This window comes from Caretta caretta, chromosome 1, assembly GCF_965140235.1.
Source record: "Caretta caretta isolate rCarCar2 chromosome 1, rCarCar1.hap1, whole genome shotgun sequence".
In the NCBI taxonomy this organism is placed as follows: domain Eukaryota; kingdom Metazoa; phylum Chordata; order Testudines; family Cheloniidae; genus Caretta; species Caretta caretta.
In genome coordinates this window covers 254650312-254722400 of record NC_134206.1, presented here as the reverse complement: position 1 = coordinate 254722400, position 72089 = coordinate 254650312, and positions in this window count along the sequence as shown.

Genomic DNA, 72089 nt, shown 5'->3' with positions numbered 1-72089 from the left:
GTTTTTGATAACTCTTCTTGGATGAGGGAAGACAAACGAAGCCCACAAGGTTTGGGGGGTTGGGCATTTTCTGTGATTGCGCTAATAGACCACTAAATTAACTCCGAGTTTAGAAAACAAGGTCAGGCCCTCAAATGGTGGTGTCACTGGCAAGATAGAAGGAGAGCAACTGGCCCCTTCTATCACATAAACACAATGCACAATTCTGGCATACACACAAGCGTGAAAATAAAGCCTCCCATTATATAAATAGGAGAATACAGGTCCACACTGAAAAAACCTCTGTACACATTAATCATGGTAACTGTGATATACTTAACCAAAACCCCAGAGGATACCACAGTGGATAAATTGACAGTTTCTATCTTGCAGAGAGTCTGTGTTGATTGGATTTGGAAGTGGGAGGTTCTGTAACTTTCTGTTTAGAGGTTAAATCTCAAATTTACCAGGATGCAGTGTTGTAGATATTTGCTATAGTACCGCTACTGACTCTGTGCAGAGTAAAGCCAGTCAGTACAGTATGTTCTACATCTATTATGCATGATTTGATATTTGTGAGGGATTAAACAAAGAACATCTCCCTTCCCTCCCCAGGCCTTTTGTGAATCCTTCCATTATTGAAATGGGCAATTACATTACAAAGAAAAATGCCAGTACCACAAGGAAAGGATGGAAACAGCATGTGTACCCCCAGAATCTTCCTACTCTAAAGTGAAAACCTGCAGGTGATGCGAAGGAAAGAAGCCAAAGAGAACTGGAAACTGGGGCCTGATTCCATACTCAGTTACATCAGTTTTAAGCGAGTAGATGAAGTTGCACCAGCATCAGACTGATGTAAGAGTGGAGAATCAAGCCTTGTACTTTTAAAATAAAAGTTGGGTTGACTTATTGATGCTTGGCTATAATACGAACAATGTGTCACTGAGGTTTCAGTAAGAGAGAAGAGGCATTTAGGCAGGAAGAGAATGTACTGGAAGAGAAACACATTGACTACATTGACAACACACTTCAATATCCTTAGAGAGGGAGCATTATCTGGGGACTGGAAGTGAGCTAAGCTGGGTTCAATTCCAGCTCCGTCATTGACCTGCCATGGGATTTGGGCAGTTCAATTATTCCAACATTTTAAATAGTTGTCCTCTGTAGTTGGGTTACCTCAGTTTTTGGCCTTAGCTTGAAACACCCCGGGCATGATTTTCACAAGTGCTGGGGACCTTGAACTCCAGAGGAAGTCAATGAAATCAGTAGGTGATCAGCATCTCTGAAAATCAAGTCCAAAGTGTCTTACTTTGGTTACCCAAAATGAGAGGACACTGAATACTCCACTATTGCACATCACAGAGATGTTGCAGGGCTTAATCAATTAATCTCTCGCCATCTTTGGATGTAAAGTATATTATATACTAAATTCCAGTCTTCTCATCCCACTGGTGACTGTGCGCTTCTTTCTCCCCTATACAAAGAAGTTACGCTAAACTGTAGAGCACTATTGCTGACAGTTTTGATACATTCAAGAATAAACCAAAGAATTATCAGCATATAGCAAAGTGTGACTTCCTCAGATTGTTTTAAGAGGGGCTATGAACAAACTGTGAGACTTGAAGAAACACTTGGCATTGAAGCAAAACAGCACTTACTAGCGGGATACATTGGCCCCAGAAATACCAGAAAACTGTTTGGCTAGAGTTGCTGATCATGATTTTTTAGTAACTAGTGTAAACACAAATAAATCTAAGAAAGAAATTCATGGACTAATCTTTTAGGTGAAATGGAGCTGTTTGATGGGATTATGGAAAGGGTGCTGTCTTGGACTCTCTACATAGCTGATTTCCATGTACTACAGATAAGATATGCAGCAACATGACTCCCCTGTGTAATATATGCACAACTGGTATCCTTAGCTACCTGGAATTTAGGACTTACATCTAGCTACAGAACTGCTGTGGAGGAATATACAAGTACAAAATGGGGCAGAGAGAAACATGAAAAAAAGGTTAAAAGTGCTAATGGCTATTACTGGATGGGTGTGTCAATCACTATCAGGCCCCTTCATGTAGTAAAAACAACTGTAGACAATGAGGGAGACTAACCAAAGCCATAGGCCATGTGGTAGGACAAGTAGATTAATAGGAGTTTCCTGGTTGTCCATGCAGGGGATAGGGTATCAATAGCAGGCAGTATATTGGAGAGAGACAGGAGGAGGAATTGTGAGTCTGATTCTGAGAGGAAGCAGAGGACAGGGCTTCTTGGGCACAGAGCCCACTGGAGTGGCAGACTTGAGGATTTCTGAGCAAGAAAACTGCCTGCTGCTGTTTGTTTCGACTGCGATCAGAGATACAGGACTTCGTGTACAGTGCTTGTAAATCAACAAATTACCCCAATATACATTACTGGTGTCATGATGTCTCTTCCCATCAAAAACAACCCCACCAGGCCAAAGGGACAATGTTATTACAATCTTGAAAGGGTGTTATTCACTCCTCCTCCCCTCCACGACCAGTTACTCTGGTCAATGAGTGAAGAGAAGGAGCCAAAACTCCTCCCACCTCCGCTTTTTTCCACCTCCCTCCCTGCTCCCTTGCTCACTGTTGAAGGAGTATTCGGAGCATGGGGCAGTGCTCTACACCAGGTGCCGTCCCAAGATACAGGTGGTGTGAACAAAGGGTTGGGGGATGGGGCCTTACGTCCCTGCTCAGCTGAGTAGAACATGGACTCAATCCAGTCATAACAGTGCCCTTGGTTCCGCACAGTCCCTGGTGTTTTGTTGGATCAATAAAGCATGTTGTTGTCGTGCCATGCAAACGGCTTCTTGAGTGTAGATCTGGGACATGGAGCTCCTAACAAGGTGTCAGATATGAAAGAGGTTCTACTGCTTTAGTTCTTTGTTGGGGCTCATAAGAGGGACTGAGTCACTTTTGCAATGGTTTGGAGCAACCTTCTACTCCCTGCTACAATGTCAACACCTGGCAATGTCTGTGAGAACTACTGTTTCTCCAGGATCTCATGGACAAACTATGAAGTGGGAATTCTTAATGCCCACCCCAAAGAATATATCATCTAAATGGTCCCTTGCCTAGCGTTTCATGCAATTCACTCTCATTCACACCTACACACTGTTTTGCCCAGGTTCTGGGAATTATCCCTGTTTTCCCTGTCCCACTGACTGCTTAAGCGGAAGACTGGGTAAGCCATAGTCTTACTCTTGATGGCAATGTTACAAGACATAAGAGTATATTGCTCTTGAGCAATATCTTCCTGATACACTAGGTCCCAAAACATTTTTCTTTAACAGCAAACATGCATTTTCTTGTTCCACCTCTTGTTTTTTTATACTTTGATTAAAATAACTGGACAATCAAACCGCTGTGTAATGTTTGGAGTTCTTTTATGTACTTGACACGGTATCTCAGGGCAGGACTTACTTCCAAGCCATATCTGTTTTTAAAATAATACTTTCAAAAGCTCTGTTGCCAAACAGGGATCAGCTCCACCTCCAAATAGCTCCAATATGATATAATACTTTTTTAGTATTTGCAGGTCTATTTTGGAGCCTTTATGTCAGGTTCTAAAACATTTTTTGTCTCAGCAGTCCCTCTTTCTCCTACAAACTTCTCTTGTGTTTCCAGTTCCCTTCTCCTCCTCATACTTTCCGCAAGCTTTACAGTCAAAGGTCTAGTTATCCTAAGACAATTGGCTGTCTCTCAGAGACCCCCTCAGAACTGAGGATCTCAGTGGGGAATTCATCTCTGGCATTGTGTGTGGCTCTGTTCTTTTAAAAATATTTATATATGTAAGAACTATGATCACATGTCATGAGACTACAGCCCAGAACCTTCATCTTCTGAAGCACAGACCTCATGAGCTTAAGGAGTAACTCCATCAGCTGGAAGCAGTAGTAGACTCATATCCTCTACATAAACCAGCCCCTAGAAGAGCACGACTCACTTAGTCAATGTATTACACATACCTTTGTATATGAGCGATAAAGATTGTTATCCCGAACATGAGAAATATACAGAGACATGACACACTTGCACTCTTATCCAAGACACACATCTGACCACTGTATATTTTTAAAAAGACTTTAATAATATACTCTCTAAGATTATTTAAATATCTCATACCTCAAACCTGGAGAAAGATTTTCAGTCATGTTTTGGCTCTTAAACCTCACAGTGTTGACAATGGCAAATAAGTAGAATATTCCTAGCTCGAATGCTGACTGATTTCTATTATCCAGTTCATTGGAAAGATTCTTCTCGCAATTACACAGGAAAAAATATGGAATTACTCCACCGATGTCAATGGATTTACTTTGGATATATCCCAAATGAAAGTGAGAGCAGAATCTGGCCCCTGAATGCAGTTGTCAAAGGACCAGTTGTATTATGCAGTGATTCTATAGTCCTGTTAAATAGAGATCTGATCCAATGAAGCCAGTGTGAGGCTTTCCATAATTTCTATGGCAGCTGGATCAGGCCCTAGAGCAAGAGTTCTCAATCTTTTTTTTTCTGAGGCCCCGCAACATGCTATAAAAACTCCACAGCCCAGCTCAGTTCCTCAGCCTTCAGCTTCAGCCCTGGGCGGGGGGACTCAGGGCTCCACGCTTCAGCCCTCAGTGGGGCGGTGGGGCTTCTGCTCAAAGGGGCAGTGGGGCCTCAGCCAGTCTAATCTGGCCCTGCTTGATGGACCCCCTGAAAACAGCTTGCGGCCCTCCAGTGAGCCATGGACCCCCGGTTGAGAACTACTGCCCTAGATCACATAGGCCCAAGTTCAGGGAAGCATCCCTACTCAGGAGGGCACTTAAGCACTTTCCGGGATCAAGACCATAATCACCTACCCATGTTGATTGAAATTCACAGACTTAACAACAACATTAACCTGGTAACAAAGGGGACTGGGGCAGGTATGGAGATTGCTTTATCTGTCATCCCCACAGTATATTTTCTCTGCATCAAGTACTTCCATATTGCTAGGTCAAGAAACTCTAAAAGATTATTTAACCAGGAAGTTGACATACCTGTTCTCACTATCTTACAATGCTCTCATCAACTCACAATTTAGATCAGGACAAGCCCAAATAAAAACAGAGATTTATCCTCTGTAAAGGAAAGTTTCGAAGGCTTCAGCACAGTAAACACTAAAGATTACTTAAGGATTTAAGAGAAATTACTCTCCCTATGTGATTTGCAAGGCCTGTGTTTTCTTCCCTCAGGTAGTACAAATATCCAGATTTTGGATGGGAAGATTTCATTTTAAATGGTTTAAACAACCTAGAATAAATGGAACAAGTTTAACTTTCACCTAGAAAAATATCCAACTGAAACAAATCAGGAGCTGTGCACAGGTGAACTCTATAAGAGTAGAAAAGTATAGCGATTCCTGCAGAGGCTACTTTATCAGCTATATAGCTATAGAAAGGAAAGTTTGGGTTAAGTGTTCTCTGTGGGCACCGCCTTTGATCTGTAATACCTCAAATATGGGGAACTACAGAGCATGCTGCAAAGCTCAGTCTTTTCCCCCAGGCATTTGAAACAGAGGGGGTGTGAAACATGGACCTTTTGCCATGGACACATTAAGCAACTTGAAAAAATCCACATGCGCGGTCTCTGCTCTATTCTGAATGCCCACTGGAGAGACAAATTCTCAAACATTAACATCCTTGAAAGAGCAAAACCAAACAGCATCAAGGCAATTATCCTCAAAGCTCCAGTTAGATGGACAGGTCACATTATCAGATGATAGACTCCCGAAAAATAGTTTTCTGTGGTGAACTGAAACTGGGAACGTGTAGGAGGGATGGTCAAAGAAAATGTTTCAAAGACACCCTTAAGAAGAATCTCACCTCATGCAGCATAAATGTTGATCACCTTGAAGACCTAGCCAAGGGCAGATTTTAACCGAGAGCAATTATCAATAAAGGTTATAAGACAAAAAAACACTGATCAAAAAAGGGCCAAGCATCATGCCAAGTCTTCAGTGGCAACCTGCACATCCCTTTGTCATATCTGTTGGCAATCTTGCTCTGCGTGCATTGAACTACACAGCCCCAGGAGAACACACTTGATGCCATGACATCATTGTCAGATATGATGGACAGTCATTGGAGGGGAGGGATTTAAGCTGTTAAGTTGCCTGGTTTGCTGGCGGTGTTTGGGTTATATTGTGTCGTGTTGCTGTACTTTCGTTATGTTTGGGTATCCGTGCTGTTGTATTTTTAAGATATGTCAAGGGGCCTTAGAGCACATGTTATTTGAGTAGTTTGTATAAATCCAAAGAAAACAATTAAAGAAAAATATCTAGTTTGGAAATGAATCTAAAATGGAGATGATTCATACTAGCCATCATACACATACTTCAGACAAGAATGGCCATTACAACTTACTAACGAGAGGTGACGAGTCTGTTTGCTCAGGGATAGTAAAAGCATTTGTTCCTAAAATATGTAAACAATAGCACAGAGAAGGGTTGGCACATGCAATCTGATGTGAAACAAGCGGAAAACACTTAGCTTGAACATACACAGTACTTGGAAGTGTACACCTACGGCTTGAACAGGTTTATGTTTAAGTTTAATTACATAGCTAAATACAATTTATTAGTTATTCAGCTATTACTTACAGTATATAGTTGATGGTGACTTTATAGAAAAATGTAAGCTGTTCAAGATAGAGGCAGAAAGCAACCCATTTATTATATAGCCCCCATCGCATTAGCAGTTCACTGGATGAAAAGACTCTGATGATGTTCATGTAGTGATCTGGTCAATGTTTATATACTTAATTGGGGTGACTGAATTTCCTTTACTGAGCAGTAAAAAGTGATGCATAACCCATGTTTTGTGGTAAAATATTAACAATGGTTTAAAGGGGTTTTAGGTGGCTTGGACCTTCAACCAGGTCTTCCTTCTGGACATAGTCTTCAAATGTTATAAATTAAAAGAAATTATCAAACAAGATGTATATAATAAGCACATATCTTTGTCGTAGGCACTTATATGGCCCTCATTACCATAACAGCTGAACACCTCACAATCTTTTAGTGTATTTATCATCACAACACCCCTGGGCAGACGTGCAAATATCCCCACTTTCAGAAGGGAAACTGAGGCACGGGAGGCTAATTGACTTGTCCACGGTCACACAGGAAGCCTGTGTGCAGAGCAGGGACTTGATCCCAAGTCTCCCTAGACCTAGGCTAGTGCCTTAACCACTTCCTCTTCCACCCTGGTGATCCGCAGATGCCAGAACTACTGCCCTTGGAAAGTAATCTGCAATTGCTTGTTAGGGAGGTATGTACTGTAGATACAGCATTCAAAATAGCATTTGAAAACCTTTATAATTTTAATCATCTAACTGGAGACAGGACTAAATGAAAGAATACTTAGATGCCAGCCCTGTCTGCCAGATCTCTCTGTGCAACTTGGATGTATGAAAAGATTGATGGGCTACATGACTATGATCACTGGAGCTCGTTACTCTTCATTGTTGTTGGCTATTGATCTGAAGAATGGCTTAGGAATTGCTGGATATGTTCACCTTGATAAACAACAGTATAACTCTCTAAAGGCAGGCTTCTCTTTATCCAGCCCTTTGGTGTTCAGACTGCAGATAAGAGGTTTTTCTGTTTTGGTTAGGTTTTTTTTACAAAACTCTTGATATTTGAAGTGTATAAACTGTCTGATATCAGTGACGGTATATTAGGGTAATTAGTCTATTTCTCCCTTTCCTCTCAAAAATCCAAGGTAATACTCTGTACATTTGTGAAAGAAAACAAGCATTGAACCCTTCAGATTACCTTTCAGAGCTAAGAAATTACTAGACTAGCGACGTAGGGACAAACAAGAGACCCTTAACATTTGTTGTATAAGTGGAGCGTGTATTATACATAATTAATGCAAAACTAGTCCAAAATCTACCATAATTGCAGTACCATAAGTGCTATTACTAAACAGGACATGTGGTTAAAAACTCAAAACATTTTGGCAGCTAGTTTGGTACCACAATAAAATGAGCAGATAGCCTGCAGATCCTACTGCTTTCACTATTATTATGCTATTTAGCTGGCACAACTCTGCACTCTAGTTCTAACCAACAAAGCCAGGTCCAAGATTACTATAATTTTACATAGAGTAAAACCTTGAGCAAAACAGTATTTAATATTACAGGGCTCACTACTGAAATCCTTACATGGTCAAAACACGCATTGACATCAACGGGAATTTTGCCTGAATAAGAACTTCAGAATTGGGCCCAGAGGGATTAGCTGTGCTCTTACGAAAGGGTAATCATTAAGAGAACCCTATACTTCTTGATGTATGTAAAACTGTATAGATGGAAGATGGGGGGCTTGTTCTTATAAGGCATGGAAAGAGATTTGAATGGGATTCTTACAGGATTTATGTAGATTTACTGCACATGCTGTCATTTAGGATCAATTTACAGCTTTATATAAGATTATTCTTTCTAAGAAGTGTAAGAACAAGAACCGCATCTGTGATACGGTTATGATGACTAGTATCAGAACAGATATCTCTAGGAGGCTGATTTTTCACCTGTTTGGTTTTTTTTAGAAAGAGTCAGCCACCACTACCACTTATGCTGGTACCATGACATAGCAGAAATAAGTATTTTGGGTGGGAAGGGGATAGACCCAGTTTAATCAACTTAACTCAAAGGCTAACGAGAATCTTTCTGTTCCTTCAGTCTTACACAGTGTTCACAGGAACACAGGAATTGTCCTACTGGATCAGACACATGGTCCATCTACTCCTAAATCCTAAATATGCCCTGATACCTGCTGGCTTCCAAATTAACTAACTTCATGGAGGGATACTGTGAAAACTTACTGCTTCTAGGAGAGATTTGTCCTGCCTTCCTAGTCAGCAGTATATATGATCACTAGGTTTGTCAACAGCCAAACAGGGGCCGTGTTGGGGTTTCAAATCTCCCCAATCTCTGGCTGGTCCCACCAGATGCTCAGTCTCCAGCCATTCTGGAAGAAGTGGTGGAGGAGTAAGTCCAACATAACACCCTTTTCTCTGGTCCACAGCACGTGCTTAAATGTTTTGTTGGACCATGGCCACAGGGCTCAGCACCTTGCAGGACTGAGCGCCAAGAGCATGTCTAGAAAACTATAACTGAATTCCTTAAGCTGGTTGACCTCCTTAATTCCTCAACCCTGATTGGTGGGATTGCCAGCTTGCTTCATCATCAGTTCCAACAAGAACACATACAACTGACCCCTCTATCTCCTGCCAGCAACTTCTTGTCCTATCCTGGTAACTTCTACTTTGGCATCTTGATGAAAACCACATGAGAGAATCTAGATAAAAGAATGTGTTTAATATCAGCTGCACTGCTAAGTACAGTAATAAGCGTCCTGCTGCCATTACTGGCCTTGTTCTGTATCACTGACACCCTTTCTTCTACAATAATTCGGTTCGCATATGCTGCAGTATAGTCTACTGGATCCATTCAAGCTCTAGCATGCACCCCAGACCCATTTTCAAGCACAAAGGGGTGTGGTCCTGTGATATGCCAAGTGTCTTCCTGTCACACCAAAGACCATTGGAGTGGAGAGGGCACAGAACCTAGCAGCTCATACCTTGATGAAGTGGTGAGGTCACATATGGCCCAATCCCACTTTAATGGGAGTTAGACTGGGCCCATAAAGAGCACATTGCTATTTAAAGGCTATTATTGGCAAATAGCATTTCCTTCATTTCTTGTCTTACCAGCTTTTTAAAATCCATTTTTTCTCATCCAGATAATTATTGATTGAAATTTGTGGCCCAGTGGGCTGAGAACTGGACTGGGACTCAAGAAACTTGGGTTCTATTCCTGGCTTGGTTGGTGACCTGGGTAAGCTTCTTCACCACTCTATGCCTCAGTTTACTCATCTGTAAAATGGGGATAATGATACGTCTCTGCTTTGTAAAGCACTTTGATTAAAAGTCCCACTTAATAGCACTCTAAAGTTTTGTATTAAAACAAAACTACAAGTAAGAATATAGTATGAGTGTTATTCTGTTCGCTGGCAAAACATTTGTTCATATTACGCTGTTTTATAACGAGGCATTTCATTTTAAAAGGCAGAAAGTAAGCCTGACCTTGCTTATGTCTCAGCCAGTCAACATGTGAATTTCATTTGTTGTGTCATGAAAAAAAACCAAAACATTTTCAATGTTAAACAAACATTTATTCAAAGGATTGGCTTGATTGTTTAAAACTACAGTAAATCAATCACTGTCAGTTAACCTTTACCCATGACACCTCCCCTCCCCCTTTATGAAAGCACTGTGTAGCTAACAGTGCTCACAGTAACATGGTTTTTCAACATGCCACTGTCAGGAGAAATACTTAGCACAGATCTGGCAAAGCAAATACTTTTCCACTCAATGCTCTGTGGAGCTCAAGGAGCTTGTGTGTTGCTGCGTTGCATCTTAAGGACATAAAAGATATGGTTTCAGCTATAATCCATCTGGAAAAATACTGGGAATGTGAGACTATGGCTAGTTTAGAAGAAGTTAGTGGTTCCCTGGCACATGGATATCAGCATATAGTTCAATTACACAGTTACAAGCATGCTTTCCTTCTCAATGGCTCAGCGGAACACCAAGGTGTTTATGTTACAAAAGGGGGATTGTGAAGTGGTTCAGCTAAAGGAGATGAGAATCAAGTAGACATAAGAAAACATTTGCTAGGAATTCAAGCCCTGGCAAACAATGGCTGCTCTCTGCCCTGAGAGCAAATATTTTCATACCTGCAAAGCTCCAATTAACTTGGGTAAGCAGAAATGTTACCCAGCTTAACTGCATATGAAAAGGGAAACACGAGAAGAGCAAGGAGCCTTGCCCACTGTAAGGGAGTGTTCTTTGTCTAACTTATTTTGTGTACCAGGGGATCTGGATGGCCATTTCACTTCATTTGCACATCCAAGCAAAAGCACGTCACAGAGTGAGGAAAGGAAAAACACATGGACAAAAGCACAATGGAAAACACTTTAAAATGTAAAAATATTTCAAGGCTATTTTTGGCATGTGGGTAGATGACACTGTTGAGAGAAGCAAGCGAGGCTCCCCCTAATTGTGTGTAGCCTAGCTAGCTCAAGCTTATTCCAGAAGGATTCCTAATGATCCCTCACCTCTTTAGGAACCACTGCTTCTCCCTCTGTAAAATCCTAACACTCTTCTTGTCTAAAGGCCAGACAGCTAGTGATTCCAGAGCCTGGACAGTAGTAGGAATTGTGCAGAATATGTCTATATCCTTTTCACCATTGGGAGTTCTTCTAGGCTGCCCCTTTCCATTGGGATTGTCTCTCACTGCTCATGGGTCAAACATCCTACTGTCCTTCCTCCTGTGAAGCCTTTCAACAATCCGATGAAGTGAGCTGTAGCTCACGAAAGCTTATGCTCAAATAAATTGGTTAGTCTCTAAGGTGCCACTAGTCCTCCTTTTCTTTTTGCGAATACAGACTAACACGGCTGTTACTCTGAAACCTTTCAACAATGAGGATGTAAAAAATGTCAGCAACATTTAAGGCATGTACCATCAGAGGATGTGCTGTCTGTATCTCAAGTGAATATGTCTGTGTGGCAGAGATACACTGACAAAGCCTAGGAGCTCAGGCACATACTGTATAGGGATTTTGGTCCTGATTCTCCCTGGCACTGTTGGAATTCCAGTGGTTTCAGAGGTGCTACTCCTGATAGGCACTGGTGTGCATGAGAGCAGAATCAAGCCTATGGTCTATGTAGTGTCATATGGATGTGGTTTGCCAAGGAAAATACGCCATCTCTTGAAGACTTCAAATCAAGGCTGGATGCCTTTCTGAAAGATAGGCTTTAGTCAGACACAGGTTACTGGGTTCAGTATAGGGGTAACTGGGTGACTTTCTATAGCTTGTGTCATACAGGAAATCAGACTAGAGGATCTGATGGTCCCTTCTGGCCTTAACACCTATGAATGCCCCTTTGAAGCACTGATCAGACACAAAAAGATGAGCCCACATTTACCTGTGTTATTTACAACCTTTACAAAGGATGACCTGCAGTATTTCTGTGTACCTGTCTCTCTTTTCCACCTTTGCTCACAACGCTTCATGTCAGGTTGATTCATATGAGAACAATTTCAGAAATATTTCTTTCATTTAAGTAGACCCATTGAACTATAAGAGGTACAGTTAGAACATAAAACCGGCCATACTGGGTCAGACCAATGGTCCAGCTAGCCCACTATCCTGTCTTCCAACAGTGGTCAATGCCAGGTGCTTCAGAGGGAATTAACAGAACAGGTAATCACTGAATGATCCATCCCCTGTCACCCACTCCCAGCTTCTGGCAAACATTGACTAGGGACACTTCAGAGCATGGGGTTGAATTCCTGCCCATCCTGGCTAATAGCCACTTGTGGACCTACCCACCATGAATTTATCTAGTTCTTTTTTGAATCCTGCTATAGTTTTATAGTTAATTATGATTAAGTCTAAACATGGCAGGTAGTTTAGACCCCTGGGACATTTCCTTCCTGATCTAGAAGAACATGCAGAATTGCTGTGTAATTTGTGATGCGCATAGAACACATGACTCAGATTATATCAGGTTCTATCATTTTGTTGGGAGCGTTAGACATGTTTGTAGATTACCTTACAGTCCCTGTAACTCTAAAACTCCACAATGTTTGGATTGCTCATTTACTGGCCTCAGTGTATCCCAGGGTCAGCTCCACCATCCGTTGTAGTGAGCCTTCCTCAGATCCATACCTACAAACTATTGTAGGTGACTACTAGTAGCTGCCTCTAAACCAGTCAGAAGGATGTGGTTTCAAGTCCAAATGTCAGATTGTTTCAGGCTGTGTATAGGTCTGGAAAAAGAAAAATATCTATAAAAGTGTGAGGAACCCTCTGTGTTAGAAAATTGCAAAACAGATCCACGAAGAATGCTCACTTGTGGAATTACTGGTGGGCAGCATTAGGGGAGGCAGGCCTGATGGAAACATGAATTGGAAATAAGGATATTACTCTCCACAGCAGCACTATTGTAGCAATCAGTGATTAATCCAAAAAAATTGGCAGATGTACCGTGCAGTGGTGCTGTGCTGCAAAACTACTGCCTTGCAGTAACAACAACAATAATGATTTGCATTTATTATCTGAAGGTACTAAATTGCTTTACAAAAGTACTTCTCCATTTTTTAGATGAGGAAAAGAAGCACAGGAAAGTTAAGTCAAGGCCACACAGCTAGATTCTGGCAGAGCTACACCTAGAACCCAGGTCATTGGACTTCCAGCTATATGTATAAAAATGGGAAGACTCTCAGTAGGCAGGCATCAGAGGTCAGTGAAATTAGGACTGGAGCTATTCGAATAGCTTCATTTGAGGGATTTCTTTTCCACTAATCCCTCTCCCTTTTCTCCGCAGAGGGAAATTTTTTTGTTTAGTTCAAAATTTTTCACTGAAATTTTGCACTATCATTTTTTTCCTGGAAAATTTTTGACCAGCCCTAACCAGGATGCTTTGTAGACATGGACTGCAGTTTCTGTCTTGAGTTTTCTCCCTGTGTTGGTCCAGGGCTAATGTCTATAACTCTCTGGTAATCTGCTCTAAAATTATCAATACTCTCAGCCATTTCCAACCATCCCAGAAATCCTCTCATGCCACCTCCCTCCCACAGAACCTCTTTCTTCCCTGCCAGTCATTCTAGAACAGACACCTCACCCAGAGCTGGTGCAACAAGAGATGAGTGAGCGCCGACTCTCACATCAGCTCCCACTGCCATCCGTGCCTACTCATCCAAGATTGTGCTGGAAGGGATGCCTTGCTCTGCCCCAGTCATTTACCTTACTTTCTAGTCCTAAATATCTATCAATCCAGAACGCCATGCTAATGTTTAAAAATCACTATGGTTGTGGTACTCTACTTAACTAAGGAGCTAGCATTCCCTGAGGTAAACCACTAACTGAAATAGATCATATTCAAGAGTACTGGTCTGGGCTCCACCCTACAAGCTTCGTTCAGCCTCTGGAAAGGCACTGGCCAAGTTATACAAGCTTACACACCCTATCCGTTTTACCTGTGACCAAAGAAGCAGGATTTTGCTGTGTCAATGGCTAGTGATTGAAGCCCCTAGCTAAGGGTTCCCCAGTTGCACTGTGCTGTGGTAGGCCTTGTTTCCTGGCAATAGCAGAGACCTAACACGCTCTGTGAGCCTTCAGTCAGGAGAAATGTGCTATCTGACTAGCTCTCTCTTTGGCAACAGATATTGCAAGAAAGGGTTCGACCTTGAAGACATGGTTTCATTTTGATCAGTGAACATAATGTAGATTAGTGCATTTGAAACTCTGTAAAGGACACTGCATATGAATGTTTCTTTTCTTCACAGCTTCCCATTGACACTCAGCACACCAGACAGCGTCCTCCACCTTCTTCCCAGCTCACCCTCCCACTTGCAAGCTGCTAACCAGAATCTGAAGAAAAGGAGACAGTTCAGCATGAAAATACATCTGTTTGAAAGGAGGGACTAAGGAAACTGAAAGAACAGTAACCAAAATGTCAGTGCTTCATGTTTGCAATTAGCAATAGAACACATGGGGAGTAGGAGGCTCTCACTGCCTGCTCTGAGCGAAGCATCAATTATAGAAGAGAAATTACCGAGCTTTCAAAACTTTAGGCACACAAAACTGCACTCACAATTGTGCAGCTCATTTCCATGCACAATTTCTGCAGATGCACAGAACTGTTGCATGCGCAAATGGCTATTGAAGTGCAATCTTTGTTAAGAGTCATTTTCATCACTTGCTCTTGGCAAGAAGGTTCTTTAAGATGCAAACTTGTGTGCAATTTGTCTGCGGTCTTTCTCTAGGGATTTAATGCAACTGCCCATCGCCCTGGTATCAGAGCATCTGTAGAGGTGAAAAGCTTATTATCTCCAGAAATTTATTGTCATTTAACCTCCGCTATTGCTTTTTCAGCCCCTCAGCTTTCATATGCTCTGAGCCAATGTTGCAGTGGGGCTGTCTGTGCCATCTTCTTACTGAGTCATTGACTCCGGCAGTTCATTTAAAACATTTTCCACCTGTGAAATGAAAAGTAAGAGATTTTAAATTACAGAGTGGAGAGTAGACTTCTGAAACACTTTAGTCATGGAGAATCTGACCTGCTGTGTACCAAATACCATAATCTGTCAGAGTACTTTAAAGCATGGCAAACAGGCAACCTTTTCAGATTATGTAGAAACCAGTAGTTAGAAACCAAATAATGTATCCTGCTGTCTGTAGTAACGAGTGATGGGTGAAGCCTAAAATGTTTCAGGAGTTAAGAGCCCACCATATGTTACTCTGTCACAGAAGAGAAGGAGCAGCCAGTGTCCACTGCCCCTTGTATCTTTCGTGACAGTTAGCAGTTTGGCATGGTTGCTCTTACAAAGATCCCACTTCTTCCACTAAGCTTGGCTTCCCAGAGCTTGGAGCAGTTGGATAGAGTGTACTAATAGAGAGCCAAGCTCCTGGACTTAGGTGTATTGTCTTGTCACAAAAAGAGACAAAAGAGATGTCAGCATCTTGAACCCGGTATGCTTGTAACCAGCCCATGATGGGCTGATGGCCTTGCTGCTCTTCTGGGGGCTTTCTGTTGCTGCAGCCGCTCATATCTGGGGCCTGTATACTAAATAAACAAACACAGAGAGAGACACACACTCCTACAACTTGCCATTACACTAGTTGGAGCAAAAGATTCTAAATGGTAAATATTAATTTACTGTGGGCTCAAATGATCCTTGGAGTAGCAAGAAGTGCCACGAAATAGCAAAGTGTAGAGTAGAAGCTGTCTGGATCTGAAATTATTAGACTTTAATATTAAAGGTTGGAGATGGGCCCAAACTGAAACCTCAGATCCAGTTTCTACATCCTGATCTATCTGCACATTTCTACAGTGATCAGCCCCAAAACACTGCTTCCAAACTCTGAGATTTGGACAGAGGAAATCCAAACGCAAGCTTTCCCACAGTTCATGGTGGTCAGATTCAATGTCCAAATTTGGGCCCTTAGAGAGAGAGGTTTGAGCTGCAACTCAGATCCCGAATCCAAATTCAGGGCTTTGGTTCAGAAACAACCCTAAATAAGTCTGATTCTTCCCTAAGTCCCCTCTCCCAATTTGGTTCTGTAACTATCAGTCACTCTAGAAGTCACTGCTAATGGCTCACCCATCAGGTTGAAAGTGGGGGTGGGGCCTCTTGAAAATTTAAAAAACATCAGTATGTCAGCTGTCAATGCTTGCAAGTAACAGAGCATATGGAGAGTAGGAAGCTCTGATATGCACAGAGTAAAATGAATGAGTATCTTGACAGGGTATCCAATTACTGGGCCAGATTTTTTTTAAGTTAGGTACACATGTCTATGTGCAAAATGTGTGGGCAAAAGCATAGAATCTGCTTCCATAATTTAACTAAACAATGGCATATAAAATATTGGATTATTGCATGCACAAATGTCTAACTGGGTGACTCTGTGCGTGCAGTTACTTGATTTGCACATGCAAGTGGTTCTTCTCTGAGAAGTAGCTGCCATGGCAGGTAGAGAAGGATGGCTTCCAAGAACCTTTATGGTAGCATCCACCCTCTGGCTCAGTGTTGCACTGAGGTCAGAGGGAGTGGAAGGAACTCAGCACCCCACAGAATTGGGCCCAAGCAGTTAATTATGCTGAGGGGAAAATCTCCTTTTTAATTCAAGGTAATACACTCAGCCATAGAACTGAACAAATAAGTGACCCTGGAGTGACTTAGAAGTGGACCTGAGACAAAAAATTCAGGCATGCTGAGACCAGCAGTGAATGGGAATAAATATCCCCACTCTGTTCTCCCCACAGAGCCAATGTTAAGGAACAGCATTAACTGGAACTTGGTCAGAAGCAGTGGTGTAGTCCTGAATGGGCATCTACCAGAATGCCCCCGCCAGTGTGACCTCACATGCACCGTCGCTATGTGGAGGACACCATTTTGAGAACAAAATGGCATCCCCCCTGAAGCAAAAGTGCCTTTCCACCATGAACTGGCCCCATTACAACACAGGTCAGAGAAGCCAGGACTATTAGAAATTTCAAAATATTACCATTGGTTTCCAATTCCCAAATGCTTTGCTACATCCAGTTATGAGTAATAAACCATTACTTTTGTTTCTCAGACCCTTTGCACATTTTAGTGTGTCCTGATTTAGCAAATGAGACTCAGGCCAGGCCAGGTCCAAATTTTAATGAAGAGTTTACAAAAATTTACAATTTAACAAGGCTTTACAAACATTTAAGCTACGATTTTATTTAGAATTTTGGAAACCTGTAAACTATTGATGCAAAGATGTATTTTCTCGTAATGCTTGAAGCAGCCTCACTAACCGAGTTCTTAAAGTATATACTGTATTATAAACACATATCTGTTATTTTTCCTCAATATAGAGAGCTTTTTGTAAAATTACTATTCTGCCATTAGAACGTTATGTATTGTTTGTTCATCATTGTATTTTAGAGGCACTTAGAAGCTGCAGGGAAGATTGAAGCCCCGCTGTGGCAGGCACAGTACAAACACATATTGAGAGATGCAGCAGGCAGTAGGTTGATAGCCTGCAGAACTATGAAGCTACATCCTTTCCATGTACAGCGCTGTACAATTGGCTATATTCACCATTATTATCATTTCTATGTGGTAACGCCTGGAGGCCTCAGCCAGGTTTGGGCCCCATTGTGCTAGGCACTGTAAAAATAAAATTATAGGGGACTCTCTCTTTCCCTCGAAACATCAGATATGGGCAAGAGGCAGCATACCAGAGTATCTGGAACACGTCTGACCTTCTATAGTGATGCCTATGGTCATGTACTAAAATTTAGTTCAGAAAATATTTTTTTTCCTGCTTGAAGAATCTTATAAACAGGTTTGCATTGTGCTTAATGCACAGCAAATCCCATACAGAAATCGCTTGTCGTTTTTTGGTGTAAAATCCATTCCTTCGGCAATGAGAACTAAATCCATGTACAAATGAGAGGCAGCCTGAAACCTAGACTCCTGGTTGCAGATGTCAGCACAACAGATGCCTTTTACTTATGAAATTCCCACACATGTGAGATGCTTGAGTTCACGTACGCTTCACTACCCTGTCCTTCAGCACTCCATTTCCCCAGAATGAGTGAAAGTTTAAATAGGGCTCTGCTTCCAATAGCGATGGCAAATGCCATTTTGAATTACAAAGAGCTGAATAAAGGACTCTCTCTGGGTAACTTGACACATTACAAACTCTTTTCTTTTCGGCATTGTCTCAGGTCTTCCTCTAGGGACCAGGAAACTGAAAGGTTGAAAATGCTTGAGCAACACAAAGAGCCCAGCTTAGAAAAAACCCAAGCAGGAGTCTGTTGAATCCTTTTAGTGCTGCAGCACCTGTCACGTCAGCAGAGCACTGGTAAGATTACTGACTATAGACTGATCTGCTCTTTAGACAGGCAGCAAGAAGAAAGATGAGAAGAAACTCAGGCTAACCATACAGTTTACAAACTCCAAGCTGCCAGGGAAAGCAGGGAGAACTAGGCCAGGAACTATCCCTTTCTCTGATGCCCTGAACAGAAGGGGAGATTGTGCTAGCCTGTGAGTTGTTTCTACCCAGTTTGGTCTGACTGCTGGAAGTGGAGACAGGACTGCCTGATGGCTTGCAGAGCTTGCCTGGGAATGCCTGGTCCCAGGCAGCTGCTTATTGTGCTTGTATTCCAAGCCAGCCCTGGAAAGATTAGAGAAACACCTGGGTATTAGCATCATTTACCCACAGGAATGAAAATGTTATCATCAGCATAATCCTTGCATTGTTGCAGTGCGTGGGCATATGTAGGAGGGAGGAGGATTCGTATTCTAATATAAATTCTTTTAGAAATAAAAGCCAACCGAACAAAAAAAAAAGAGAAAGAAAATTCTGAGATCCAATAATCTGTTAAAGATGATCATTATAGGGCAAGTAATACAGAATTAAAAGGAAATTTTCTGCCCAACAACCAGGAATATAAATCCTGATGGTAGTACAAAAATAGCATCTTTTTATAAAATGAAAAATCTGTGCTAAGCCACAAAGCTCCAAAGTAGCATCTGGTTCTTCTGCTAAAGTATCATCCTTCCCTGCCAGATATAACCTCCTTCATTCTTGCTACTGTCCTTTCAAATGGAAAAAGAAGGTGAGCAGCTTTTTCCTCCCATGACCAAACATGATCAAAATAAACTCATTATAAGCATCTATAGTAATTACTGATCAGGATTTGGAGAGGAATTCTCAGAAAGCACTTTCACGATGTTTGTGCCAAAATAATGACCTTGACATTTATCACCCCTGGAATGGGTTATCTTCTGTGGTTCAGAAGAGATTCATTTTTCTAGTTCTAACCAAAGAGGAAAAGGAACCATGTGGCTGTATCATAGAGATGGGCTGAATCGCTGAAGCTTTGGTGTTTCAGGTTAGTTTGGATAAGCAAACTGAAGTTCAGATTTTTATCTGACCCTTTTGGGTTTGCAAAACTGGACCAGAAATACCATGGAAAAATAATCCTTCTGAATCCTCATAAACCCATATGCAATGGAGCTCAGTGTTATACTTTCACCATACTGGGTTGGAACAAATCTGTAACTTAAACCAACATTCAATAGGTGAGAATTTTCACAAACCAAACCCTATGGAAAAGATAGCTGAAACCCACATGAACCAAAACCAGGCAGGAGGCTTGCACTGAGCTACCTGGAAATCCTTTAAACAGTCACAAAAGCATTCTTATTGATAGGTCCTCATTATTTCTGACACAATGATGCTGCAGCATTCATTTTTCTTATCCAAAACAAGACATTATCTATGAGACCATGTCTTCTAAAAGAAGGAAAGATGCAGGTTTGGCTATGCACAGAAGCTAAAATTTGTGTTAAGATTTATGATTCAAAATACAAAGAAAATATTTCAGTTCATTTCTCTTTTCAACACCTGTAATTTTTCTGTCAAAGGTTATTTATTAAAACAGACTTTAAAGTATAAAGAAATAGACAAGCACTTGAAGTCATTGTTTCCTCTTATCTAGCTCATTATTTGGACAGCCAGTAAATGAAACTGGGTCCAGCTCTGATCCTCAGTCTTATCGATTCAGTGACTGCTTCCTTCTTAACTGTTCTTATTCTCCTGCACTCTCTCCCTTCACACACTATTATGGCATCAATTGTAAGTCCATTGAAACTGGACAACTGGTGCTATGTTTGCTTATAGATCTTGTGCTGTACCTGATAAGCTTCCCCAGAGCATCTGTGCAGGGTTGTTTTAAAAGCTTTTAAAAGCATTACCACTTTATTCCTGTTGGCTCTCTGGTTGTGCAATATAAGCACCCAACCCCTTAGCTATCTGGAGTTATGGCATATGAAAACCCAAGAAAAATTTATGATTGGACAGTGGTTTACCTAAGAGAATATATTTATTCCTTGTGACCTTTGTGTTAGAGTGTAATATAAGCATTTATTTTTTGTGGTAAGATCAGCCAATAATCCAAACATACCAAAATTAGACACTGCCTCCTGGAGAGGGGCGTTCAGGCTGATTAGTTGGTATAAGATGGAAGCACATTCTTTTCACAATCCTAAAGTTACTGTAATCTTTTAACACACTTTTCTTTCATTTCAGCTCTGGTTCTCTCTCTCTCTCTCTCTCTCTCTCTCTCTCTCTCTCTCTGTGTGTGAGAGAGATCCATATTAATATAGCTTATGAGATTTCCAGATGTTTACTAATGAAAAAAACATAAAGGATGAAATTAAGAAGAGAACTTACATAAAAATAATCTGAAACTAAGTCTACATTCACCTAAAGGTTTGCTGCAGTTTGGAAACCCTTTGCATGAACCTGGACTGATTTATGATTTTGCACCAAAACCACACAAGCTTGGGGATTTTGCATGGTTAGGATGTGAGACCAGATGAACCTCTGTGCTTTTGAATTGGTTTCACATGGAGTTTTGGGGTTTACTCAAATCCCAGAACACAAACAGAAAAAAGTCAGGGGTGTGAAACTCCTTGAATTGATATCAAAAGGAAGACCTGCAACCAGTCAGTTATGATATCAATAGATTACTACTTCTCCAAATGTTGCTTCAATGTGCTGTTCAGCTCATTATTTACTACTGGGGTAGTTAAAGTCAACCAATAGTATTCTGCTAGCAGATTTTGCAATTTTCTTGATCATTTTTCTCATACTAAGGCCCCCTACCTCTGTTCTGAGCTGGACAGCTGTAGTATCTAGGGCCAAATTTTCAAATGTATTTAGGCACCTGAAGATGCAGATATACAGCATGCCTATCGGGATTTTCAAATATGCCTAAGCAGGTTAGATGCCTAACTCCCGCTGATTTCAAAGTTAAGCTTATGCTTACTTGCAATGGGAGAGAAACACCGAAACTGCTTAGATGATTTTGAAAATCCCTCTGGGAGCCTAAATACCTTTGAAAATCTGGTCTCCAGTCTGCAGCCACATTAATATTTCTGTTACCTCGGATTTTCAACCAAATATATCTTCTTCATCCTGGAGTGACCTCCAGTATGTATAATGCAATGGCACTATCTAACCTATTTTTCCCGCATAGCTCAAAAAGACAGATCACTAACATGTAGAGATTATCTCCAGTAAAATGAAATGATCCATTACCTGAACTAGATTGCATGGGCATTATGTTTTAATGCATGAGCGTGCTCAGAAGTAAAATGCAAGGCATTCTATTAACCCACAAAACAAAGATCTAGCATAAGCCACTAGGATACTTCTCAAACCAGCTTCAGAAAATCTACTATAGATCCGCATCACCACCAAGTTCTCCAATTGTAGTTTCTTCTTCTTCTTCTTCAACACTTAGCCAAATGGTCATTGTAGTGATCATTCACCATTTGGTCCATTCCTGTGCAGCTGCAAGGGCTTGATGGGCCAAAAGTCCAACGTCGGGACAGACTTGATGCGCCCATGTAATAGGAGGTCTGCCTCTGGGCCACCCCCACCCTGGGTTGGTGGAATTTTATCCCAGATATTATGAGCCACCCAGAGAATGGCATTCGCCGGACATCTTGCGGCATTCTGGTGGCATGTCCGAAAAGCATGAGACGCCGACAGAGGACAATGGCCCCAGTAGCCTGCAGACCAGAGCGACTGTAAACATCTGCATTACTAATGAAGACATTCCACTTTATGCCCAGTATACGACGTTGGCATTTTGTGTGGAAAGCCTCCAGCTTTGCCCAGTCTGAGCGGCATCGCATCCATGTTTCGCAACCATACAGCAGTATGGAGAGGACACAGCTCGAATAGATCCTGAGCGTGGTTGTCATGCTGAGATGATGTTGATTCCAGAGTTGTCATAAATGACCCATGGCAGACGTTGCAATGCCAATCTGGTGAAGAAGCTGTGTATGAGAATTTGGAGGAACTGGTGAGCATAGAGCCCAAATTGTTTATCCTTCTATATTACATTGAGGGTCAGATCCTCAGCTGCTGTAAATCAACTTAGCTCCACTGAAGTAAATGGAGCTGTGCTGATTTTCTCCAGCCAAGGATCTGGCCCTTAGGGACTCCATTTGCACTGTAAAGTATCTTAAACAGCATAGCCTCACAGCAACTCTATTTTTAACTTCTCTGCAAGTGGTATTAGTTTATGTAAGTCTTGTTTACATGTCATGTATTTATTTACTGGCTGGGATATAAAGAAGGCGTACATACCGCGCTATAGTTATTCTAGTGCAGCTGCCCAGCAAAAATGTGTGTCACTGTGATTCAGATTTATTTTTGTCCCATGCTAGTGTTTTGAATGAACAAATGAAGCGTCCTGGATGATGTTGCCTCGTGCAATCAAAGATCAGTATGACCACAGCCGTTCTAAACACGGGCAAGAGTTCTTGTGCCAAGTTGGAGGCCAGGGTTTTTTCTAGGAAAATAATTGAAAAAACAATTACAGAGACCAGTTTTGGGTTGATCAGTTCAGTTCACTCTGACTGGTTGGAAGACTTTCATGTTACATTAGGCCTCTGCAATCCCAGCAGTTCGTGCTGTAGGGATTCCTCAGACAATATCAATAAATCACTCTTCATTGATGTAGGGTTGTGTTAAATGGTTCAGATTAAGTTGGACTCCAAAGTGCAAAAGTCTGAAGAGATTTTAGCAAACTAGAGAGCTATTGAAAAGGTTGGAGAAAGGAAGGACATCCTTACCTTACTCTTTGAACCAGTTTCTCTAATCACAAACTGTTAAGCAATTGCTGGGTTTGAGTCCATTAACAAAGTTCTTCCCCCTTGGGCAATTGGGTATACGTTGTCTTCAGAAGCATGAATCCTTGGTAGGGGGTTCTCCTCAACTGCCACGGGAGGCAAAAAAGTAGCATACGATGGGACAAAACTGCAGAAAGGTAGTTGAATTGTCACCTCCCTGATAATGACCATATAGTAGGTAAACTGGCACACTCCTGATTTGATACAGCCTACAGGATTGTTGGGGAAACAAGCAACAGTTTTACTACTTCAAACTACTTTGCTGACATAATCCACTCCCTTCTCTTCCCTTCTCTTCCAAGCCTTCAGAGTTCCCTTCTTGGATCTGAAAAGGGACATTTTCCCCAAAAGGGAACTCTAATTTCTTTGATTGTAAAATTTGGCAGGTGTGATTGGATTTTAAGGTTGAAACTGAAATAAAAACCACCCAACCTTACTGTGTTCTTATCCAGCTTTTATGTTTGCACAAAGTCTGTCTAATTTAGGATCATTTTATCTATTTGGGGGTGGGGGGGTGGAGGCGGAAGGGAGACAAGATAATTTATGGACTGACGCAAGATTACAAATTAAAACAATTGTCCAGCATTTTTTTTAATTTTGGGGGGGTGGAATTTAAGTGATTTCCGAGCAAGTTCAGCAAGCCCGGAGTTACTTTTTGAGAGAGTCGAAGGAAATGACTTAGTCAGTGCAATAGCTAAGTCACTCAACCAGATCTACCGCTTGGAAAGTTTTTTGTCTCTTCATTGGCAGCACTTCAAAAGGAGAAGGATTTGGAGACTTAAGGGCTTGGTCAGAGCATTTGTACTTATGCACCTGCTGTATCCAAGAGTTTTCTGTAGTTCTATGAGAACTGTCCGAATAGACCTCCACTTGTGAGATTGTTCATGTGCCCTTAGTGTTGGGCTGAAACCCTGTAGGACGTGTTGACCATTGAGGCCAAAAACATGGTCCTTTGTGGAGCCAAATTTTTAGATCTATAGGTACATAAGGAATCACAGCCCCCATCTTCACCCCAGACCCTTTTTGATGACCAAAGCAGCAAACATCCCCTCTTCCTTTCAATCCCTTTGCATTCGCTATAGGGCAATTAGGGTTTGCTTGTTATTTGTAGTTGTACATTTTAAAAGTTATTTTGGGAAGTCTTGGTTTCTAGGGTTGGGATCTGTACTGCTGGGTGGCACTGTATGGTTCCATTTGTTTTCTAATTCCAGTCAGTAGCTTGGATCTGGCCCACACTGGTGTCCTCTAAGCAGCCCTGATTCAAGAGATGTAGGAATGGAGGAATTGCCTGACTGGATCAGACCTGAGGCTAATGTAGTCTCTGACAATGGCTGTACCATATGCTTCAGAGGAAGGTGAAAGGATTTCATAGTAGGCAGATGTGGATAATCTAAGAACATAAGAATGGCCATATCAGGATAGACCCAATGGTCCATCTAGTCCAGTATCCTATCTTCTGACAGTGGCTGGTACCACATGCTTCAGACAGAGTAAACAGAACAGGGCAATTATTGAGTGATATGTCCCTTATTGTCCAGTCCCAGCTTTTGGCAATCAGAGGCTTAGGGACACTCAGACCATGGGGTTGCATCCCTGACCATCTTGGCTAATAGCCATTGGTGGACCTACCCTCCATTAACTTCTTAGTATTTTTTTTAACACAGTTATACTTTTGGTCTTCACAACATCCCCTGGCAATGAGTTCCACCGGTTGGCTGGACATTGTATGTAGAAGTACTTCCTTTTGTTTGTTTTAAACCTGCTGCCCATTAATTTCATCGGGTGACCCTGGTTCCTGTGTTCTGTGAAGGTGTAAATAACACTTTCCTATTCACTTTCTCCACACCATTCATGATTTTATAGACCTCTATCACATCCCCCCTTTGTCATCTCTTTTCTAAACTGAACAATCCCAGTCTTTTTAATTGCTCCTCATATAGAAGCTGTTCCATGCCCCTAATAATTTTTGTTGCCATTCTCTGTCCTTTTTCCAATTCTAATATGTTTTTTGCGATGGGGTGACCAGAACTGCATGGAGTATTCAAGGTGTGAGCAAACCATGGATTTATAGAGTGGCATTATATTTTCTTTCTTATCTGTTTCCTAATGGTTCCACATATTTCGTTTGCTTTTTTGACTGCCACTGCACATTGAGCAGATATTTTCAGAGAACTATCCACAATGACTCCGAGATCTCTTGAGTTGTAACAGCTAATATAGATCCCATCATTTTGCATGCATAGTTGGGACTATGTTTTCCAATGTATATTACTTGAAAGTTATCAGCATTGAATTTCATCTGCCATTTTGTTGCCCAGTCATCCAATTTTGTGAGATCCCTTTGTAACTCTTTGCAGTCTGCTTTGGACTTAACTATCCTGAGTAATTTTGTATCATTTGCAAATTTTGCCACATCACTGTTTACCCCCTTTTCCAGATAATTTATGAACAAGTTGAACAGCACAGGTCCCAGAATAGATTCTTAGGAGACTCCAATATTTACCTGTCTCCAGTGTAAAATTTGACCATTTATTCCTGTCCTTTGTTTCCTGTCTTTTAACCAGTTACTGATCCATGAGAGGACCTTCCCTCTTGTCCCATGACTGCTTACTCTGTTTAAGAACCTTTGGTGAGAGACCTCTGAAAGATCTGTCTCATTTAGATCTCTAATATTTAGAGACTGGCTTAAGCCCAAATGTATGAGGTTTACGATCCTTTCCAAAATGTTTGTTATTATGACAACTCTGGATATTCTTGTTATCTATCTAAATGATCAATCCCTTTATGAATCTTTGCTATGTTCTTGGTGTCAATGACTTCCTGTGGTAATGAGTTATTCAATCTAACTGTGAGTTGTGTGAAAAAGTTTTTACTTGTATCGGTTTTGAATTTCCCACTCTTTAATTTCATTGAATAACACTCTGTTCTTGTATTCTGAGACAGGGAGAACAGAAGCTCCCAATATGCCTTCTCTACCATTTGTTATTTTATAGATTGTTCACCTTAGAAAGGAGACAAAGAAATGGGCAGATGATCATCTCAGTCTTTTTAGTATCTCTTCAAATGAGAGTATTTCCAGGCCCTTAATCATTTTAGTTGCCCTTCTCTGAATCCCTTCCAATTCTGCAATATCCTTTTCCAGATGGGGTTACTAATACTGCACACAGTATTCCAGGTGAGGCTGCACTGATGATTTATATAATGACATTATAATAGTCCCATTACTATTGTCCAGCCTATTTCTTATGCATCCAAACATCATCTTTGCTTTTTGGACTGCAACTGAACATTGAACAGAGGCCTTCCTGAAGTTGTCTACAATGATGCTCAGATCCTTTTCCTGAGAGGATACAATTAATTTAAACCTTTGTAAGATGTAAGAGTAATTTATTTTGTTCCCTCCAATGTGCATTCATTGACATTGAAGTTCATTTGCCATCATGTTACCCATTTACCTGCCTTGTGTAGGCCTCTCTCAAGTTTCTCACTGTAGTTTATTGAGGAACTGTACTGGAACTGCAAGCTATTATTTTAATGAGGGTGTGGTGTTCCTGGTCCTGCTTGCAGGCTAGGGGACTGTATAGGAAAGCATGCAATCAGAGTCAGTCTACCAAGAGCCAGTGAAGAATAAGATGGTATGAGTTGTGCCTCTCTGCCTCAGGGAGCAGCCTGCTGTCTATCTCTCTGTTTTCGTTTTATCGTTCTGGATTCTAAGGATAAAAGTTGTGTTATGGTGCAAACTTCCAGCAAGAGTATTTGATGTTTTATCTAACTTCTCTGTGTATCCTATGAACATAACACTCATAGTCCTCTCTGGTCCTATCTAATATATATAACTTTATTCTGAAGACCAGCATGTCCCATTGCCTTAAATGCCATGATGGGAAACACTTCCTCACAGCATTCTCTTTCTAAATAGGATTCACACCAAGGGCCTGTAAAGAGTAAGAAAGTAATTTAAAAGTTTTAATCTTTGAGGTAGCTTTGCAGCAAGAATGGCCGGATTTGTCCCTGAGTTCGACAGCCTGGATGGTGGCACTACTGATTATGGAGCTCTGATTTGGAGTGTTTTCAATGTGCTCAGCAGATCTTGCTGGAAAGTTATAAATTAGGCTGACCTATGCCTTCAAACAGAAAAGCGGTTTCATCATAACTTTTCAATAAGGCTAGTGTTCTGTTGAGATTTCCATTGATCATAGACTGTTCATTATTTCTTTAAAAATGTCTGGACTGTCTAGAGTTCAGCTTGCAGCCATATCCTCATATCACCCTCCAGTGTGAGGACCTTCCTTATTTGCACACACTAATGTATAGAGAGTTTTGAAGGGTTGGCTGCATGCATTCCCACCATGTAAGAGTCAGCACCTTTGCAGGGATTTAAATTTGGTGCTTCCATTATGCGGTCCCCATTTGAATCTTTAGGAGGACAGCTATTGTGTTACCTGTTTTGTTTTGTTGGCTGGAATAAAAAATAATATAGGACTGGAAGGGCCCTCCTGGGTCATTGGTTCCAGTCCCCTACTATCACAAACAACCACATCATATAATTCAATTCATAAACATAGCAAGCTCCATCTTAATTAGGTAGATCATTTGCTCCCACTACTCCTATTAGAAAGCTTTTGCAGAATCTTACTCCTGTGACAGAAACCTAATTTCCAGCCTAAATTTATTCAAGACCAATGTGTACCCTTTGTTCTTGTGCCAACATTGTCCTTTAGCTTAAATAAAATGGATAACTAAGAAAAGTTTATTTTTAATGTCTTTTGCCTGGTTCTTTCATTTAAGAGTGATTCTTTTAGCATTTGCACTTATCACTGAAACAAAATAAATGAGAGTGAAAATGGGTTGGGACAAAGAATCTTATAATCACTTCTTTGATCTGAAAGTCTCATAAGCAAGCTTTGCAGTATAGTGAACCAGAAATAATATTCCTGGCAAGATATTGCTACTTACTGTATCTATTCTGTCTGTCCAGGAGATTATTAAACCCATGCCATCTCTCCAGTCCTCTCATTCAGAATAATCACCTGGAGATTATGTGTTTAATAAATAGTCCTCACCATATCAAACATGTGGACATAGGGCTGGAAGGGACCCAGTACGGCCATTCTTGTGTTTTTAACTTCCAAGTGTCTCTAAGAATAACTGACCCATTTCAAATTAAAATGTCCCTGAACCTCTTGGTGAGCCTGTAGAAAACCCCAATTCCACTGAAATTCTCTAGCTGTATGTATCATATACGGCGCTTAAAGCTTTCATATAGTTGAAAAACACATCTGGAATTGCAAGATAATCCTGATTCCTTTTACATTAATATTCTTAGGTTAAAGATTGGTTATCTATATCCAAAGTCAACTTTCCCAGTGCCAACCTTCACTCATTTAGGGTAACTACCACCAGTGGTTATTATAAGGAATAAATAATAATATAACCAATAAAATATCACTCTGACGGGTACCATAGAAGAACTTGGCTTCTTTAGTCTTACAGTCTTCATAAATAAAGTTATACATTTTCCCTTACTCCAGTCTTCTACAAGTTCTGTGGAAAAGGTCAAGCCCTTTCTTACTAGCCCTTTCATTGACTTTTAGCAGGTGTGTAATCACATGCAAGTCTTCTTTTGTTTAAATTTACTGGATTTTTCCATCTCAGTTCTTAGTATAATTAGTTGGCCAAGATTTTTAAAAGGAACTAGTGATTTTGGGTCCTTGACTTGAGACACCTTACAAGTGCCTGATTGTGTCATAAAGAACGGAGCACTTCAGAAATTAGGCTTTCATAAGGTGCCACAAATTGAGGCAGTAATAGGTTGAGCTACTTTCCAGGAAGCAAAATCCAGTCTTTCATATAAGTTTGCAGGATTGCTCATCCACCTTTTCTTGAACTACTGCTTCTGACTGTCAATTAAACAGCATCCATTCTTAGCTGAAGGTCTTTTGTGAGCTTGCATGGTGCACTGAATATCCCAAACAATCTTCTTCTTGCTCCCATTCAAGTTTCTTATTTTGTTCATTGACAAATGCCTTTGTCATATCTCACCACCCCTTGTGTACAGGTGGGAATTTTGCCTGCCAAAAGAATGCAAGATCAGGCAGGTACATTTCTATTTTTCCCTTCAGAGCAGTCTAACTGTGCTGTCCTCTTGCTTTGACTACTGAACTTTACTATATGCTTTCTGGGAGGTCCATGATTTCATTACAGACTCTGTAGATGTGCATGTCATCCCTACTCACAGCACATTTACTATTACTTTTTCTTCTTTCATTTCAGGAATGCATAAACCTTCAAACAGCTTTCCATTTCTGGCTAAATTATTCCTTCAGGCAATTAAGGTGAAACGCTATAGTAAAAGAAAAAGCTAGTGTTTTGAATTAGCAACAGCATTTGGTGCAGTTTCCCCCTCCCCCTCTTCCTCTTACTTCTTTGGAAATGTTAGTTTCCCCCTCTTTCCTGCAAAGCTGTATAATAGATTTGATTCCCATAGAGCTGCTGTGAAAAGCTCCATGTGCAGTTTCTCTCAGTGGTGATGAAATAAAATGTTTGCAAGGACAAGCGGATTCTCAAAACTGCCTGATCCATCACCCTTGTTTATTGATCTCTCTCAATCTGTACCTCTTTGCTACAATTGCAATTCAAAAAACGTTTCTATTTTTTCTTTATAATCTCTCTGAAATCAGCAGTGGATTGTGTTTCCACAGATTATTAATGAATTCTTGCGTTTGGCTATGGAACTCTTTACTCTCTTGGCTGCTATTTGGGACAATTTGGGAGTTCTGTCTGTACCACTTCTGAATTATGGATGATTTTCTGAAATAGTATAATGAAATTACAGTGTTGTGGAAAGGCTGTATGTATGTGGATTCACCATGAGTTTAGCAGGGATGTGTTATATCTTTGCCAGGCCAGAGACAACAGCGAGTGATCAGCATTCAGTGATCACGTATTCAAAGTAAAACACCTTAGGATGATGGGTTTGCTGTATCTGGGAGAAGACACTTCCTCCCCTTGTCTGAAGGGAGCAGCGCCTGGGAGTAAGCAAAAGTTACTGGGAGGAAAACAAAAGAGATCAGGTGACCAGGAATAGTTTAAAAAAAAGGAACACACAAGAACATGGGGTCAGAAAGAGGAAGTGTGGGGCAGAAGACAGCAAGGTCACAGAAGCTGGAAAGATACTCCATGAGGGAGAGAGACCAACTTGCATGTGACTGCCTGCATGAGGAGGGAACACTCAAGGGTGCTGGAACAATTTTTATAGTGGGGATGCTAAAAGCGGAAACCATGTATTTGGGCTATTACTACTTCAAGCTAAGGGGTGCTGTCGTACCCCCAGCACTCTTAGTTCCAGCACCCCAGGAACATCTTGCCTGCCAATTTTCCTGGACCCCAATGGTTCCTCCAGGACTCACAAAGGAAGGAAAAGTTAGGAAGTGACACATTGTGGTTTCAGATGTTTATTGTTTTGTATGATTAAAGATAAGAGCATAAAGATGTTAGACTGGGGAAAGCGTGTGTGTTGACTGTGTTTGTGTGTGTGTTGACTGCTTCACAACTACTGTGCGGCCCTGAGAGAGTTAAACTGTTACCAGAAGCTTCACACCTGTGGGGTGGAGGTCTGGATGGGGTGTGTGTTTAGGAACTGGGGAGGTGGAAGGGTCAGCACTGAGCCCTGAGGGGCCAGGTGACTGGACAGTGGTTTCCAACACTCAGGTGGAGGATGTGCCAGATGGAAGATCTGAGCTCTGAGAACATGCTTAGAAACACTGAGATTGGGGCAATGGCTGGACTCTGTTCAGACTCCAGGAGCTTGAAACAGCTCAAGGATCCATATCACAGAGGCTTTGATTCCTCTCACAGTGGGTGGCTAGAAAGGGGATGCTGTATAACTAGTTTATTGGCTTAAATCAGCCTGATTTCCTGGAATTCTTCTAAAGTGAACTGAAACAAGTCTAAAAAAAAGAAAAGGAGTACTTGTGGCACCTTAGAGACTAACCAATTTATTTGAGCATGAGCTTTCGTGAGCTACAGCTGAAGTGAGCTGTAGCTCACGAAAGCTCATGCTCAAATAAATTGGTTAGTCTCTAAGGTGCCACAAGTACTCCTTTTCTTTTTGCGAATACAGACTAACACGGCTGTTACTCTGAAACCTGAAACAAGTCTGACAGTGACAGGAGTATATCAGTCAGAAAATCCATTCTTATTCCGAGTAAGTGCTACTTGTTTCTCATTCCTCCTGGTACACACCCAGCAATAACTGTCCTTCAGGTGTGTTGGTGGAGTTACAGCTGTTTATCTACTAGAGCTAAAAAGGCCTATAAAATCCATCTCTCCATGATGTGAATCCCATAGCAGAAAGTGCTACTAGACTGCCTGCTGAAGCACTTGCGTATTTATCCATTATTATCTACACAGCTTTAAACTGTTCTTTTCTCTGATAGGTTTTATTCAAGATTTAGGCCCTCTCATTCTTTCTGATGGGCTCCAGGCCACTCAAGTTTATTACTGACCCTCTCAGTCACTGGCACTAAGTTATGCCTTAACAACACGACAGGTCGTCTTTACTTAACTAGCATGTGAGGACAGCATAATGCATTCCTCTGTGTTTTTCCACTGCCTTTTTCCTTTTACACTGACTTAAAAAAAATAAATTAAGATTGAACTTATATTAGTCAGCCATAGATGCAGACTTTAGAGGTATGACAAGTAAATGTAAACAGAGGTAAAAAGCCTTTTTGCTTTAATTTGCACTGAACTAAGAGATACAGAGCAATATGGTAAGATGGTGGAGTGGGCTGGACAGTAACAACAACTGGAGAGCCAGACTCAGGGAGCCATGTGTTCTGTTTCTCTGACAAAAGCCAAACCATACCTAGTTTTGGATTCCTAGCCAAAGCACCTAAAGACCCTAGAACTTAGGCAGGTCTCATAAAGGTTTTTAGTGAATAAGTACCATAAGGAGACGATTAAACACAATAGAAGAGATGGCTGCAGGAGGGGCAATGAAAGTGAATGACCTAGTGTGGCACTCTGAAGTAGGTGTGTTGTAATCTGCTTTATATACAAGAGAAAACTCCAGCCCATGACAAAGATTGAGCCCAATGGCACAGATTCCACTTCTATCCATTTTAGCAAAATCCAGTGTTCTTGGGACCTTCACAACATGTACCATGGTTCATGCTGATAGTTGCTGCCCTCAAGAACATCTTACAAATAAAATTACTGCCACCATGTTTCATTAACAATAAGTGATGTGCAGAGTTGTCTGAAACATGCTGAGACCAATAAAGGTGCTGCGAGACCAATGTTACACGCCAAGCTCCACCCTTTGTCTAGCTGCCTAGCTTTCATTCTAGAGTCCCTGGTCCCTCACCAGTCCAGGTCCCTCCTGAAACCTGACCCACTTTCTTTAGTTCCACTCATCATTCTACAATAGGCATTTGTAAGGCCAGCACCACTTTGGGATTTAAGCACTAAACTCAGTAGTCAAATACGTTGCTACTATCTTCAGAAGACAGAAATGATCTAACACACATCTCCTCCACATATGACACACTTTGTCATCTATAGAAGCAGCAGGCCTTGACCTGACCTGGATACCTTGGCTTATGAGTTGTAGACAGAACCAGATTACTGTAAATCCAGTTTCATAATAATTGCACCCGCTGCACCCTCAGACAGAGCAGAACACCCCTGAGCAGTGCAGAGACTATAGCAAATAAAACTGTGTCTCTTAAAAAAATATAGCATTTGTCATGTGTACTAAGGCAAAGGCCATTGTGAAAGAAACCAGGCTGAACAGATGTGTGGTTGATTTATTCTACATGAATTAATCTCCATGTCACAAATATTTTTGCTCCTAGTAAACACTGAGTACAGATGGAATAACAGCTCCGGGGGGGAAAAATAACTGTGTGTAGCTGTGGAGCCTATATCCCAGTGGCAAAAGCTTGCAGACTCACAGCTTTGAGACAGGTAAGGCATTCCGTTTGTGTCTTTGGGGATCCTAAATTCTACCATATGCAAATTGCAGCCCCACAACTTTCAGACAGAAGGTCGCCCCAGAGGAAGTGTGTGTGTGTGTATTTACTGGGGAGTACCCCATGCCTCAGTGTACACAAAACACAGCTCTCCTCCATTGCAAATGATACTGTGAATGCTGATCTTGAGGTATTAAGCATATGAATCTAGGGGGTCTCATGCCACAATGTAGGTAAGAACTGCAGATTTACTGTCAGGAAACTACTAAACTGGAAAGAAAAGAAATAACCTTTCTGCATCTCTGTTATCCTTCTGTGTGAAATGGGGATAAAGGTAACTAGAAGACCAATCGGAGCTAATGAGTTGAATGCTGATCAGGGAGTTAGGATACCTGGCTTTCAATCCTGGTTCTGTTGCTGATTTATTGTGTGACCTTAAGCTAGTCACCTAACATATTTATATCTGTGTTTCCTCACCATCATCTCCCATTTTAACCCTATGGATGGTTGCACTCTCCTATCTATTACTGCCTATAAATAATATTTTGGGTCCCTTAGATCAGACAAGGATTAGCCCATCTCTCAGTGGTGCACCTCACATGAGTGTGGGTCACCTAACACATGGCTCAATAATTTAAAAATGCACAGAGAGATCCTCCTATGTATATTTCTTTCAGAAATAGGTTACATTGACAACAGAACCATGTACAGACTAGAGAGGAGAGCATGGAACGAAGATCACTGTTTGCTCTCTGTAACTTCAGATGTGGTATGGCGAGAACCCTAAGTGTGTGCATGCTGGAAATCTCTCTACGGCTTTAGTGCAGGTGCTGCATTGCATGGCTTCCTAGTGGCAGTGGGGAAAGAGCTTTTCCAAGCTGGTTTCTTCCTTTAGTCCTTTACCTCATCAGAGTCCTTCGATGATCATGCTATGCCTCCACCCCTCTCTCCCACATCAGTTATTTGTGCTATTGGGGCTCTGCAAATTGCCTCAGCTGCACACACAGCAGCTTTTCACAGACCTGCAATGCCACAAGCTGTGTTCATGAGATTTGTGGGCCCCCAGCTAAAGGAACATGCACAAGAACAACTTTTCCTCATATAATATTTCCTTCAATGCTCAACTTGAAATCTACCCTTTGTGCTTGAATTTCACCCAGATTTCAAACTAGTAAGGCAGATCCCAGATCTAGGCCACTGGTTAAAAGCGCTTCAAAAATTCAAGAGAAAAGATCAGATAGCATGAGCTCATTTGATTCCATTGCTTAAAAAAAAAAAAAAAAGTCCTTCACAGAGTGAATTTTCTCCCAAGGCTTTACTCTCCTGTTTGAGATAGCACTAAACAACAAAAGATTTTTACATAAATAAATTAAAAAAACAGCTCCCCCTGTAACCCTGAACTTTAGCTGCTAGGTAGGAAAATATACCTTCTCAAACACTGTCTCCCTATTGCTTAGAAGGGAGCTGTTTTTATAGGGCTTATTAATTTAACTGTAAGCATCTGAATTAGCTGAAAATCAGTCACCAGCTCTGTATAATTACTGAAGCCATCACTGAAGGAAAAAATGAGGGCGGGGAGTTAATTCTGTTGGTGCTCAGGTGAGTCCTCTCATGGGATCAGCGTCTCATTTGGTATGAATTGGCATTGCTCTGCTGAAGACAATGGGGCCACAATTTGTCAGCTGAGAATCTGGTCTACAGCTGGATCTGGTGTAAAAATGTGCTTAGTATCAAAGATATGTAGAGGTTCTCTCTTTTGGAAATACAGACTAGTCCATAGTTACATCTGCCATGAGCAAAATAAAAGTCAGAGGAAGCCTGAGAATGATTAAACTGGGCCAAAACTATCCAGAACACACATATTTCCCCAAAGCCACCATCAAGAAGAGAAGATTCTAGCCAACATTTTGATGCACGCTGTACAAATAACTTTGACTGAGAAATGTAATACTGGAATCAATTTTATCCATAGGGCAACAATAAAAATCATGAGCCAAATTCTACCCTTGGAGGCATGCATAGGATTTCCATTGATTTCAGTCATAGCCACACACATGCATCTGAGGGAAGAATTTGGAACCCCATGTCTTTAATCCTCTACCTCTGCTGTGCTCAGTTATTACACATACTAAAAATGAGGAGCATGTGGGTTGCACAGTTGTAACTGAGAAGAGAATTTGGCCCATTTACTACAAGCGCTGTGTCTGAAGTGGGTTTTCTCCTACTAAAGAAAACCAATTTTGTAGGGTTCTGGAAAGTCATAAATAGCATATTGTTAAAAACTTCCAGTCTACAATATAAAATACACCCTGGAAAACTACTTAAATGAACAGAATCCATCTTCCAGAGTCAGGGCACGATTCACCATAGAAACCGAATCAGGAAAGACTGTTTCAGTTCCTCTGATTATATGCTAACCTGATTGCTCTGCTGACATTCTAACTTTCAAGTTTTTTAATGCTACATCATTTAACCTCTGTCAAAAATCTTCCCTGCAAAAATGTGAACCTTTCCTGAAATAGTATTACTGCATCGCTTTGCCTTGCTCAGCAACTCTAGGGATTCAATCAATGAAGATGATTGAGTTGGCACAGTTTGTTAAATCAAATGTATGTATTGCCAAAAACCATACAACATAAATCATTGGGAAGTCAAGGTAATTTGAATACTCTCGCTGATTTGCTAATACACATTAACTACATGTGCTGTACTTAAAATGATTACATGAAATTGCAGGCCTTTAGCCTTAGGTGAACCACATGTCCCACAATGAGCTCTGTATCTCTTGCCTCTGTACTGCTGACTTCCTGTAAGTGTTCTCTAGATTTTTACAGAGAATGTTAGCCCATCTACAGAATGCTTCAACCCTCCTATGGAAACTAATAGAGAATTCTATCCCCACTATCAAATTCCATGGGATGGTTTGAAAACCCCACACAATGGAAATTGCTAACTTTGAAGGCTGGGGTCTACAATGTAGCCAAAGCAGGTTAGGTGCTCTTGGGAGTTTAGCACCTAACTCCCCTGAGGCATCAGTTCTCTGTGATGAGATTTTCAATGGCACAAAGAGCAGGTAGGCACCTGACTCCCACTGAAAGTCAGTGGAAGAAGGTGGGTATCTAACTCCCATATATTTCTTTGAAAATCTCCCCCGTGAGGAGTTAGCCACATAACTCCAATTCATTTCAATGGGAGCTATTCAGAGGTTTAAAATCTCAGTTCTTGGGTTTTTGATTAATATCTGCAGAACCCCATTTTATTTCTGTAGAACACGAGTGGTTTCAACTCTATTTCACTCCATAGGCCTTTTCCATAAGGGTGTGCAAGTAGAAACTTTTACAAGGTCTGAGTCGAGGCAGCACAACCATGGCACACAAAGAACTTTAAAAGATTATAGCTATTGTTATTTCATACATTTTTGAGGCATGAGATGATTTTTCCCTGCTAGTTGCTTGCATTTTAATGCTTTTTTTTAATGCATGTGACAACTAAACAGATTGAAATGACTTGGAGTCTGTGAATGAAAGTGCAGGCCTTCAGTTAACTGCACCAGAGGAAAAGGTTCTCTGCCTGATTTATATGGGACATATGGTGTGGAGTGGTTTTAATGGGTTTCTGCAACACCTTCACAATGGGTTTGACACAACAAGATGGAGAACTGTATGGGCCTCAATCCAAATTTAATAGTTTGGGTTTTATCCAAGACTAGCATATATGGATTTATTCTGAACCAAGCTTCCTTGTGAGGTAGCTGAGGTTGGCTATAGTCTTCATAGCTCCGGAGCATCCAAGAACATGAATGATGATTCATAATCCCATAAATACTTGAAAGGGGCCCCAGTCAAACCCTTTGTTCTGGACACTGGCTCTTTGTAACACTAAAACTATTTTTCCTATGTTGTCCCTGTACTTGCTTTACTACAAATAATACAGCCATTAGCTCAAAAACAATTTGTTATATAGTAAGGATGAATAATTTGCTCCGCTGTAGGAATTAACAGAGAAATTCTATGGCCTGTGTAATGGGGAAGGTAAAACTAGATAACCACAGTGGTCCCTTCTGGCTTTAGCATCTGAGACTCTAAGAATTAACAAACAAAACAACTAAGTGTCCCACACAGTTGATCTGATATATCCACTCAAAGGCACCAGAATGTAATGAACCCACCTGGCGTAGACTAGACTTGACCCAAGAACGAGGGAGTGAATGTTCTCCTTTTGTTAACAGACTCTTCATCGTTTGGTCCTGTTTGTGCCATTGAATCTTTACAAAATGTATACAAGAGACCACTTGCTTTGCTGAAATCCTGTGCAAATGCTGCTGATAAATTTATCTCATGCTGGCCTGGATAATGGATGATCCAAGTGCCTTGGCGAGGCTTCTGAAAAGATTGGCTGTCATCAGCTGATACCACAACACTGTGTGCAGACACAATCGTCGCAAAGGAAGCAAAGAACTAAAATAAACAGCACAATATCTGATGAAAGATGGTCCTTTCTTATCAGAACCATTAAAATTCCAAGCTCGAGGGGGTGGGAGGACTTGTTTTGGGGATAGGGGTGGGGGGGATGAGTCCCTTGGAATACATAATCATTCAGAATGATGTTATATTCAATAAAAAGGTAAATAATTTAGAAAATGCCATTCCCAGTTTTATTATATTTTTTTATGTAACTGCCAGTGTGCTATGATTTACACAGTACAACTGCTTGTTGGTACAAGTGTTTGCAAGTTCTGGGTGAGTGTGGTAAGGAGGGAAGAGTCTCATCTGTATTTCCTAGAAGAATGATTTTGGGTAGAAAATGAAACTTGCCTTGTTTAAGATACCTGAATGGTCTTGTAAAAAGGCTTATGTAAGGCAGTGGCCCTGTCCTGGCCCTCTGCACAGGGGGTGAATATCACCTTTAGAAAACTAAGATAAATTACCCAAAAGCTGCAGAACCGTCATTGAAGGGTCTGATATAAGCCTACAGAAGCCAAGAAATTCACAATTTGGACTAAACCCAACCCTCCTCTAATCATTCAGCTGTGTTCAAATCTTAGCGCACAGATGGGAGATACAATTCCCCAATCTTTCTATTTTAGACATAAGGGGTGAAATCCAGTCATTGTGCATCTCCATTGACTTTGATGGAATTTTCCCCACCTATATACTAAGACTGAATTTAACTCAGTGACGGGAATTAAGCAGGAAACGTGGTTCTTAACTTTGGGTTTTGTCTGATCACACAAGCTGTTTTCATACACCTTTGGTTTATTATGTCTTTTAAAATTGTGACTACATAGACTACAAGTGTGTAGGTCCTTCGATTCCCCTGACTCTTAAAGAGAGATACTGTATTGGTATTTAGCTTGGTAAGTCTCCAAGAAAAGTGTTCATTACCTTCTAACTTCCTCCTTTCAGGAAACAAGATTTATTTAAAATTGTTTAAAGCTGATTAGGGGAAATGCTGCATTTTCAAAAATGAACCATGCATGCTTTCACACACACACACAGAGCTTTATTACCCCCTATCATTTCCCCTCCCTCCTCTATACACACACCACATACATACACTTATTGTTGGGACTACTTAAGCCTTAACTTCTTTCCCATTTACTATGGACTGTTATGAAGGTCACCATTAATATCTTTACAGTTTTGCTCTTGCAAATAATGAACATTATTCATCTATTTATTATAGGAAGCATCGGTAAAAGTTGTGGTAAAGTGGTGCCTTTCTGAATTTCACTCATTGACAACAGTGTTGTAACAATTACTTACAGATTGCAATAGTGAAAATTTACATGGTGACTAAGATATAAATTACATGATCGTAATAGTTTGGGCAGTACCACAAAAACAAACAAACAAAACCCTGCTCCTTATTGAGATCAGAATCGATTTTAGCTTCAGTAAAAAGAAAAATGTGATCCAGGAGTTTCTCTTAGCATTCAACCTTTTCAGAAGTCATCGTTTCAATTTGAACATTGTTTCTGCCAAGCATAAACATGTTCTACAAATTCATTTGTTTTTATTACACTTGACATTGATATGATCAAGTTTGCAACTTTTATTTACTCTTCAGTGTAACGAGGGAATAAATATTTTGGAAAAGACCTTCTTTTGATCTCTCTGAGATAACTGGCATTCAACTGGCAAAAGCACGCCAAGGATTTAAGAAGAGGAAACAACAATAAAGCCATTTCAGAAATGCCACCGAGTTTGGAACTCTTTGTCTCCCACCTGCAGATTTAGAAGGTTTAGGCTGAAATCAAGGCAGCTTTTGCCAACATTTTTTTGCAGATTTCCATTGTCTTTGCAACATACATTATTTTTCAAATAAAACAAGTTGGGTTTGTCTGCTCTTTTCAAAATGAGTACAAAATTCTTTTATATACAAGTTACATCAATGTTTTATTTAATCTCACTGTTCAGTAGTTCTCCAGCCTTAACATCAAGGCCAGAATTAGGCAGGTCTGCGGGTGCACTGACACTGAACTTTCATATGGTTTCTGTTTACTAGAGAGCCAGAAGAAACATTGCATAATAGGTCACAGATGTTAAAAAGGAGATGTCCATAGACATAACAGAAATAAAGAATGTTTTCTGAAAATTTTATTGGGTTAAATGGTAAATCCATTTCAGTGTGAGTGTGCACAAGGCCTGAATTATTTGTGAATGGCAATTAAAGTCCCAAATGACACTGTAGCTGCAATAAATGGTATTTGCAATATAAGGAGAAGAGGATTTTTTGCACATACTATATACTTTGTAAGATACCAGGAGGAGGGCACAGGAGAAGTTTGGCCTTGTCTTGAGGAGAGTGTGCCCCACAGACATGGGTGATGTCACCACTACTAAATCTGATTTGAATTGTTCTAGCTGTATGATGGCCATAATCATCAAGAGCTAGCAACTAATTCAGATTAGTGGAATGCGCGCTCAGAGACCAGCAAGGTTCTTGCATTGCATAACAGAATTTATGAGCAGCTGGTTGATAATAGCTTTTTACAAATAAAGATTGTGTAAATGCACAAGCAGATTGCACAAAACTCTCTGAAGCTCAGTGACTGCTGTTTTATTTTCCCTACCAGTTGCAGCCAGAGACACAGAAAGATGGCAATGAAATGATTGCTGGCTGCGATCAGATGAGCCCAGAAAGATGGTACCTTCAGCAGAACAGCAAGATGCTGGCGCTCCCTAGTGCCATGGTGCTTGGGGAATTATTTTAGAAATTACTCAGGGGAAAGTGCGCCACCTACTGGATGGGGTGTGGGTCTTCTATAACAGTGTTTCTCAATGATCGGTCCATGGACCGGTGCTGGTCCCTTGGCATAGTGTAGGAAGGCAGCAAGCCAGTCCCTGGTATGAAAAAGGTTGAGAAACACAGTTCTATTAAACTACTCTCCAGGTCTAAGCATGCTTAGCTTCTGGGATCTGATGATTCATACCCCAAGGCAGTGTGGTTGCAGGCAGCATTATGCTATTTACATTCACTGTTTACCATATCACTACCATGTCCAACCTAATATATGAGAGCTCAGAATGACCTCAGAGGAATTCTGTGGTAGATTTTTTAGTTAGTTTATTTTGGATACATTTTAGAATTGGTCTGGTTTTTTTGGACTGCAGTGGTTAGGTATTTGCTCTCCTGTAGAATGAGTCTGTGGGGTTTTCATTGTCTATAATTTGTTTTAGGTTTAGTTTTATTATTCAATGTACAGTGATCAGTTTACTTTTTAGTGCTCATTGGAAAACTTTCTATACACTGATGCCATTGCACTGGGTTGATACCACTGTACTCCATGTTACTGCAGTGCCTATTTAATACCACTGAGCTCACTTATTCTGGTCCCTCAATAGGAGCCAGAAGAGCTCCATTACCATGGTGCCTTATTAGCCCTGAGTGCTATGGGCCTGATATCGCAAGGCGCTGAGCACTTACTGCACAGCCCCATCCTCAGCTCCCGCAGGTCCCAAGGAAGTTAATGGGAAATGAGGAGGATCTTGGCACTCTTGCAGGATCAAGTTCTGTTACCAGGGCTGTCCATATAATACCACTGAGCTCTGTTTCCATAGTACAACTGTGACCCAGGGAGCCTGGGTAATATTGCTGAGCCACGTACTGAGTGAGACCTTCCACCAGTGGCCTTTTACTACAGTGGCACAATAATATCACTGAGTTTTCTTTCTACAGCATGCTATTAGATTAATATAACCAAGGCTTTGCCTGTAGTGCCATGTTCATGTCGCTGAATTCCACCCTCACTGTTTTATTTCCGCATTTGATGCAGTCAGGTGTCACATTTGCGCGAATGGTAGTAGCGTTCTGCACGTCCACTTTCAGCTTGAATTACCTTTATTGTAGACGAAGGGAAACAACCAAACAAAGACGAGCAAATGCGAAGTCTCCACGAGATGATGCAGTGTATGTCTCCTATGTGACGTGCTGAATGACCACTGCCTTACAAAATGGCCCTACAGAAAGCCAGGGTTTAATCCTCTGCTGCCCTGCACCTTGAAAAAACATTTACAGCCTGTGATGAGGTGTGTACCCCACACAGACAATGAAAGGGTTAATGTTGGCATGAAAGGCTGTCATAAACATAAAGGGAAGGGTAAACACCTTTAAATCCCTCCTGGCCAGAGGAAAAACCCTTTCACCTGTAAAGGGTTAAGAAGCTAAGATAACCTCGCTGGCACCTGACCAAAATGACCAATGAGGAGACAAGATACTTTCAAAGCTGGAGGGGGGAGAAACAAAGGGTTCTCTCTGTCTGTGTGTTGCTTTTGCTGGGACCAGAGCAGGAATGTAGGTCAGAACTGCTGTAAAGAGTTAATAAGTAATCTAGTTAGATATGCATTAGATTCTGTTTTGTTTAAATGGCTGATAAAATAAGTTGTGCTGAAAGGAATGTATATTCTTGTTTTTGTATCTTTTTGTAACTTAAGGTTTTGCCTAGAGGGATTCTCTATGTTTTGAATCTGATTACCCTGAAAGGTATTTACCATCCTGATTTTACAGGGGTGATTCTTTTACTTTTTCTTTAATTAAAATTCTTCTTTTAAGAACCTGATTGCTTTTCATTGTTCTTAAGATCTAAGGGTTTGGGTCTGTGTTCATCTATGCAAATTGGTGAGGATTTTTATCAAGCCTTCCCCAGGAAAGGGGGTGTAGGGTTTGGGAGGATTCTGGGGGGGAAGATGTTTCCAAGCAGACTCTTTCCCTGTTATATATTTGTTAGACTCTTGGTGGTGGCAGCAATAAAGTCCAAGGGCAAAAGCTAAAATAGTTTGTACCTTGGGGAGTTTTTAACCTAAGCTGGTAAAAATAAGCTTAGGGGGTTTTTCATGCAGGTCCCCACATCTGTACCCTAGAGTTCAGAGTGGGGAAGGAACCTTGACAAAGGCCAATTATGTTACAGCCAAAGAGGGGGCTAGGCTTAGTTAGTGATGAAGCCCAGCTGGGGCAGAGCTGAATGGTATCTATAAAGCAAAGAAGGCCGGCACAGAAGGGGGCTGCAGATTGAGAGTGAGGAACTCTGTAACCACTCTCTGAGACAACAGCGTAGAAAGACTGGGAGGGTCAAGGAGGAAGCCCAAGGGGTGCGGAAGCGGGTTTAAGTTTATACCTTTTGGTTTAGGATTTTGTTATGGAATTCCAGGGGAGAGGCCTGTCCATAAGAGAAGGATGAACTTAGAGAGGCTGTGAGGAGATGAACTTGAGAAAGGCCACAGTAGGAAGAAGGCCATGGAGGTAGCAGGGGGCAGGCCTGAATAGAGAGATTTTGCCTGCTCACTACAGGGTAGCTAGGCTAGAACCCAGAGGAGTGGGAGGACCTTAGCTCCCCTACCAGCCACTGGAGAAGGTGGCATGAACCCACCCACCCCCAATGTAAGAGAATATAGACAGTCAAAGCCCAGAGCCAAAATATTGCAAGGACCACAGGGCCCAGAGGTGGGGCCAAAAACCTGTTGTAAGGGCATTAGACTGTTTTATTTGTGGGGCTGTTACCCCGGAAGGAGTGGACTTAAATGGGACCTGACTAAAGGGCTCAGTTATGGGAAGAGAGATTATTGCAGGACTGGAGTGGCTGTTGGCAAGGGGGCACCAGATGGGGAAAGGGCCTGCTATGCCACACCTGACCTTGAGGAGGCACTCTAGTGGTGAGTCCACTCTTCCATGCCATTGTAGAAGCAAGTGAGAAATGAGAGTAAAACACTGTCTTTCTAATGTGTGATACCCACTTGAATTCCCTTTGCACAGGCCATAACGCAGTGGGGAATCAGGCCGCTGGACTCCCTGGAAGCATAAAGATGCAGTACAGATCAACCAAAGTCACACCAGTGACAGGACACTCGTATGCCATGCTGGGTGATTCCAGCTTGAGGGGAATCTTGAGTGTTTGCTCCTCGGACTTATGTAGACTTGCCACATCATGGCAGCAGAAGCAAGCCAACTATTCTTACACTACTCCCTGCTGGCCAGCCAACATGACCCACTACAAAGAGTACCATTAGGACAGTATCTGGGCTAGACGGCACTCACAAAGCTTTAAAAGGCACAACACTGTAGAAAAATGGAGGGAGATTAAAAAGGTAACAGAGTGTGCTGCAAAGTGCACCATGTAAAGCTCCTTATTGTACAAATCCTTTAGCTGTAACTTTTGCTTGGCCAATGAGTTTGCACAGTCCCTGAGAATCCACATACTCTTAAATGTTCTGGCCCCTGCAGTACGAGCGCTTTTCTGAGCCTCATAAAAGAGTCTGTAAAATCATCTACATTCCAGAGCTGTTGTACGTCAAAGTACAACAGCGCTCAGATGCCATTGCTGTGGGATATCAGAACTGAGCCAGAGCCACCAAGTTGAGATCTAGATCCCTTCCCCAAAGCAGGTGGGGTGGGGGCAGAGGTGAAAGTAAGCTGGTACGCCCCGGTGCAGCGTACCGGCAAGAGCTGGTGCGCCATACTGGGGTGGATTGGCTTCCCCTGGCGCAATTTAAAGGGCCTGTGACCCCCAGCAGCGGCTGGAGCCCCTGGCCCTTTAAATTGCTGCCAGAGCCCCGCTACCGGAGCCCTGGGGTAGCAGCAGCGGGGCTGGGGCGGCAATTTAAAGGGCCCGGGGCGGTAGCAGCGACCGAGCCCTGGGCCCTTTAAATCGTCCCCGGAACCCCGCTGCCGCTTCCCCCGGACTCCGGCAGGCTCCGGGGATGATTTAAAGGGCCCGGGGCGGTAGTGGTGGCAGGAGCCCCATCCCCAGAGCCCTGCTGCCGGAGCCCTGGGGAAGCAGTGGCGGGGTCCGAGGACGATCTAAAGGGCCCAGGGCTCCGGCCGCTGCTACCACCCCGGGCCCTTTAAACCCCTGCCAAAGGCCCCGGTTACCACTGTTACCCTGGGGAAGGGGAAGGAGGCACTTGCTGGTACAGGGTGGGCCGGGGCTGGCTCTTACCTCCCACAGCTCTGCACCTTCCGCCCGAGGCCCCGCCCCTTCCTGGGGCCAGAGCCGGCCCCAGCCCTGTACCGGTAAGTCCCTAGACTTACTTTCACCCCTGGGTGGGGGTGTGTGTTTGGATCCAGAGATCTGGGTAACTCCATTACAAAGGCACAGGAGGACTGCAACAGGACGCACTGGAGTTTGTGGATGCTAGCCCAGGTCAGGTGACTGAACACTCATCACACAACTGATGTCACTCTGATGGTGACTGTACCTGGTTACTTTTTACAGGGGCTCTCCAGGAGGATCCAAGTTTCCCCTGGGTTTGGGATGCTTGGATCAGGGGTTGAAATTCAGGCCCTTTGCCGTAGTGAAGGCCCTGGCTCAATCCTGACACAAAGCTCATTACACCAAGTACTAAACAGCAGGAGTCTAGGAGAGGTTGTATTTTTCAGTGAAATATTTCTCTAAAAAGAGGCTGGAAACTGTAGCCAAGAGGAAGGAAAAGGGTGGTGATTTTTATTTTAACATTACTGTACCTATCAATCAGGGCTGATAATGAGGCCTCTAGTTAGGTAGAACTCTTTACTTTTATTATTCAATTGATATGGTTTAGACAGGAGTAAAATACAGAGAGGCTTTATAGTTTATTAATTACACCTCAAAATGGTATGCAGCAAACGAATCTACCCTACGGAGAGCGAGAGCAAAGGAGAAAGAGATGATTTCATTGCAATATTATTATTAAATCTTAGCTCAAAATAAAGAATAGGGGTGTGAATCTGCAGCTGGGAGGGAAAGGAAAAATTTTGTTTAAATTTCGGTCACTTTCAAACAGAACCAATTCCTGCTTGACACAGTAAGAGAGAGAGGGCTTAGCAAAGCCCAGATGAAACAGGAAGCAGAATGTTTAATACAGCTCTCCTCTCTGTTCTGGAAGGCTCAGGGGATTGGAAACAGAGTAAAGAGCTTTTGCCTTGTAGAATTAGCAGTTCAAATCCAGCCCTGGTTGGTAAGGGCCAAAAGTCACCACCATCTGATGAATATTTGGTCCTGTATGTGAAATGAGTTGAGGGTCTCAGTCCAGTGCGTAGTGGACAGGTACCCACGTCAACAAAAAGACATCAGAATTAGCTCCCATTACTCCCCATTTCTGGCAATCTCAGCAGAGGGTTAAGGAAATAATAGCCATGGAAACGGATTTCCCTTGTTACTCCTATAGGTGGTCCCTTCAGATTAGGGTAGAGACATATTGGCAAGAGTAGCATGGGGAAGCTTCTGTTAACTGTACTGAACTTCTGTGGAAAAATAGAGGGCAAGTCTCCAGGGCTCTCAGTCTGGTACCTTGCGTGTGTGTGTGTGAGAGAGATCTTTTTGCTATATAGTGATTTTTACAGCTCTAGTGACAGGAATACAGCACAGGCACTGCTGGGACAAAATGTCCTTGGAAAAACAACAGATCTTTCTAACTTTACGAATTTATTTATTACAGCTACACATAGGAAATGAGAGCTGTTCATTTTAATCTCCATAGAAACATCCAACCCTATTTCCTTCCTAACGTGTGTATACCTGATCATACAATATATCACTGTGGGCTAACAAGTTTTATTGGCTGTTTCATACTTTTAGTTAGCACAGCATATGTTCAAGATATGCAGTGATCAATTACATCTGAGGAATTTGAATAAGATGTCTGTTCTATTTACAGGAGCAATTAGCAAAACAGATCAACTAATCACGTGTCCTTTCCTGCTCATAGTTCATAACAGGAAATTTGTGATGCTGAGAGCTGTTTGCACTGTTTCTTTTTTAACAGGCAACCCAGAGATATTTTTTTCATGCATTTCTCTAATTTCTGGGTTCCACTATGGAATAACGCTACGACTGTGAAAACAGCATTTACAGCCAGCGCTGGGTTTTTTGTTGGTGAACTGTGCTATAGACTGGAATTTTGCCTCTGGGACTGTGGTTTGAAACTAAGTTGGGATCTTAAATGAATTCCAAGGACTCACTTCAAGAACTATGGCCAGCAAACTAATAAAGACTACATAAAACAACTCTACAAACTCTCTCCCCACAACAAAAGGGAGTCTGATGTTTAGGACAGATGAGGCAGTCTTTTGGAAACATTTTGATTACAGTTCCTTGCCTGTTTGCTGCTCATAACATTTTCATACACAGGAATTTTCACAGAAACATTAAGATACTATTCAGAATAAATGCAGTATATGTATGTGACCTCAGGCACGCCTGTATTCGCACCCTACACACAACTGCAATAACATTTGTACAAAATATGCCTTGTGGGGTATCAGATGAAAGCTAATAACACACTGGTTATTAATATCATTGTAAAATGCATGTGTCAATAATAAAGTTATTAATTCCCTCTCTATGATGTTCCTAGAACATGTTTAAGATCAGACAGCCAAAACTAGGTAAAGATGATAAACAGGTCTGCCTGAAACAAAGGAAGGTGGGTTTACCTCAGCTTATGTATTAGTAGTAACCAAAGCCATTGAGCTAAACCAGTGGGGATGAACCTGAGCCTGATCTTGAGAGACAGAGAATGAACGTGGCTCCTGCACACAGAGCAACACAGGAGACTGAATCCTGACTTGTAAGAAAAAGACATCCCATTGGGACTATAAGGAACAGAGAGAGACTCCATCAGGATCCATCACCTTAAGGAGACAACAAAACCAAGTGATTTGATCTCTGTGATAGATCCTGGCCAGATGGGCCAGTAAAAAACTAGAAAGGAGACTGAGGTGAAGAAACCATCTTGAACAAAGATTGTATCTTGCTAGATTAAGTTTTAGATTTCTAAGTGTGTGTTTTTGCTTTTGTTTGTTTGTAACCGTCTCTGCCTTTATTGCTTACGTGGTATCACCTAATCCATGGTCTTTTGTTAATAAACCTATTTTACTTTTACTATAAACAGTTCAGTGCTGTGTTGGACGTGAAGGGTGTAGTTACCCTAATTAATAAGCAGCAAACTTAATATCTTCTGTGAATGCACAGTGGTAGGGGCTCTGTGTTGCAGAGAAACATCTCTGAGGAGCTCAGGGGCGGGAGTTCACTGATCGCTACCTGCTAGGCAAGGTCTGGGCTGGGAGAGCCTTGAGGAGCCTGCTGGTGAGGAAGACAGGCTGGTGTGGCAGGGAGCTGACACACAGTCTAATCTCCAGCAAAACTCACTCTTGCTGAGGCAAAGCAGTGGCTCATAGCTCTGGGTACCCCAACAGCATGTGCTGTATTGCCACCTCGTCTTCTGATATCAGTCTCCTGTCCTGACAGGAGTGTTGCCCCTCTGCCAGCCAGTAGCAGATGTCCAGGCTTTTGCAGGTTGCCTTCCAGCTGGAGTATAAATCAATTATGTGGAATCTGGGTATCCTCTCTGGGTAACTCTACTCTGCAATCAGAGGGGTGACTGCAGCACATGTGGACAGCCCAGCTAGCTTTTATCTTGATAGTTCAAATAACTGCAGCCGCTGCAGCCCAGGCTGTGCAATTCTGCCTGGGATCGCATATGTATTTGAGTGGCTAGCCCATGCTACCACCCAGGCTGCCGCAGCTCCACTGCTATTGCTACGTGGACTAGCTCTTTGAGCTAGTGTCCCTTTGGGTGTGCCTGCACATGCTGCAGACACTCTCTGATTGCCGTGTAGACGTACCCGAAGTGTAGCTTGTTTCACTTACATATATACACCAGTCCTGGAATGGCTTTTTAGGTTCAAGATACAGATCCACGAACTGAAAGCATGAGTAAGCCCCTGGTTCAATCCCCAGTGTCAACGAAGATGGAAGCGGTCCCATAATACAGTTTTAGCACAATAAATCCCTAATCTCAGTTGCAAACTCTAGGTGCTACCATGATAATTCGTTCTGTGGCCCATTGTGTCCTGGGTTTTTCTGCTCAGGTCAGTGGAGAAGACCTTGGGCCTCTACTTCCTATGCCACCTTTACCCATTTCTCCTCTCCCAGTCTTCCTACCAGTAGCAATTCAACACGCACAGCAGCCTGGAGAAATCTTACAGAAGAGAAATAAACAAATAAATATGCATCCCAGCCAGAAACATTTTTGTAATGAGCGTGGATTGACCTTTCCCCTTCACCCGAGTAACATTTCAAATTCATCTTTAGAACAAAGCAACTGAAATATATTTGCATTGAAGAGACATAAAATGGGAAACCCCACACTAAGGCTTTGACATAGGCTCACAAATTCCATGCGTTATGGTTCGGCCTACCATAAATATTTCTGAATGCACATTGTTTTCGATGCTGCCTCTGGCTCACTTCAGTGGTAGGAGAGACGGGGGTGGGAGGGGAGTGCTCTCTGCAGCATCTTAATGTTGTTTTAATGGTAAACATTTTTCATATAGCACTCAGTTGGAGTTGGTGTCTGGAAACAGTGAGAGTGGAGTTAGTTGAGCATGAATTTGTAAAGGAAGAGGTCTAATGAACTAAGTTCACCCTCTGAACCACCATAGCGATAGATTTGGCCAATTAACATGAACAAGGTGTAGATTAGAAATTCAAAACTGATTAAACATAGGTTCTGAGTTAAATGCATCTAATATAATGCAGTTTTAGCAGTATTTGTGGAGATTAACTTTAAGCTACAACCCAAAAGACCAAGGGCCAGATCCTCTGGTGGCGTAAACTGACAAAACACTACTGAAATCAATGAAACTATGCCAGTTTATGCTCGCTGAGTATCTGGACCTAACAGCCAAATCCCCATTTAAACTACACCTCCATTAAATCCAGAGTGGCTAAATTTACATTAGTGAAGCTACTCCAGTTATACACCAGTAAAACTGAAAGGAACATCTGGCCCTCACTGACTATGGATTTAAGATGCACATACTCAGGCCCTGGTTCAGCAAAATACTTACACACATTCTTAAGACCAATGACTTCAGTGGAACTTAACCATGTGCTTCAAGTTCAACATGTGCTTAAATGCTTTGCTGAATTGGAGTGTCGATTCAAAGGAAATAAAAGCTTGGCTGTATGGGGTGAGATAGGAGCATGCAGCCACACCTTTGGTGCTTTGGTGTTGCCTAAGCCCTTGCGGTGAGAAATTTACAAGTTTAGCACAAAAGTTGACAAAATGCAAACCCAGATGTCTCCATATTCTGCGGAGGTCAGATTAGAAAATCACAGTTGTCCTTTTAGACTTTAAAATCCATGGATAAATCTGGTGAGGCTAGAAAGAAGCATAAGGTACTGGAAACACAAAAAGATGTTTCCCTGTTTCTTCAAGGATACCATGGAAAATGGGTTGAAAGCTGCTTGGCAGAAAAACTTCCATTTTTCCTCTTTTAACAAACCATTTCTAAAATACAAGATCGATTGTATTGTGGACACTGGGGTGGTATGTCTTGGTACTCCGTTTTTGTAAAGTGAACTCTCAGCTTTCCTTCTTCCTCCACATACTGGCCCCTGAACTACTGCATTTCTCATATTGCTTGGAGGTGCCATGGGGAGATTAGGAGCATGGAAGACTGCATGAATGCACAAGAACAACAGATTAGCAAATCTGCAGAAATACCTGGAACCCTTCCTTTGATCAGACGACGTATCTGGTTACAAAGAGACTAGAAATCTGAGGATTGTTCTGAAGAAGAATTCTGGAAGGGACAATGATTCAAGTGAGCAAGAAACCAAGAGGATACAACTCCTTTATATATATGAACAAACTCTTTTATTTAAGGCATCAGAATTATACACACTAGTCTTTATGCTGTTTCAACGAAGGCAAAGCCATTGAATGGGATGTTTGTCAATGGGAGTTTGTCAGAGAAAGGACTTCTGGATTTGGCCCATTTAAAAAAATAGGAGTGAACAATTTTTCCCTCTCCTTTTTGTTACAATGGATGGAGGCCTCACCTGTCAAACTCCACTCTTGATGAGAAAAACAAAAAGAATTTGAAGCATTCGGACCAAATTTGGGCAACATTTTTGCTGGAAGTAGAAGTGGCCTCTTGAGATTAATGATGCATTCTGCTCCCCTTGCTTAACAAGGGAATTGGGGAAAAGCTTCCTGAAAAATAGCATCAGTCCTTGGCAATTGTAAAATATGAGTAATTGGATGGCTTTGTAATGCATGTGTTTCTCTGAGGCCCTGCTTTCTCCTTTTCCTTCTCATTAACTCTCTTTGTCCCATGCATCTTATCTTTTCTTGCCTCCTCCTCGTGTCAGCTCCTCTGATACGGTTTCATCCTTGCTTTTGCTTTCCCCCTCCATTTTCTGTGGCTTGTGTACTGTAGGAGGCTGCAGGAGATGATCAGAATGGTCCTTCTGGCCACAAAATCAATTGATATTTCCTATGTATCCGTCTTTTCTCCTGCCTTTCTTCTCATCTTTGCCCCCACACTCACAATCTATTTTCTCAGCCCACCCTGTATTCCGAGATTACCACCCATTTTATCATCTCACTCCTCATCTCTTTGCTCTCATTTTAAATAATTAAAGGTGAGGCAAGCTGCCCTTCATCTTTGTAGACTAATCTTCTTTATATCTCGGTTCTGGTTTTCGATTTATCTGCTGGTGGTTGGTTGGAATCCCTCCGTGGCCTCCAGAAATGATCACAGAATCATAGAGTTTAAGGCCAGAAGGGATGACCAAATCATCTAGTCTGACCTCCTGTACATCATGAACCACTAAACCCATCCCAACCCCCCAGTTACTTCTTCATTGAGCCCTGTAATCTGAATTAGAGTAAAGTATTACAGCCTCTGGAGATTAACCTACTGTGTGCCAAAGGCAGAGAATAGGCACCAATGCCTGCGGCCTCTGCAATGGCAGGGAATTGGTTTGGTGAGATATACCCAGATGAACCTAGCAAGCAACTTGTGCCCAGAGCTGCTGAAGAAGGCAACACACACCTCCAAAAAATTGGCAGTTTGAGCCCGAGTATGTGAGCAAGACCCACCAGCCAAGTATCCAAGAAAGAGAATACTCTATATCACCTTAGAGCCCTGGCCCTCCCTGTCCAATGTTCCATGTCTAGCCATGGCCATCACTGATGCTTCAGAGGAAGGAGAACAAAACAAAACAACAGAATACATCGGGGGGAAATTCCTTCCTAAGCCCTGCAGGAGAACCCCCACTCCCTTATATTGTAAAATTGTTTTATTATTAAAACTCCTACTATGGGCCAGATTCTGCTGTCAGTTATAATGAAATGACCCCTTGAACACAAAGGGGTAAAAATTAAGCCCAAGTGTAACTTCACAGAGCTCCACCAGGGATGAATTTAGCCTACTGGGACTGCGCCATCTGAAAACAAAATTTGAGCTGATTTCTGCATTAACTTCAGATCTCAATTATCCCATGGTAATTTCAAAATAACTGTACTGAAGCCAGTGGAGTTAGTTTAACGCTACCATGACTGAGTACAAACTGTAGCCCAGAGCCTTCTGTGTCCCAAAAGTCAACACTGATGATTTCGTGCCATTGCTCTGAAAAATGACCCTGTAGAGCAATTCTAATTTAAGGGGAATATTGCGGTCCTGGTTTGAATATCCAGTTAAAGACAACCAAATTCTACCCTCAATTACCCCTGTGTAGCCCTGCTGATGTTAATGTGGTTGCATAGATGTAACCAGGGGAAGGATTTGGTCCATTCATTCTAAATATGTCCAATTCCAAATACCTGCTGCCTATTTCTATCAAGTGTGAGTGGCGCATTCCTTTGTATGAACATAGGAATTATTATACTGGATCAGATCATTGATTCCTCTAGTCCAGTACCGTCTTTGAAAGTGGTCAGTACCTGATGCTTCAGGTAAAAGAGAAAGAACCCCAATTATAGAATAACTTGCCCATAGGAGAAGTTTCTTCCTAATCCTTGCCAGTCAGAGGTTATTTTATGCCCTGAAGCATGAGGGTTTATAACCTTTCTAGCCCTTTTAAGGTCTTTTTAAAAATAATGTATACAGACGTACTATTACAACTAAACTGTAGACTTCTTTTGGTGGGGAAGAAGGTTGCACATTGAATCTTGCAGCTGAAGGTCCCACCATAGCATGGTTATCAGGGAACTCCAGATTTACTTGAGACAGCCCTGAGAAGCAGACAGTGAACAATCTAGCACTTTATCCCTAACGTACAGAGATCCTCTTTTTCTGTTGGTGAAAGATTTCCATCTTCACTTTGGCTCTGCCCCAAGCCTACTACGGTGCAAAGAATCAATGTAATTTGACTGGTTTTACATCGGTCTTTGTGTTAGGTCCAAGGGCCACACAAGGACCTAGGGTCAGACCCAATGCAAACTCTACACAGCAGAAGGTAGGGAAAGTAGTGAAGCACTGAGGGAGGGCTGATTCCAATGAGATGTTAAAGAACTCTTCTGCTCAATTTGATTGCTGTCCAAATTCAAGTTAAAGATCCCATGGCAATTTGACATGGATAGAGGATAACCCTGGGGTCGTAGTCAATATTTCATCCCTCAGTAAAAAACAAGCTCCAGTAATCATGAAAGCTATTGCTGGGTGCAGAATGACTATGCTTTTGCCTACACGTCATTGCATTACCATTAGCTAAGAACCAGATTGTGGGGACCTTAATCATGTAAAATTCCCATTGGCTTCAATGGCCCACAGGATTTGGCACTAACTCCTTATTGCTAAGTACTTTGGAACACCTCAAATATGAATGGCACTATTCTAAAATCCAATCCTATAGTAAAGAACCAGCTGTCATGAATTAGCACATTTTAGTTTTTGAGATGTGGACAGCTGTCCAGTAGGGAGTGAATGGAGAACTCAACTCATTTAAACTTTAAACCAGAGATTTTTTTTTTTTGCCTTTCCCAGAAAAGAAAACCCTAGGGATTTTAAATCTATAAACCACATATAGAGTATCACCCAAACAATTTTTCTGAGGTTTGAAAAAACCTTGCTGCTAACTACCAGTTATAGATGGCCTGAAAAAAATGCAGTTTTAATGCTGGGTTTAATTAAAATGCCTTTAATAACAGTCATGGATCTTGCAATGTAAGTGCTAGAGGGCCATATCCTGCTTTTGCAGCCCTGTTGAGTTAAAAGAACAAGACAAGTGAGTAACATGAGCAGGAATTGGCCCAAAGTTTGTAAAATGGATTTTGCTTCTAAGCTGACTGAAGTCCCCTTTCCAAATAAGAACATGACTTGGAAAGCAATGGATTTACTGTCTGAATTCTATCATTTCCTCTTCTGCAAAACAATAGGAGTGGAAAGGAAACTTTCCAATTCCCACCCGCCCCCTTTAATTAAGAAGACATTCTTTAGTGTGTGACAGGAAAAAATGTGATGAATGTACTTGATAGATTATGATTAATCATGGTCTAGGGAGGTTTTAGAGACATGAGACGCCCCATAAACACAGAATTAATAACAAAGTGAACATTTTTATAATGTCCATTTTGGCACTATGAGGTTAGTAGCTTTACATATCATTTAATTAACTCTTTAAAAAAAAACACAAACAGCTCTTTGCAAACCATAACAATTCAATGCATGACTTATGTGGGTTTGAACTGGCACAGTTAGCAAAAACATTCCTAATGCCACTTTATTTCCACTAGCCATTTGTATCGTAAACTTTAGCAGAAAGCTCCATGCCAGGTTTGCAGAGGTCAGGCAGAGGGCACTTTGAAGATAGGGGTCAGACACTGCCTGCTCATCAGAATGATTTAACAATATAATTAGCACTAATTAGGAGAAAGGAGGCAATCTGCACCAACATTATGGATTTTTGAACTTTATAATGCAGAGTCTACAGTTGTGTGTGTTCTGGGGAGATAAATTGCATGAGTCAGATCTGAAAATAGTGGATCCGATTCTCCTGTCCCACTGATGTAAATCAGGAGTCACTCCTGTGGAGTTAATCTAGAATAGTACCAGCTGGAGAGGAGAATCAGGCCCATTATTCATGTCTGTGGTGATATACGATGATGAGATGAGCACTTGAGCGAAGGCCATGTGAACCACAAGTCCCAGGCCTAGGCCACAGAAATTTGTATGATATTTTGTAGGACCTGCTAGGTAGGTAGCAGTGGAGAACAGGGGCAGAAGATGGATCCAGGTAGGCAAGGGGACTCGGAGGACAAGCTGGCAAAATTGTACATGTTGAGCAGCTACAGCTCTGGGCAAAATGCAAAAAAAGGTGCACTGGCAGGAATAGCAGCAAATGAAGAGGTGGGCCAAGGACATGAACTACAAAGCTAGGCAAGGACAGCCAGCCCTGTGGAGAAAAAGGGAATGCCTCACTGCAGGCCTTTGATTTCTGAACACTGCTATCTAAAAGCTAAGAGCATGAGGAGAGCACGTGAAAGTTATGAGATCTCATGGAGTTTATCTGGCCCATATCACAAATAGTTATTATTTGACCCTGAGAAGATTCAAGAGTGGGATACCTGACCCATATTTTTCTAAGGGTGGCTACAACGAGACTTATGAGGATTGCTTTTCGGATCACATTTTGTATCAGAGTTTCCCAGGTGTTTCCTAGTTTTGAATACATGAGTATAAACTGGATAGGCAGCTGCCTAGTGCACAGTGTTTAGGGATTGAGAGGAGCAATGTGAATGGGAAGAGTTCCACTGCAGAAACAGCAGCCTGGCCAGAAGACTTCCCTTTCTTACCATGCTTTCAGGAGTCCAGCCCCAAAGCACGGGCAGCAGGAGGAAGCTGGCTGGCTAGAAGACAGGCTCCTTTCTGTAGTGAGCAGAAGAAAGGAAGGGAGCCAAGATGAGAGAAAGAGATGGGGAACCTCCTTTGTTGACTTGGGTAAATGGGAAAATTCATCTAATCTAGTGAGGGCTGGCTCTGGATGAGAGTCTGATTAAATCAACCATCAGAGGGCTAGGTCTTCAGTTAGTATAAATCACTGTAGCTCAATTGACTTCAGTGGAGCTATGCTGCTGTATACCGCCTGAGGATCTGGCCCATACTCTTTTCAAATGAGATTTTCAGTGTTGCTGAGCAAACATTTTCATAGATTCCAAGGTCAGAAAGGACCTTTGTGATCATCTAGTCTGAGCTCTTGTTTACCACAGGCCATAGAGAAGTTCCCAGAGCGTATCTGTTATAAAAATATCCAATTTGTAAATTGTCATTGATGGAGAATCTGCCACAGCCCTTGGTAAATTGTTACAGTGGTTAATTAACCTCACAGTCAAATTTACACCTCATTTACAGTGTGAATTCATCTACCTTCAACTTCCAACCACTGGATCATATTGTATCTTTCTCTGATACGCTGAAAAGCCTATTATTAAATATTTGTTCCCCATGTAGAGACCTATAGACTAATCAAGTCACCCCTTAATGAGGTTTGAGTCTAAGGTACATTTTCTAACCCTTTAACCAATCTTGTGGCTCTTCTCCGAACCCACTCGCATTTATCAACATCCTTCTGAAATTGTGGGCAGCGGAACTGGACACTACAGTCCAGCACCAGTGCCAAATATTCCTAGTCAAGATTCCCCTCTTTACGCATATCAGGACTGCGCTGTCTCTTTTGGCATGGCATTACACTGGGAGCTCATGTTCAGCAGATTATCCACCACAACCCCCCAATCTTTTTCAGAGTCACTGCTTCCCAGGATAGAGTCTCCCATCCTATAAACCTGACCTACATGCTTTGTTTTTCAAGATATACACTTACGTTTAGCCATATTAAAATGATTATTGTTTGCTTGTGCCCAGTTTAGCAGGCAATCCAGATCGCTCTGAATCAAAGACCTGTCCTCTTCATTATTTCTGCCATCCGATTTTTGTGTCATCTGCAAACTTTATCAGTGATGATTTTATGTTTTCTTCCAGGTCACTGATAAAACTGTTAAATAGAACAGGGCCAAGAACCAATTCCTGTGGAACCCCACTAGGAACACACCCACTTGATGATAATTCTGTTTACAATTACATTTTGAGACCCGTCAGCCAGCTTTTAATCAGTTTAATGTGTGCTATGTTAATTTTATACCATTCTATTTTTTTAATCAAAATATCATGCGGTACCAAGTCAAATGCCTTACAGAAGTCTAAGCATATTATCTCAACCCTGTGCCTTTAACAGCCAAACTTGTAACCTCATCAAAGAAGGTATCAAATTAGTTTGACAGGATCTATTTTCCATAAACCCATGTTGATTTGCATTAATTATATTACCCTCCTTTAATTTTTTACTAAAGGAGTCCCATATCAGCCATTCCATGATCTTGCCGGAATCATGAGCGGCACGTAACCCTCCCTTTGGGGAGGCTATCCCTGGCCCTGCTCCTTCTGCCCGAGGCCCCCCCTTGTCCTCCAGAACCCCGAATCCACCACTGCAGCCGGAGGAACCCCAGCTGAGCCACTCCAAGCACCAGCCCACCTACCCCAGCCACCCCGAGCCTGGGGTTGCCAGCCAACCCGAGTCCCGGTCCGCCTGCTTAAGGCAGCCTGACCCCCGGGCCACCAGCCAGCCTGAGCACCAGCCCGTCCACCCAGCCACATCGAGCCTGGACCACCAGCCAGCCCAAGTCCAGATCTGCCTGCCCCAGCCGGCCTGAGTCCTAGGACGCTGGCTGGCCCACGCGCCTACCCTAGCCCCCACTGGCTTCAGGGGAGAGGTGGAGGGAGGGCGGGTAGAGGAGCAGCATAGGAAAAGCGGGACATGGTAGTGGGGCCTTTGGGGCAGAGTGTGGACAGGGCCACAGCCTGGGTGTTTGGGAAGGCTTAGCCTCCCCTGACCTATTATACCTGCCGTCCATACCTGGAATCTATGTCAGGCTGATGGGCCTATAATTACCTTTGTCATCCTCTTTGCCCTTTTTATTAATAATTGGCACAGCATTAGCTTTCTTCCAGTCTTCTGGAGCTTCTCCCATGCTCCAAGACTTATTGAAAATCAATATTAATGGTCCAGCAAGCTCCTCAGGCAACTCTATCAAAACTCTTGTATGCTAGTTATCTGGACCTTCTGATTTAAAAATGGATGCCCCATTCTTGTTCACTTTAATAGGCTTTGAAAATTCAGCTTTAAAAGAAAGAGACACAACCCACTAGTTTTCTTTTTTGGCAAGTGTTTCTCCTTGTAGAGTTTTAACCCCAGAACCTTAAAGCTTAAAAAAGGGAGCAGAGGGGGAACTGTCACAAGACGGCAAGTTAGGGTAAAGCCTTAGTGAACCCCACCCTTTCAAATTTCCTGTGCTTGACACATCATCAGGATGATATCAAAGTGAGTTAACCAGACATGACACTTCATTCCAGTGATGTGGCCAAGCCGAGGAAGTTTGAAAGGATGTGGCTGACGGCACTGAAAAGAATCATTTACCGAAATGACTACTGCTGTTTTTCAATTTAAATGAATTTTAACTCCTTCTTCCACTCTCACATGCCCCTCTCCTTACACCACTTGGAATGCTGGCATTAGGCAATTTGCAAAGATAGCAAAAATTGTTTATAAACAGTTGTGATGCAGTCATATTTCCTATTGTGTATTATTTCAACTGCTGTGCCTATTTATGGCACAATATAAATGGTTAATAATATTAGCAAGTGCCTCTGCTTTCCTGGAGAACTTGAATGAACTAGCAAGCATTAAATAATCTGAACACTGGTAATGACAATGGTAAGAATGGCCACTAGCTCTCTTTTTTGGCAAGTGTTTCATTTTGAGACGGGCAATTACTTTGGGTCTGATCTCAATGCCATGGAATTCACTGCAAGTCTTTCCACTGGGTTCCATGGGGTTTGGATTAGCCCCACAGAGACTGATGGACTGAAATAGGGAAATTATTCTTTGCAAGCAACTGAAAAAAAGAGGAATGTGTATTACAGAGACACCACAGTGGCTCCATAGTTAAGGTTGATGTTATATTTACATTCAAGGCAGGAATTAAATCTGTTAATATATAAGAATCCTCTCTCCTGCTAAAACTTACAGTATGTATTAAGTACAGAATTAATTTTCAGAGAATTTTCAAGTAAGTCTGCTAATTAAATTTATGAGTTATAATAATTTTATACAGATCCTTTAAGCCATTTTTGGCAAGATTAAACTAGCCAATACATTTGATTTTTGAGATTAGAAAAAAATTGACCCACTTATAGACTGTAGTCAAATCTAATGCACATGTTACTTTAGGTTTATCAATGTGCTCCTTTTTTCCATTTAACAACACTATTAGTCAGAACCATTTTCATCTATATCACATCAGAACATAAGAACGGCCATACTGGGTAAGAGCAATGATCTATCTAGCCCAGTATCCTTGTTCTGATTGTGGCCAGTGCCAGGTGCTTCACAGGGAATTAACAGAACAGGCAATCATCAAGTGACCCATCCCCTGTTGTCCACTCTCAGCTTCACACTGATTGCCAGTGAACAGTGTTATCAATATATAAGCAGGCCTAAGGAATTTTAAGAGATTTGAAATCTTTTTCTGCCTTCTTTTGCACAAGAAAGAGCATTATATCTGGCTCTGTATGTGGACCTCATATTAAAAGATATCTGGAGTTCTTTCTGAATAAGGGTGCTAGGAAAATATAAGCGAGATGTGTTGTTTGTTGAGAAGCACTTGACATGCTATTTTCTCTTATCCCATTCACACCAATGTGTATGTGTGTGTTCCTTGTGAAGTTATTGGTCGAAATTTTCAAAAGCACCAAAGGGACTTAGGAGCCTACGTCCCATTTTCAGAAATGACCCTAAGTCATTTAGGTACCAGAAGCTTTTGTAAATTGGATTTAGGCTCCTAGGTTATTGAGGTGCTTTTGGAAACTTTACCCATTGTGCCATGTGTAAAATTAGATGCAAATTCTTCAGAGCAGGGAGCATGTACAAAATACTGGCACTCTGAGGCACCTAGCATGCTTTGGGGTGCTTTAAATAACTAATAACTGTTGAGACTATGGCAACGATCATAGCCAAATATTCACGAAAAAGCATATTAAAGGGGTCCTGAATATTAGCAAAGCAAATTTATAGGAATTAGTCTCCAAAATATTCATGAATATGCTATTCTCTACTCTTGTCAGGACTATTCTGACATAGTCTGGCCTGAAAAGAGGCCAGACAGCCATTGAAGTATGTTATATTTATTTTTAAGAGTGAGAGAGAAAGAATATATGACTCATACTAAGGAGAGACAGTACACAGTAACACTAACTGCTAGAGGGTCCAATAGATAAACACAGCCTCAAACCTTACAACCCCTCCAGTTAAAAGGGGATATCTTATTTAAGAAATGCAATTGTTTTTTTCTTTGTTTCTGTTGCTGCTTCTCTTTAAGGTGTACGTTTAGCACCTCAACTTCTGTTGCTGTTACACGTATAAGAGGCATTCTCGTAGCAGTAGTACATGAAGCCTTTTGGTAAATCTTAAGCCCTCAGAATTCATCTTATCTCTTCGGTGACAAGGATATGTTTGTAATGAACCAATAGGGCTTGTTGGGGTATGCACTGTTAGATAAAAGCTAGTGTTGCTGATCCAGGGCATTTCCCAGCTTCTTGAGAGGGTTTGAGAAATGGAGAAGTACTTGATTATTAATTAGCCTTGTCTAGAGCACCTATCTGACTGGAGTTAAACAATAATGATGCCAACAGACTCAAAGCTTAGTTAATTTACACAAGATGATAAGTGACTGTGGAATCCAAGGTGACTAGACACACAGTCATATGTGCTTTGTGGTGTTTTCATGAAGAAATGATTTAGTTTGGCAATCTGAGGTATTTTTGGTCAGGCTGTTGTTTCTGTCATAGAATTCATTCCTCCGTTGGAGATCGGGAGGGACAGAGAGATACACACCAGCTTAGTACTAAGAAGAAAATAGTTCCCATGTCATAACCGTTAATGCTGGCATTGAACTCCCCACATAAGCCCATCTTCATTTTCACTTAAAACTGAAGTAGTGTCACAGCCCTACTGACAGATGGGGAAAGCTGGGGATATACACCAGAAAAAGATGCAACTTTAAGTTTAAGCTAAACAAAGTTATCAAACTAACGATAACAGTGCCAATTTTTTCCTCATGGGACAGACTTCTCTCTTCAGGAGAGATGCCTCATTCTCTAAAGGACAACATCATCCAAAGCTGAGCTGTTCATATGTGAGAGGGGCCGAGGTTTCAGCTAGAAGAGACATTCCAGTCAGAAAAATCCATAATGGACAATTATTAAATAACCTGCCCATAGGGGAAGTTTCTTCCTAATTCCCATCAATTAGTGACTGGCCCTGAAGTCTGAGGGGCAGCTGGGGGTTGCCAAGACACAGCCAGTTGTGTGTCACAGGGGACATATCAGGGGTGGGCTAAGGGCAGGAGCATAACACACTCTTGCAATCCTCACCGGCAAGATGGCACCAACAAGGCAACTCTACAAGTCAGGAGAAGTTAGAGCAGCCCTTAGAGCTGTCTAATTTGCACTGGGAGCCAGTATGGCCCCATGCAAGGATCAGGGAAGGCAGAAAGGTAGCTTGAGCCATCTGTGTTTCCCCTCCTCAGCTGCAGTGAACTATGTGCTGCTTCAGCTGAGGATTTAGACCCAAGCACGCCCCTGTAGCAAGGCATTACAGAGATCTCCACAGGGCAGGAAGTCGGTCATCCCATGTGTGTGGCAGCACCTAGGCAAAACAGGGTAGAATAGGGATGAAATTTCGGCATTCTCTCTCAGGTGATTTCAATGCAGTCTGTATGGTTGGAATTGCACTTTAAAGAGTGTCATGAATCTGTGTGAATAGCCATTATGCAGGAATAACATTACGTAACAATGTAGGATACATTATATGACATTGCAAGCAGCAAAAAATAAAAAAAGTTAACTATTTACAGTAATTACAAAGGACTTTCTGGTGGAGTAATAAACTCTTTTTCTTTAGTTGTAAAGTAATAGTATTTTTCCCAGTGTTTCTTTTAAACATCTATTACATTTTCTTTCACACAAACAACATATTGTTCTGAGGCCTGTACAGCAGCCATCCAAGAAGTCCCAAGAGGACAGAGGTCACTAGTTTTTCATGAGTTCTCACTCCTGAACTCAGCGATAATTCTAGCCTCAGTAAGAGGGAGCTAGTGGAAAGTACGGGAAACCCATGTTTTGATTAAATTCTCTGCTGATTTCTCCTGATTTATACATCAGATGTTTGCCAATGGGTGGGGGTGGGGGTTTTTTTCCACTACCAGTTTGCACTTTGAACAAAGCTTTCAATATACGTGTGTGTCAAATTTTTGTTATTTTTAGCCTTGTTGGAAGAAAAATGTTCAAAAACCAGCCCTCTCTTCTTTGGTCTCATTTGACATGTTCATGTGCATGTCCCTCTAGATCTCATTGTTCTTGAGCAAAGATTTATAGTACTTTTTTCCTAGAATATTTCAAATCAGAAACTATAGTTTCAGGACCATCAAACAGCACACATTATGATGGCTGTCATGTTGGGGGGTGGGAACAGTGGTGGTATAATCTCCAAAGGAAAAACTTTTCCCTTCAAGAAGCAACATCTTTTTGACTTTTTATCAAATGTACAGGTAAATGAGATCTATGCAAAGCATTCCAAGATGGTATCTCAGAGGGATCTGACCAGGCAGGAAAGTAAGATTCTGAAATGCTGCCAAGCTGGAAGGAAAGGTAATAGCTGCACATCTGTAGATATTATACAGACCAGGGAGCTCTGGGCGTCTGTCTGCAAAGTCCTTGCCATACACTGTTTTGTTGTGTTGTTTAATCTGACGCCACCAAGATCAGCAGACAGTACATATGTGGCTAATTGAGCAGTTTGGTGATACTTCATTGAAGTCCTACATACAACTTAGCAACCCTCACCAAAACAAAATAAAGAAAACCCCCCAAACCCTGTTTATTTTTTGAGAAAGGAAAATATTTTAAAACAAAAAACAAAACTGTTTAAAAAGTTAAAAATGAAACATGATTACTTAACCTGCCATCTCCCATTCTTTCTGAGCAAATGCAACATCTTATCAGACTAAGGGGAAGGTTTGCAAAAGCATCTAGTTGACATAGGAGCCTAAGTCCCATGTTCAAAAGTGATTTAGGACTGGATTTTCAAAGGTTTTTAGGCACCTAAAGATGCAGATAGGTACCTACTGGGATTGTAAACATTTTAGTCACCTATCTGCATCTTTAGTGATTGAATACTTTTGAAAATCTGGCCCTTATGCACTTGGGAGCCTAAATCCTATTGACTTGCATTGAGATTTAGGCTCCTAAATGCTAAGTCACTTGTAAATTACACTTATGTGCCTAACGCACTTAGGCACACATCCTCAAAGGTATTTAGGTGCCTAACTACCTTTGAGGATCTTGACAAATGTTACTCTAAAGCTTCTATTACCATTCAGCTGGACATTCTATAATGCCATGGAACTGCTCCAAACACACCATGTACAACTGTGAGAGACATTGGTCAATTATCAGAGGGTTAGCCGTGTTAGTCTGGATCTGTAAAAACGGCAAAGAGTCCTGTGTCACCTTATAGACTAACAGACATATTGGAGCATAAGCTTTCGTGGGTGAATACGCACTTCGTCGGATGCACAAAAAGCTTATGCCACAGGACTCTGCCACTTTTATCGGTCAATGTTTGTGATAATCTTTAAAAATATTACCTCTACAAATTGCCATTAGATGCTAAGTTACTCACCCTGCATTGAGCTGTGGAGGGGTGGACCATTGTGCCCATGCAAGCTCACTGCAGAATCAACGCCTATGTGATTATTATTCAGCTGAGTTATAAGATGCAGCCACAGGTGGGTTAAGTGCAGGGGTGAAAGTAACTTGAAAGTCTTACTGGTACAAGAGCTTTGAGTGGAAGGGGTGGAGCCTTTGGCAGAAGGGGCGGGGCTGGGGGGGTCAGCCTCCCCCAGCCAGCCCTTCAGTGCTGCCCGGCCTGCGCCACCCGGGGCTCTGGCAGTAATTAAAGAGCCCAGGGCTCTGGCCACTGCTGCGGTAGCAGCAGCGGCCGGGAGTCCCAGACCCTTTTAAATCGCCAGCCCCAGGGCAGCTGCCCCTTTTGCCCCCCGCCACCTCTCAGTGGCCCTGGAGGCGGAGCGGGGGGGAAGGGGCAGCGACATTAAAGCACCGCCACGGCAGCACTTTAACATCAGCTGTGTACAGGCTCGTATCAGCGGGCACTTCTTACCGGTACGCCATGCCGGCCCACTTTCACCTCTGGTTAAATGGTCAAATTTATCACTGGGATTTCTCTCACTCCAACTGCTCTCAAAATACTAACTATGAAAGAAGGGATTGCAGTTGGAATGAGATTAGGTTGGTGGGGAAGTGTTCTAGAGTTGTGGGAGGCTGGGTAGAAAGGGGCTGCTGACGGGGGTAGTCAATTATTTTTTGTCAAGGTCCAAATTGGTCAAGGTATAGCCAAGGTCCAGACTCCAGAGAAAATAATAATTAAAAAACCCAGTAATGACAATAAGTAAATAAAAAGATTTTGGAGTCCGTTCAAAAGCATCTGGTGTTCTGCCTGTTGACTACCCCCAACATAGACAGTGGAATTAGTAGGAAGTTGTCATGAATATCCATACATTGTGTGCACAATGGAAAGTTACTGCAAATCCATTGACTTCAATGAGCTCTCTCTCTCTCTCTCTCTGTGTATACATATAAAAGAAAACATCAAATACGATTTTTTTTTAAAAAGCCCCTGAATCATACTAAATCCCATCTCTTTGCACACAGTGCGTTTGCCAAAGCCTTCTTCAGTACTCTGCTACATATATTCCTTTGGATTTAAATGAATTATACTAAACTGAGCTGTGTGTGACAAGTGCTGTCTAAATGAGCTTTCCTTTTTGCATATGCGGAGCAATTTCCTCAGGATATAATTTTGTTCAGTGTCTCGCATGACTGGGATGGAACAAATGGGGCATTTTGTGAGCTACATTATATAGGTACATACCCTAATCCAGGAAGATACTTCTATAATCTTTACACAAACAGCCCTTTTCCTGTCTGTTTGATATTAAGTTAATGATGACAAGGAGTCATTTTTATAGGTCAGAGGCATTAGGTAATGTCTTAAGCAACCTATCTATTACAAAAATTCTGGCAAAGATAATTGTTACAGGTGGATCCTAGGAATGGCAGATTCAGTGCAGTCACTTCTGCATGTAATTACTATCTTATGAATTTTACATGCAATGCAGGAGTAGAGTTGTTTAATTAATACAGTCCTGGGTATCTTCTAGCAATTAAATCAGAGCAATCTCCCTCTCAAATCAACAGGGTACATAACCAGATGGAATGCATCAAGATAATTTCTCTACTGTATATGTCACCCACGACAGAAACAGCTCAACAAGGGATATTTCAGTCTTTTAAAGTCAGATTGTTTTGACGTATAGAGGGCTATCCAACCTGACCATGAGGGAATCCAGTGCATAGCTGGAATGCTGAACCTCTTTCTCTAAGCCTCCAGCTTTGCCTCTTTCCCCCACCTCACCTACAGAGACACCACAAAGATGGGCAGGCTAGAAATGCCATAGATAAACAGACATAGCCATTATTGCTTCAGACCACACTAGGGACGAGAAAGGAAATTTACTCTGGGGCAGAGGAAGGTGGCAGAGACCCTGCCAGTAGGGCTGGCCCCACCCCTCCAGCCCTGTCAGTTATGTATGATAGGGGAAGGCCTTTAAAAAGGAGGAAACAGCAGCTAGCAAGTGGAGGGGGAGAAGCAGGATTGTCCTGTGCAGCAGACTGCTGGAGTTATTCTTGAAGCTCAAGAAAGAACTCCCACCCAGGAGACCTTCACCCCAACCCTGAGGAGAGTACAGTGGCCTCCAGGGTAAGATGGACAGACTAAGCCTGACTCAGAGGCCAGCCAGAGCAATTTCCCAAAACCCATTATGCTGGCGCTGGAAGCATTGTAGACTCGCTACCCCCTCAAATGCATTGGGTTTTGTGACTTTCATTTTGATTCCCCCATCCGGAGAGACTTAAGGCCCCCAAAGAGTAGGGCCCCCTTGCTAGGAGTCAGGAAGTAGGAACTGTGCTGGAACCACCCAGTGTAGATAGTTGGACATGGTCCCGTTCTCCCACCCTCTAAGGGAGGAACTGCAGAGGACACCGTTACATACACACACACAACCCAGGGTGGAATTTGGCTCCGTATGTGTTTTTGATTATAACTGGGTGAAGCCCCAGTCCTGCAATGGACAGCGTGCAGACAAACTGCTAGGCTCAGGTACAGCCCCACTGAAGTCAGTGGGGTTATGCACAAGTATCACAGCCTACCCGTGCAGGATTGGCACGCACATCTGCCTGTTCCACTTGCACTTTCCCTTCTTCTGCAGATTGTGAGAAGCCTGGGAGCAGTCAAATGAGAAGGGAGTCACAGCCAGCTCCTGCCAGCCTCCCTCGGCTCCCATGGCGATGTAGACCTTTCTACAAAATGGAAGTAATTATCATGCTTATTCTCCTTTAGTCCTTGTTGGACAGGACTTTTCTTGTATACTTGAGAAAAAATCTTGCCTGAGTAAGGGCTACTTGATTTTATAATTACTACACATTTTAAAGTGAAATTATGAAATGTACTGAATTGCCTACAATAGTATCTTTGCAGTGTTGTTGGAGCCATGTTGGTCTCAGGATATGAGAGACACAAGGTAATATCTTTTCTTGGAGCAACTTTTACTGGTGAAATAGACAAGCTTTCAAGCTCCTCAAAGCTCTTCGATCTGTTCCACCTTGTATTTAGTTGTGACACTCTGATTACCCTGCCCAGCCCCGAAGTAAAGCGCTGTGTAAGCTCGAAAGCTTGTCTCTTTCACCAACAGAAGTAAATCTAAGAAAGGATATTATCTCACCCACTTTGTCTCTCTACAGTAGTATAGTCATTTATGACTAAATTGCTCGACTGAAAATTAATTATGATTACAGCATTTTTATTTTACTTTGGGGATGGGGTGGAGCATAAAGGATTCTTGGATAGGAGGTGATGGGAGATTAAAAATGGGTGTGGTTTAGGGTCAGGGAAGGTTGAGACTTTCTAGTCTAGCACAATCACAGCAAGTTGTCGTTAATGGCTGACCACAGTGGTTATTTCATCATCGCTTAGAGTCTTTGACTTAAGACTGGTCATCTTTCTAAAAGATAAACTCTACTTCACACAAAAGTTATTGGGACTGACAGTACTCAGCATGAGAAAGAACTATTCTCTCTGCTGCTGGAGTCACCGGGTAAAAGTCTATGGCTCGTATTATGCAGGAGGTCAGACGAGTTGGTCATAATGGTCTCTTCTGGCCTTAATCTGTGAATCAACTGCTGAAAGATTAGTGAAAAATATATTACTGCTTTATGCATTATAGAACCAGAAGAGTGAGTTTTGACTTGCTTTTAATTTTTTTAAATAAAGTTTTCACCTTTACTTGGTACTCATGTAAGCTAGAAATTCCCTCAAGGATTTTCTAAGAGTGCATATGAAATATTCAACTAGTTCAATAAAATCTGGCTCTGCTTCAGCTTTCAAGGAGCTTTAAAAATTAATTTCTATACCTCCTCAGAACTACATTTCTTTTTTTTCCAAGTATTTGAGAACCATGATTCCTGCAAATGAAAATCGTTATAAGAGGTAGGCAGTCTCTGAATCAAACAGGCAGCATTATGAAATCACTTTGTCATTTGAAATGCCATTATTAGCCAGAAGGGCCTTTTCCCCCTTCCCACACACCACTGCAAATAGCAATTAGTTCAAGTAGAAAAGATTACAGCCAGGTGCAGTGTTTGAATTGGCTTTTTTGGGAGGAGGGGGATTTCTCTTTTGTTAATTGTCTGCAGAATATGAGTGCAGTGGTAATTCAACAGGCATCTGAGGAATTTGGGATAATACAACCTTTTGTACTTAGCCAACAAAATATAACCTCCATGGCATTTGTGAATTGGGTGGAGGATATTGGGTTTATTGATGGTTGTCAGTCCACTGAAGTGAAAGATGATATGATGGAAGACTTATCAGTGGAGACAAAAGAAAGGGAAAAAAAATATTCCTTTACCGTCTGCTATAGCACCATGTATTAACATTAGGATGTAGTTTAAGTGGTCACTTATGTAGTAGGGAAGATAAATCCCTCCACGGCAGAAATTACTGGGTGAAAATCTATGGTCTGTGTCATGCCAGAGGTCACAATAGATGATTACAATGGTTTCTTCTGGCCTTAAAATCTGTGAAACAGAGGAAATTACAGGGAAATATGTTCATATAGTATACAAATATAAGGTTTTGAAGAGACTGGTGCTATCAAAATTTCAGCAATTCCATAAAATATTGGATTAACTCTTATCCTTTCAATCATGGATAGGAGTCCCAAGGAGGAATGTAATTTTATTATTAAATATAATCAAATCTTTATGTTAAGAAATGGCATCTGAACTAAGGGCCACCTTCCCTTGTCAGTGGCTAAAGTTTAAGATCCTGAATGAATAAATAAGGGTTTCGAACAAAGTTACGGATGAGTCAGGTGGATCAGCAGCCATTTCTTAGGAAGCAATGTGAACCTGCTCTCCACAGCCCCTAACAAGCCCTCTGCCTTTGATGATATTCTGATTGAGGAGCCATCAGATCTGAAGTTGTTTGGCATGGATGCTCTGAGCAAATCCAGGAAAGCTAACTCAGAGGAGTCTGGGAGTGCTTCAGAGTTGAGTGAGCAGTTGGCCAAGCCCAGCGGCTTCTTTTTATTATTCTTAGTGCCACATGCCAGGCTGTATCTTAAGTGTAGACCCATAGCTTTAAAATGCAATAGCAGGACATGTATCCCAGGACACATCATTTGGGGGGAAATATTATGGCCAATGTTTTCAAATTTAGGCACGTAGGCCCATATTTAGGTGCCAAAATAGAAGTGGCCACCACTTTGCGAGGTGTTGAGCTATCTGCACATCCCAAACTTAAATCAATGCGAGCAGCAAGTGCTCAGTACCTCTGAAAATCAAGCCATCAAATTAATTGCCTAAATACGGGTGCAGGCGCCTAACTTTAACGACTGGAGGTCAGAGTCTCCACTCTATTATGGCCCTTTTATGTTGTAAACCTGATGGATGTGGCCCCACCCAGGGAATACACTCAGCATAAGGGAGTGGCCAGGTGGAGATAGGGGGGAATGCGAGGGAAAGGGGTGCGTAGCCAGAACACACTGTACTTTACCTATTCTCAGCTTGGGGACTGCTCCTAAGGCTGCTCTAACTTATTCCAGTGGTTAGACAGCTGTATGGAAGGGCCAAGCATGGAGCACAGCTGAGCTGGAAAGGAGAAGCAGGCCCCTAACTTTGAAATTCGGCCATACTGTTATGATGGTGGAGTATTTAAATCATATGGTGGTGTTAACTCCTCTACTGAGCAGTAGCGGTTTTTGAAGGCGTGTAGGTCGGCTTCTCTTTGGAGGAGAAATTCATGTTGCCAAGTCTGGGTATATTCTCAGTGCAACTTTTTTATTATGCACCGTGTGCACTAGCCCTTGTACATAGGTGATTACAAAGGGAATGCAGGCAATCCCTTTTTTTCAGGAATCCCAGCCCAAATATCAATGCCTGGTTCCCAAGGAGTAATTGATTCTAGTTAGAGAGATTAAGGAAACTCTCTTGCTCTTTGCCACAGCTCCCCACATAGAGAACCTACATCACATAACTAACAACAATACAACATATGTTCAAAGACTGTACACTACTTGTACTGTAAGCAAAAGAACTTGTAATATCATGTGTAATAGCACCATCTGGGGATTCCTGCCATAAGAATATATAGTTAAATAATGTATATATAAAACAGGTTTGCTTTTACAAATTAATCCTGGGTGCAACAGGATTAAAACATGATGGGTTAAATTTTGTGCTCAGTTAATGCAGTTACAATGCATTATTTTGCTTTGTACAACAATGCAAGATTTGGCCCAATCACTTTTCTTTTGAGGCTGGGAAGAAATCTGAAACTATGGGCAAACAATAAAGTTTTAGAAGAGATAACAAGCCATAGCTCTTACATAGTAGCACTTTTCATCTTCAGATCTCAAGGCACTTAAAAAAATCGGTATTATGATGATCTAGTAACTGACCGTCTATTACTGCATAATTTAATTTTAGCAAAAAGATAAACATCAGTAAAAGAAATCTAAGCTATGGTGCAATCTGAGGAATAAATTCTAGGTGTATGGGGTTGCTTTCTCCATCAGAAAATTAAGACAGAAGTATGCACTGAAAGGGGCAAAACTGAATCTGTTGCTTCTTTCCACTTTTCAAAATTCTGAAAGGAAATGCAATTTTAAAAAAAAACACCACTGGCCTAATATCTAGGAAGATAAGGCATTGGCAGTGCCCTCCCTAGTGCAGGTCATTTAAACAACACCTTGGTTTGACACACCAAATCCATAGTTTAGAATTTAGGAACCATAAGCCAAATCTCTCTCTGCTTAAAACAAGGGCTTCGAGATTAGAAGAACCTTTAAGTGCTGACGAGTGTTGTTGGGTTTCTACCTTGTGGTTTTCATCCTCCTCCCAGTTGCTTTTGTATGTATCAAAGATGTGTTTATCATACCAATGTTTGTGCTCTTCCCAAGCTCATTCTCTCCTGCTTTTTAAACATGCAGTGAAGTAATGATACTGAATTTGTGGCTCTCAGACATCCCCATAGAAACAGACTATGATGTCACACACACAGGATTAGGAGTTCCAGGCCCAGCTGAGCAGAAGGAGAAAGCTCTGATTCAAAGAGGTTCAACAACAGAAATGGGAATTTAGAATGTGACTAATCAAGTAAACCCTCAGTAGTAAATTGTTCAGAATCAGAGAGGAACTCTGAGCCAAAATCTGGTCTCCAGGCCTGATTCTGATAGCATTTACATTAGTGTGAGGCAGGAGTAACTTCACTGAAACTAAACAAATATTGCATCAGTGTGTGGCGTTAGAATCAAGCCCAGTTTCACCCATGTAACTCTTGAGTGTAAATGAGAGCAAAATCTCAAAGCTTATGTCTTCCAAAGATTATAAAGATCAAATTTTCAAAAGCTGCTTCTAAAACTGGGCAATTTCACACATGCGGTCTTGGTGTCCAATTGCAAAACCTTGCATTTGTGGGTATAACCTGCATGTGTATATACATGTAAAGTAAATCAGACATCCAACTACATTTCAATGCAAATAGATTTGAGTTTCTGCACATGAAAAAGTTTAGATGTGAAAAACAGAGGATGAAAAATTGTGGATGCAATTTTAGAGGCTGAGTTGGGACTCTTTAAAAATGTGATTCTTAAGATACTGTTTTTAATAATAGCGTACAGATGCACAGCAATCATAACAAGAAGACTGACAATTATATAAGGGGAAACTGAGGCAAGTGCAGAGTGACTTGTCTGGGGTCATATAATGAGGCAGTGGCAAAGCTAAGAAAAGAATCCATGTTTCCTGATTCCCAATCTCCTGGTCTAGTCACTTGACCACACCTCCTCCCATCTTCTTAACAGATTTCTGACTTCTGACACACTCAAAAAACTGCTCACTATATCACTCACCGTGTTTGTGTAAATTGACCTGTGATATCTCAAATATTAAAACAGATGTTTTAGAAAAATTTGTTAGACTCTTTGTAGTTTTAAAAAATGAATCCCCTGAACGTTCTCACCTCATTTGGAGTCTGTCACAACTTTTTAAGTCTTATCTGCCACATTTGAGCTTCTGTAAGTCAAAAAGTTCTAGCTACTTGTTAGATAAGGAGCTTTAACAAATCAGCATGTTGGACAAGACAGACATGTAATACTCTAAGGACTCAAACCAATATATTTAAACAAGTTATCTGGGATATATCTAAGGTAAAATCCCGCCCTCCCTCACCCCCAAAAACCCCCAAAACAAAACAAAAACAAGTAGGAGACTAAGTCCCATTTTCAAAAGGGACTTAGGAGTCCAAATCTCATTGACTTTCAGTGAGTTAGGCATCTAAATACCTTTGAGAATCTGGACCTTAGCAGCCAAATTGTCTCTGAAATCAGTGAGAGTTAGGTGCCTAAACAGCTTTGAAGGTCTTGGCCCTCGGAGTGGGATCCACAGTGGTATTTAGATGACTAACTCCCAGACTCATGTGATTAACAAATCACTATGATCCACAGAACTCTTGTCAAACCCTCAGTCTTTAAGTTTTTCCAGAATAGAAGTTCCCTAGCTGCCCATGTTGCTGCCTCTGTCATGCATATCGCTGCCTCACTCTGGGTGTACAGATGCATATCTCCTACCTAAGCCCCAAAGTGATTCACAAAACTGGGAAAGACAGTCATTCGGCCACCTAAGTTGCACACAGGGCCCAATTTTGTAGGCGTGCTCAGAGGCTACCAACTAGATCAGGTCCCATTTAGAATCCAGCCAGTAGAGGTAGAAGTGGTATCTACCATGCAAGCTTTAGGCCAGTGGTTAGAGC